The sequence below is a fragment of the Strongylocentrotus purpuratus genome, unplaced genomic scaffold (genome assembly GCF_000002235.5).
Source record: "Strongylocentrotus purpuratus isolate Spur 01 unplaced genomic scaffold, Spur_5.0 spur5_scaffold_2, whole genome shotgun sequence".
NCBI classification, from domain to species: Eukaryota; Metazoa; Echinodermata; class Echinoidea; order Camarodonta; family Strongylocentrotidae; genus Strongylocentrotus; species Strongylocentrotus purpuratus.
In genome coordinates, this window is record NW_022145605.1 from 25,091,323 (window position 1) to 25,148,222 (window position 56,900).

Sequence of the window (56,900 nt, forward strand, 5' to 3'; positions counted from 1 at the left end):
ACTTTTTTGCATGATTCAAACAGGGCTTGATTCAAACATACCTTCCAGTAAAAAAAGATGCGAGACTGGATTGCCGCAACTTCTTTGCCCTGTTTGCTTCCATATTGCTTGTCACTACACTCAGACCAGACTGATAAAAAAGTGAGCAACCGTGAACAAGTAATCCAGGAAATGAGCAGCCCAGCTCAGCGTGCGTTGCCAGGTTAAATCTTCACAAAATCCCCACCCAAACGACACCTAAAATATCCCCAAAGTTGCCAAATTTTGACAGAAAATCCCCAAATTCGTTTTTCATAAAACTCAATATTATTTTCATTCCCAAATATTTATTTTTCATCCCCAAAGACTTCAACAATCCCCATTTTTTTTTTTTTTTTTAATGTGGGGATTTTGGGGATGAGAATCGGCAACGCTGGCCTAGCTTGTCACTTCGGCGGTGGCCCGTGTCCTCAAAAAAGCTGATGGGGGGGGGGGGGGCAAGGGACTCTGTGACATGTGTTCGCCCAACCCCCCCCCCCCCTCCCCCCAAAAAGAAATAATAATAATAATAATAATAATAATAATAATAATAATAATAATAATAATAATAATAATAATAAATGAAATAAATACATAGAAATAGAATAAAATAAAATTACAAGTTTAAAAAAAAAGATAAGATTTAAAAAATGGTCCCCGGATTTTTTTTGGGGGGGGGGTTACAACCCCCCAACCCCCCCCCCCCCCCCCTCTAGATCCGCTTCTGGATCCTGTGATCCACAATCCGACGACTTATCCACTAGACCACAAACCCTAAGACCAAACATAAGGAAGGAACAATGAAGATACCTGATCGTGAATTGGCTGTCCAGTTCTCCTCATCATCCAGGTGAATACTGCCAATGAGATCTGGTCTGGATGTAATAAGACCAGGAGGGAATGCGTGTCCTAGTACCAAACCAGAGCCATCAAAGGGCCGACTGTCGCCATGATCTCCCCGGTGGAATGAGATATCAATATCAGCCTTGCCACTGGAGATCTTGGTGAAGGTGATGTTGGCAACATCAGACCACAGCTGAAATGGAATAATTATTGTCAAAACAGACAAAGCTTTGGTAACTTTTGAAAAATTGGCTGGATAGTGATTCTTTACCATTGGATGCCCATGTGAATGTATTATAAGCACTAGAAAATGTAGCCCCTAAAACACTTTAATCTGCTTTCGAGATAAATTATATACAATTTTTTTTCGGTGCTCCCGGTAAATTTTGATAAATAATTTCCAACCAATTGGTCGATTTTAGTCAACAAAGGTTGTTTTGTAGCTAAATTAATATCTTGACCTTGAGAGGGTGCTATACAACATAAAGAGTTTATCATTTACAATTTCATCACTTTAAACTCGATTTCAACAGCTAATAAACATAATAACCGAGGTTTATAATATCAGCCATCGATACAATATTATAAAATGTTATAAAATGTTTACGATGCTATCTGAACGGACGGAATCAACCAATTCCTTACAAGGTTTGATAATCAGTCATGAACAACGAAGCAAGAAAAGCACATGCTGAGCAAAGCTACCAATGACCAGTAAATTGAAAAAGTGGACTTTAAAATGATGATAGAAAATGTCCCGAAATGATCAAATGCAAAAATATTCGTCAATATAAAAAATAAAAAAACTCCTTATTTGATTTGCTTGAAATTCGTCAGCTACATTAAAAACATGTATTGACAGCAAATGCTGTTTAAAGCTGAATATTTCTGTTTCTGGGAGGAAAAAAATCATAATGGATTGCTAAAATTAAGTTCAGAATGGAGAAATCTTAGGGAGGATCGATGTAGACGAAAGGTCATACCAATCTCGGACAGATAAATACCTTGAATGCCCTAGACACTGCGTCATCCACTATATCGACAGGCAGCTTGTCGGTGTAGGTGGAGATTCGATAGGTTAAATCGTTCTTGGGCCATTTCTGGAAAATAGCCCATCGTTTATGGCGCATCCCTCTCGGGTCAGATGGTGACATGTCGTGGTCATCGACGTCGCTATCACCGCATCGAGGCTCTAACATCTTGATCATCGTCGTCATATCTTCCTCACCTGTTGAGACATGAAAATGAAAGAAAGTGTGCATTTATTTAAAGGTATAGACCAGTTTTGGAAACGCCCCCTCTCAAAAAATGAAATCGAAGCTATTATTACCAATCATGTGAAAAGAATATGTTTTGACTAATACGTGACGACAACAATTTTGCCGGGAAGCCGCCTACCATATTTTGTAAATTATCATATCGATCCGGCCTGGATAGATATCGCGAATGCACTTCTACATTGAACATTTAGGGCAAATATTTCTGCTCTTTTGTAAATTTAGGTTGAAGTATAATGCCCTCTAAACCTCTGAAGGCGATATTTAAACAATAGTGAATGGATATTTTGCACCCAAAACCCTTGAACCGCAATTTTACCAAAACTGGTATACACCTTTAAACTTTTCTGTTCTTCAAGCCCATACCGACAGCTCAAGTGTATGACCAGTGGTGTGTATAGGGGGGGGGGCAGAGGGGTACGTGAAATACCGAATCAAATAATGTTAATCTCCTGATACACAAGTATTTCATGCATTACTAATACTGCTCTGATGTTTGGAGGGAAAACCAGTGACCATGCAGGGAAGTCCAATCCCCCTTGGCCAAACTAGTGCAGATAGGCTTTAAAGGAGAGATTTGGTGGTTTATTGCCATTTGGTCCAAAGCCATTTGTTACCAAGATCGTCTGACTTTACTTGGTCTATACCCAGTTATTGGACGACCTGTAGGCCTATGTGGACGAATTGGGACAGATTGGGTAGAGACCAATAGTATTGGACTGGACTAAATGAATATTAGACCAAATCGGCATTGGACGACATGATAATTAGACTGATTGGTTAATGGAAGAAGTGATGACTAGACATAACGGTAATTAGACTAACTGATGATTAGGTCAAGTCAGGCAGTGGATATTAGACGAAACGGGGTTAACGGCTTTAAGACCAACTTGGATATTTTTGACGAACTGGATATTTGTGACAAACTTGATAGTGAAAAAAATGTTAATTCAGCAAAATGGGTGTAGACTTAATGGTAAATAAACCAAATAGTTCTTAAAACGAGACGGTTATAGCTAGATTACTGGCTCATTGGGCGAAGTGATTACTGCACAAATGGTTAATGGACGAAATGTTAATAGACGAAGTCGTGTCAGACCAAACGACGTTGGACCATATGATAATTGGACCAAATGGCAATTTACACCAAAAAATGCATCTCAAGGTGCGAGAATCGTTAAATTAAAAGAACTCTATTATACATTTCGTTTGATTGATTGTCGATCATAGCTGTCGGTCGTACGTCACCCGGGCGTGGCCGGCCAGGACGGGGAGAGTAAATACATGTGCATAGGTAACGAAACGGTGATTTTGGTTTCAAACTGAACTGATTTTATGTATCTAGAAACTTAATGACTACGCCCCCATCACACACACAATAATTTTGTTTAAAAGAGTACTGCTTATGTCGATTAATGTTGAGTTTTCAAAATATTTAGTTTCGGTTATCGGCACCATCCCAATGCACCCTCAAAATGGCTTACTGCAAACATGAAAAGTCAAATAATGAACTTTCTCTCTCTCTCTCTCTCAGCACAAATGTTTATTTTACATGTTCTACTGCACGTCTTTCTTTTTATTATTGTTTTCTATTTCTGTAAAGAAAAATAAATGTTTGCGTAAATATTTGTTGGGAATTTTTAACAAATAAATGAATTTACAAATGTATAAGTAAAAAAGTAAATAGATGAGCAGACTGAGGACAATGACGTCATCAGAAATAAAGCATACCTGTATCGTGTAATCCGGTAAACTCTTGAAATTTATGGAGCGCATTAGTAATGTCCTTTTCAGAGGTCGCCGATTCGACAGATTTACTGGTCAGATAGCCAAAGTCTTCCAAATAGTGCTGCCATGGAAAAACAAAACAAAGAATGTTTATCGCAAAAATAGGCTTAAACGATTCAATGCATTCTACAGTGCACTTCATAAAGCTGTAAACAATTTAACGTCGGTCGGCTGGCAGAAGGGCGTTAGCACGCGAGCGACTCGAAAACTACTCTTCGAATTATTCGCATTTAAAGATTTGTTTTATGTTTAAACTGCTTTCCGTCCCGAAAATTGGGTTAAAACTTTAAAGACTAATAGAAGTGTTATATTAGAACACGGCCACAATTTGTATAAGGTTTATAAAAGTTTGAGGCGATTTAGTGCTTACGCCCTTCTGCTTAACGTTTCATTTTTGACCTGAAATTCGAGCTAACACCCTTCTGCCACCCAGGCGACATATCGGGACTATACCACCACCACAACAAGAACAAAAACAATGACTGCTACTACCCCTACCACCACCACCGCCACCACCACCACCACTACCACCACGCCCACCACCACTACCAGTACTACTATACTACCACCACCACCACCACCACCACTACTTCTACTGCCACTATACTTCTACCACTACTAATATTTGCCTTGTCGAGAAGAAGAAAAACACAACCCTTTAATTTGGAAGATAATGTGACATTATTAAGTCAAAATAAGACGACAAATAAGATAATAAAAATAATTTGCTCTTCACCATAGAATCGTTCTACAATTATCTTACTGATTTATACTTATTAAGGCGTCACAAATCGAACTGATCATCCCCTGACCCTATTGGGATATCTGTTGGTGGACCACTACACCGGGGTTTCTCCAACTCTTATACCGCTATACGAACACTACACTCGGTTCTTAAGTTGCAAAGGTGTTGATTTTCCTCTACACGGGATCTCAATTTAACGTCCTATCTGAGGGACGGTGTGTTTTCCATTGTAACATTGTAACATAGCATGCAGAGGAGGGGCACGTTAACACGCAACGCAGACTCAAGTCATCCGCCTTGGATTCGAGCCCACGACCTTTTACCGACTGAGCCAACTCGACTCCTTTGTCACATTTTTGGTTGTAAATTATTCACATGAATAATTTTGTAATATTCACTCAGCTCACAATGTGTACAATAATAGCCTTGTACGTATGACAATGTTCTTTTGCTCTACGCATACGTACATGTACGCTTTGCGATTTGTCAGTCAAAGGTTTGAAACAATATATAAATATCAAGGCGAAAAGAAAAACATGACGGTAAATCTTTTATTTTGACAAGAATCGTAAGAATTGCAAGAAAAGTTGCTCCTCTAAAGAATATGAAGACTAGTTCAGTGCGTCATTTAGCCTAATTTGTATAGGGAGCTGACGTCATGGGAGAAAGGTCGCATTTTTCAAGAGTAACGCCATGTTTGAAGTTATCTAATTCGTGTCATATAGACGGGTTACACCTCAAAGACTATAACCACTGATTTTTTTCAGATCTAAATGCTAATGATACTATGTCCCTTTTGCAGCCATCATTAAATTCTGTAGAACTTTGGAGGAATTAGGAATGTGTCATGTATGTCCTATCTGTGAAATCTAAACATTTAATAGCAGTGTCCAATTATTCAAATTATGCAAGTAAACCCGTTTACCTTCTAGACTTCACTGTCAGACACTTTTGAGGGACTGACTGACTTTTGTTTCCTTTGGTAATAACATACATAAAATGAGCTGTAAAAGGTAGGCCTACATGATCATTTGTCTACATCAATAACCCACTACTTGTAATGGCCAAAAGTAAACTGACTGAATCTTTGTGCAGCACAAAACGTACGACCATTTGGTAAAAGGGTCTGAAAATCAGACTATTACTTAGGTGATTGCAATCACTTAAGTCAATTCGACAACTATTGGTCGTTTTATTTACATTTTCAAGCCCTTTCGTTTTAAGGGAACTTCTTAATTACTGTTTGTTGTCAAATGCCGGTGGAATTTAACCTTTTCATTTTTTTGGTCTGCAAATGGGACATAGCACCTTTAAAGCATTCCAAAAGGGAGTTATAGCTTGCATACAGGGCTCCACGGTTTGGATAGGCGGAATGTCAACTTCCGCCTCCCCCAACCCCCTCCCCTCATGAAGACTGATTTTTAATTATGCCCCTCCTCTTTCACGACACATGATTTCTAAACGTACCCTCGACTGCAGGAAAGTAAATATTGAACATTTCGCAATGAAACAAAATAAATGAATAACTGTATCAATCGATCAAGTCACATTCTTGCAAAATGTCGAAATATGAAACCATCTTCAACATTTTCCCCTTCAGGTATTTTTCTAAAAGAAACCCGACCACTGTTCTCATTTTCGATCGATGAATGGGAAGAAATTCCCTAAATTTGTGGGTCTGGGAGTTTTGCAAATATAAACGTGTAAAGAAAAACACAGGTGCAGGTCAAATCAATGGTGGTAGATAAATAGCTGCTTCCTTGACCTTGCGACGAAAGCACCAACTCGTACAGAGCCTTCTATCACAAAGGCTTGGGAAAGCACCATTTCAAATATTTAGATTGCCGTATTTCCTTCAACCGTGATATCCTGAATTTTTCATGACATTTTCTTTTTTTCATTATATTGGCAACTCTTCAATTCTTGTGAATTAGATAGTCTTCAATTATCTTGGTTTATGTTACTTCCTTATAATCAATCAATCAAATTTATCATGCAACAAAATAACAGTTTACATAATATTATATATATTATCAAAAGTTAGCAAGATATTAGCATAGTGACACAAGAATGCCAATGGCAGTAAATAAGCAGTAGCGTGAAATATAAAGCAATGTTTGTATAACATAGGTTCCCATTCTATCGGCCAAATGAATAGCAGTCTATGTAGCCTGGTGGTAAGGATTGGTGGTTCAAATTACGGCAGAGACTCTTCTCCCCCAATCCGTGCAGGTTCATAGAGCCACAGACGACAGTATTAAAGGAGGAACCATCATTTCATGTCTGCAGCATTATTCTCTCATTTTCTTTCACAATGTATTTTTTTCACGAATGTTGCTGCGGCACCAATGTACTTTGACAAGATATTGATCTTCATTTGCCACTCTCCATCCGGGTGTAGTAAATGGGTACCCCGTAGGAAGAAATTCACTGAATGCTTGAGAATTATCATGGTAGCTCGATCGGCTAGAGCCGGTGTAATAATACTGTATGCGCTTTGATCGGGTAAAAACTTTTCTTCTACTTCTTCTTCTTCTTCTTTATTTCCTCATAATTGTTATCATTATTGGATGAGGTGAAATCGACCCGACTGTGGGGTCTGTTGTGGTGGGGGGGGGTCTGTTTGGGAGGGGGCTGGGGCTAAACCCGACAGCTACGATCAGGTTGACAACCTTTTCGTCAATGAGTTAGATATTTCTTTACTTTTACTCTAGTAAATCAACTTCTACGAATAACGTGAATATGACGCCTCACAGCGTGTACGTCTTCATCAAATTATACCCATTTGAATATCATATATCAAATAATTATTATTCATGCTACTCTGAATAAACTTTGTAAGATTTTCCTTTTGTTGCCAACCAAATATTTGTCTCATTTGAAGATTCAACCATGGCAGCTAACGTGTCATTCCTTTATCAATACATATCACGTAAAACAAGTTTGTGTTACGTTTTTGCACTAGAACTATCAATCAACTGTCTCTACTTGAATGGATATTTTATGCAAATACAATTCTCAGCGATGGTATTCTTGAATAAATACACATACCATCCTTTGCTACTGGAAATACACGTTTATTTATTCGTATTATCTTTCAATTTCGCCTTGCCACTAGCCAAATTGTTACATTGTTACATAGTCAAATGTTACTCTGTCTTGAGCAATGATCTTCGTCTCGATCGTATACCTGCATTGCATCGCACATACTATATTATGTTTATTTCTCGTTTGCTAATATTTTAATATGGAATGACTCTGTTAAACGAAAAGCTTTGTCAATTTTATTTGCTGTTATTGTGGAAATAAATAAAATGATATGAATGGATTTTTTCGACAAATTTAGCTACGCTTGCTACCTTCATAATTATAGCACCCCCCCCCCCCGATACCATTTTCCCTTTCATACATAATATTGCTTGATATTTCCAAAGAAACATGCTTTGTATTCTGCGAGGGAAAAAAAGAATAAGAGTTTGCACTTCTCCTTTTAGTATTTGAATTTAGCTTTCTTGAGTATGTTTTAAGCCCAGTTTAAGCATATTCTTAGATACAGTTGTCATTAAACATAGCATAGCGGCTATTAGAGAGTTTGTATACAAAGGATCATAATCATCTTGAATGTAAGTTTATTATCAATAACGCGTAGCGACCAAGCGCAAAAAATTGTTTCTGTGAGATGGACAAGTGTAATCAAGTATATTTCGAAACATAATGGAAAATCACAACCTACATCAATCTTCTCGCCGTACGCTTCGAGCGCATTATTTTAGACAGGGTTTGTACAGTGATAACAATCAATCCATTTATTAAAATGCGAAGGAGCGTCTTGGAAAGTTAAAACTGCATTTTGGGGCACTTAAAATCTTGTCCATTCTGCAGAATTATTAAATACAATTGACAATTGTCTTGTGAGAAGGTAGGGGTCTAAACGAATTTGCCTTCTCCCCTTACTAGAGGAAAACTCAACCCGCACACCACGGGGCCTTGGTGTAGGGCGTTTCTACAGGACACTTTTAAGAAACACTGTTTTTGTAAGCAATCGAGGGAGCGTATGAGCGACCACTTGAGGAAAAAATGGTAACGTTAAAACTATGTATTTTAAAGCACCAAAATTGTTTTCCAGGATTGTACTGACTGATTGATGTCATTTGATTTTGTTTTCTTGCGAGCGGGGACAGGAAAAAGCTTAATTTTCGTAGATTTTTTTTCACCCCCCCCCCCCCCCCTCCCCCACCCGCGATTTTGAGGGCCTTGTGGTAGAGAAATACTGCAGCTAATGAATTTGCGAGGGAGCGTAGCGACCGATCGAGAAAAATTGAGTTTGACCGATTGAAATTTGTATTTCATTTTAAAAGAAAGCTTACTAAACATCTATATACATGAAACCATTTCACGCTTATTATCTTGATTTATCTCTTTTATTTCATAAGCGATCCTATTGAGGGGCTCAAAATGGTTTACTGTTAACATGAAAAGTCAAATCATTGCTGTTGCTTTTTTTTCTTTTTCCTTTTCTCAGAACTATGAAAACCTAATCTATAATATATCCTACTGCAAAATTATGTCTTATGAGGGGGGGGGGCAATTTGACGTGTCCCCTTGTTAGACAGAATCACCTGTCCTCGCTTTGGCGCTTTTGAGGGAAAGGTTACATTTATTAATATGTGAGAGACAACATTTAGAGTTTTTAGAATGTTGACACTTTGTATTTTAGAGCATCTTTTGTATGGTTATACAACAAAAATCATGATTTTTTTTTTGTCCGGCAAGGAGACGGGAAAAACGAATTTGGCCTTGTGATTTGGCCTTGTGAGGGGGAAGAGACAGTCACGATTTTGCCCCCCCCCCCGATCTGATGGCCCGGCCCCCCCCCCCCCACTCAGTGTTATTTAGGGTACGCATATGCTCGTACCCTCTTTTTGAAAGCACCCCCTATCTGAGGACTGCCAACATTTCCGAACCCCCCTTTCGCGGGCTTTTCACGGGCTTTTCCTGCCTTGGAGACCCCCTTAAATCAGGAAAAATGCTCAATGTACCCCCCTAAATTCGGAATAATTTCTCAGGAGTCCAAAGAGATGAGAGAAAAACAGAAAAACACCCCCTTTTTAAAGAAATCTCCGGGTGAAAAGTCAAATACACCCCTTTTTTTACAATTCTCGGGCCGGACTTTGTCGCACGAAAAGTACCCCTTTACCGGACATTTTGGCAACACGCATGCGGTCATTTCGACATCTGAGTGGGGGGCCGGGTCTGATGGTAACATCTCCCCTCGTTCTTGGTGCCTCCCGTAGTAGGATTTCTACAGTATAAACATATAAGCCTAAACCTTTTTCTATAAGGAAGCATATAGCGACCAGTACATTAGAAAATTTAGGTTTTGGAATGCATTTTAGAGTACTTATATATATATGTTGATGGCAATGCTAAAAAATGGCAATGCTAAAAATCTGCCTTTTTAGTTTTAGAGCATTCTAAAAGCTTGTTATACATCGTTGGAATGCAAAATAATTACAAGTAATTATTCTCTCTCCTTGCACCTCTCCCTTTTTCCGGCGCCTATATTTATTGTTGAGCGTATAAATCAATTTTCGCCGGGCAACTTAGATTCCTCCTCACAATGAGTAAGTCATAATACACTTTTCAATTTATGATGATCGCGGACTACAAGTAATAGTATAACGACCAAAATTACTTACTTTGACTGTCTGTCTCGAGATCGAAACAGACTCGACGCTGCAAACTAAAATCGAGATCACAACTACAGTGATTGGTAATACTGAAGCACGGAGGCCATTGTTAGAGCAGTGTCTGGCACACAGAGCAGGCAGTCCCTCCATTGTCAACTAACTGAAGTTCAGGTAGGACTATTGTGGTTCAACAAATGATCCTTGGTGGTGGTACATAGAGAAGTTCAAAATACACCAGCGAGAAGTGAGCGATGACTGGGCTGTTTGGAGATTTCAAAGTAAAACGATATTAAAGTATAGTCTTTGACTCTTTGCTTCTTTTCTCCAAGAAATCAACTGCTTACTTAAAGCTTGATCCTGAAATGTAGAGTGTCTCCTCCTTTCCTTGGTGTCGAACGTGTCTTGGTAATCCTTGCAGAAAAGTCTTAATCAACAGAGATCGGTCACGGTACGCTTAAATCACGATCACTCATCGATAACTGGTCGTCTGCTCCGCTTGATTGCTGTTCGTCATGTTATGACGTTTTTCACCCATTGTCATGCGATTGTGGCTTACTTCCAAGGTTTGTTTGTATCGCTCTACGAGTTTGTTTTCACTTCTTCTCCCGTTGTATGCAGAACCTGAATAACATATTCCATTCTTCAGTTTCCCGAAAATAGGAAAGGTTGCGATGTAACAGGTTGTATTTACTTTTGAAGATGTCATATTTCCTTTCATTGTAGCGAGGCCTTAGTAATGATGAAATTCATCTTGCAATTCTATAGCCGACGTCCCGTTTTCAGTCATATTTCAAGAATAGCAAACTATTCATTGTATTGCAGAAAATGGGGATCCCCCATTAGTATTTTGTATATTTTAAAGATTGTAAAATGTCATAAATTTTCCCTTAAAAAGGGGTGGGGCGAGACCGGCTTCGGCGTCTCCTTTAAAAAAAAAAAAAAAAATCACGTCTGGAGTACCTGATATAATGCCTTCATCATTAAACTGTCTATTTGAAACTTATACACTTGTGTTCATACACATTGGCCCGAATTTTAAAAACAGATGTTTGTCGATAAACCTAGGCCTCGGAGTTATGTGCGTCATTTATGACGCGTTTCGATGCGTTTCAGACCAAGGTTCAGACTAACGTCCTTTGTGAATTCGGGCCTATGACACACACACATGGTTCATTTGGGGAGGGACAATGATAATCTGGGGATAATTGAAAGGAAACGACGGATCCAATACCATAATCAAATGTTTTGAGAAGGCTTGAGGGGTGTTTTGTCCATAAAAAGCAACACTACGTGGGGTTACCCTTATCAATGGGCCAATAGAAAATTTCATGGAAAACAGAAACATAAGAATATCACCTACTGGTGATTGTCATCACATCATTAATAAGAACGAGCGACGGACAGAGGACACCCCAACAATAGAACAAGGGAAATGCCTAAACACAGTCTCACCTGCATTGTGCACAATCATGATTTATAATAATACCATTGGAACACTTTTAGGGTGCTGCACATCATACCCCTAACAGAGGGCATTGTCCTCATAAGTTTGAGGTCTCCTTCCGCTACGAATGATTCTTACCAAGTAATTTGCCACTGGGGCACTTTAGGGGGTGCTGCCCTGAGCCCCCTTACCATAGTGTGTAATGTCGCCGTCCTTCATGCTTCATCTTCCATTCTCTCTCTCTCTCTCGCTCTCTCTCTCTCTCTCTCTCTCTCTCTTCTCTGCTAGAAAGGTTATCGTTTTTTATATTATTTCCATTATCTGTAATTATTATTCGTGTATACACCAATGTTAAAGACAACCTTTTTGTTTTGTAGCGTAGGAGGGGGGGGGGGGTGTAGGATTACCCAAGCATTTTTATACATATATTTTCTAATTATAATACAGAGCACTTGTAACTTTTTTGTTATTATCAAGGGGTCTATAAAATACAAGCCATGCTTTTTTTTAATAGACTCCTCCACTATGTTTTACCACTGACAGTGCCAATCTTAAATGATTGATTTAAATAATGGTATAATCATTTGTAAATTGTTTGGTTAATATTAAGTTATTGAATTTGTATATATTGCATATTCATTTGATTATGTTATATCATGTGGAAAAAAATAAAGAAAACTTGAAACCTTGAGTTACCCTGTTGAACAGTATAAGGTATCCTTCCCCAGCAATAGATGAGGTGTATGTAGGCCTACTCTTTTTTCATTTATTAGTAGATCATCTTGTGTCCCGCCTCCCCCCCCCCCCCCCACTAAGTGTTCTTTAGGGTATACTTATGTAGGCACGTAGCCACGGGGGAGGGCACGTGCCCCCCCCCCAAATGTCCAAGATCGATTGGATTTTTTTAGACCCTTTTTTGACCTCGATCGATTACATTTATGTGCCCCCCCCCCCCCCCACCAAACATCAAACTCTGGCTACGTGCCTGCGCTTATGCATGTTCCCTCCTTTAGAAAAACACCCCCTAAGTCCGGTGAGTAAAGTGTAAAGTAAATTAGTTTCTAACTGTATGTGTAAGTAGACACAACGAAATCCTAACCCCGAAATTGAGGGTCAATGAGTGACCTCAAATCGATGCAAAAAGTGAGATTTGGGTGTTCAGTCGAAAGAGGGCGACACAGAGACTTTTATGAAGGATTGATACATGTCTTGGAAATTGAACAAATGCTTTCGAAAAGAGAGTAAACTTATATCTAAATTTAATTCAAGGTTTGCAATATTGGAACATAACTGTACTCAGCAGACTCAATTGACCTCTGATCTAGACTTTTGACCTGAAACTTTCTTCACATTATTTGAGATAAAGTATAATCCTTATATTATGTGAAAGTTTATAATTTGTAATAATTTTTATAAGTTTTTAATTGAAACTCCCCTTGCCGTTGGATATGCGGCGCTAATAATAATCACAATAATATTTTATATAGCCCTTTATACTAATGTTTCCATCAAATGCAGATTGATGTCTAGCCAAATGACATTAGTGCCGCAGGGGTACTCGAACCATGAGATATATGGTTCAGTGACGTATGCACTAGACCAAGACACCTCTACGTCTTGCTTCCGCTGCCCACACAAGACAAAAAAAAACAGAACACCATCACAGAGACGTATTCAACTATAGTTGCTTTATGTGTTACCGATTGAAACGTGCTGTAACAAAATGTGCTTATACTAGCCCAGTACAAGGGCAATGATTTAACCGTATCTAGCCTGGGCTACTTTGAAACTGCATAGCCTGGGGAGGGGGGGGGGGGGGTGGGGGTGGGGGTGGGGGTGGGGAGGGTGGGGGGGGGGGGCTTCTTAGGCCCCCTTCCCCCCCCCCCCCCCCCTGTGATCGCCGCGAAAATATGCATGCATGTCAAGTGAAGTGTATAGATTACTTTGGTATTTATTTAAATAATGAACAATTCACTCATTTGCATATTTATGGTAATTTATGCAATTAAGGTAATACAATTCACATTTTTAACCATAAATCATATATTCTTCATATTTAAATATTAGTTTTCACTACATATATTCTTTAGACCATCTGGGATAATAATACAACAACAAAAATTGGAAGAGACAGGTTACTACTTAAGTTATCTATTGTTTTGATATTTTTTTATGTATCTAATTGTTTTGTTAACTTATGTATTATACATTTATTTTTTTAAAATTTCATTTCCAACTATAATTCAACTATTTTGAACCCCAAAATAAACACCTAAACTATAAACAAGACCAAATAACCAATGTTTTATCTTTTTTTGGGAATAATTAGATTTCCATGTTTTGTACACAAATTACGAAAATGAGTGATTTTCGGGCTGACATGCAAAGACAAAAGGTCACTTGACTTTGTAAGGGTAGGTCCGAAATTGATTTCAAAAGATGCGCAAGACTCGAAAAAAAAAAATTATACAATTTCAGCGCAAGATTCTTTTTCGTTAAAAAATTATCGCGAAAAATGTAGAGGAGGGGGGGGGGGGCTTCTACCCCCCCCCCTCCCAGGCTAGGTAGGGGTGGTTACCATGAACATGCCATCATTAATATCTTCTGATATAGGTCATTATTCTTATGGGGCGTTGCAAGAAAGTTCAATCGATTGCAACTCAACTTTCTGGCAACGCCCCACTAGTCTCCTAAATTTCCTAGGATTTTTTTAGGATTAAAGTTTTAAACAATTGAATCTGGTTAACTAAAACTAGCTTTTATCCTCCCCCCCCCCCCTCTCTCTCTCTCTCTCTTCGCTTCTCGCCATATTGTGCTATCCTAGTTCCGTTGTCCTTGCTCTCTCTCTCTCTCTTTCTTCTTCTCCTTCTTTCGTATACCCTCTGGTCAAATCTCTCTCATTTTTCCCTCTTCACCAAGTCTGTAAACAAAATTCTAGCCATGATTTTCCTTTCTTTCTCTCCTTCCCTTTTGAATATGTATAAGAAGCTTTGTTGAAAATGGATTCTTTCAACTTCAGCCATTTTGGATTGTTAATCTTCTTATATCTCTAGATGCTTTTTGTTGTAATACCCGCTGTCCATAAATCTACTTCACGTCATTTCTCTCTCTCTCTTTCTCTGTTTGTTTTCCGTAGTCTTCCTTTGATTTTAATTGTATTACAATTATTTTTGTTTTTTATGATCTAATTATTCTTCCCCTTTCTTTATTTCTCATTTCTACTTTCATCTTTTACTCCTACTTTTCCCATACTTTCTTTATATAATATATCATTAACCATTCTCTGTGTCTTATTCTGTCTGTGTATCGTTTCTCTCCCTCTCCCTCTTTCTTACTGATGGGGCATAGCAAGAAAGTTGAGTTGCGATCAATTGAAAGACTTGCGCTTAATTTTGGGGATATGCAATTGAATGCAACTCTCTCGCAACGCCCCATTAGTCTAATGAGAAACACACACCACAATAAACTGCACTGACAGAAAAACTTTGTTTTTGAACATTTAATAAAATACCTTACCGAAAAGAACAGAAAAAGGTGCACATGCAAAGCCTTTTAATGTTATAAGATGGCGGTGAATTTGAAACAAACAGTATCTTTTTTTTAAAAAAGAGCAATCTTTCACATGTCACTAGACTTATAAGTGTCATGGATGCTCACTGGCTTAATTTACAGAGGAGGTTTAGATTTAAACCCCCCCAACACAAACATGAATTATACTTACAGAAGGTTAAACTATGCATCAAGAGTCTGACAAATAGTTGCAATCTAGAAGCTGTTATACAGCCCCAGCTATGAACTACTCATGATTTGTGAATCAAATGTGCAGACCCTCATCAGTGTAAAACGTTTTAAATGATCACTTACAACTTTGAATGTGAAATATGCACATAGGAATGATCAAATTAAGAGAGAACATAATACTTTAATTTTGATATCTTTTGAGTTGGTTGCAGCAATCAGAAGTTTTAACACAAAATTGTTGATGCTATTATGCAAGGCACCTTTGTAATTGTATACACATGTACAACATATTTACAGTCTACACCTCTAAGAAAATAGCATGTGAAGACAAACAAAGTAGTTATTAACAAAATACTGAAAGATGAAAATAGACAAAATGGACCAAACAAAGTTTGTGGTCGCAGAAAAAGTACTGAATAAAAAAATAAAACTAATAACAGCATAAAGTAGTTATCGATCTGGTCATCACATGGTTTAAAAAACAAAACACACCTTTTATTTCATGTTAATTGACTTCTTAACATTTGACCATTTTTTAACTCTTACTATAACATTGATCTTATAAATGAAATGGAATTGAGATGACAATGTCAAAGTCATCATGCTCATCTTCAAACCATAACATAAAAGTCATAACCTCACTGAAATCGTGACAATAGTTGAAGGTAATTTGACCATGCTCTTTTGGCACAAACAAAAGCACAAATAAAAATATGAAATACAAAAATAATGGTTAAACATACAGCTATATAAAAGTGTAACATGTTATATGAACATATTTACAATGCATGGAAGACAAACCAACTGTTGTGTCTAAACTAATGAACTACAATCTAGTCGAACTACAATCTAGTCACACTACAGGTTATAAAGATCGTACACATATATTCAAGGTTTTTCAACATAACAAACTCTTTCTTTTCATATAGTTCTGAATACCATAATATGGAATGAACAATGTTATTTTTTTTTTCTGCCAAAGATTCAAGCAAATTTTGTCTTTTCATCAAAAAACTAAAATGTTTTAAATGAAAACATAAAAAACAAGAACCATGAAGCACATTCGTCCTTTCAATGTGTCATTCATACAGGGATGTTTCAAACAATTATCTTAACATCTATAGGTAGGAGATAAGGAGGCAACTATTAAAAAAACACAAACAATCCAATTCAAGGGCAATCTCAATACCTTATTGTATGTCTCATAGAAATCATGTTTGGATTACATAAAACGTCATTGTCTTGTTCGCACGTTTCACTATGTGACGAGCAAGGCTTCTGAAATAGCCTCAGGTTAATTCTTCAATGACACACTACGAACACGACGGACAAAAAAAAGCGGACAACATATACAGTTCCTCATTCTACCCTCCACAATTGCTGTGGTAGACAGAGGAACATCCCTTCACTGCTATTATGTAAAAATAAGTAGCACAGGTGAATATGCATGTGAAACCTGTTCTACACAGAATGAGGAACTGTATATTTTGTCCGCTTTCTTTGTCCGTCATGTTCATAATGACATCTGCCTAACATCAGAACTACACCTCCTCTACAAAAAAAAACCGGGAACAAAAGCTGGCAAAGGCATCCTGCTTTATAAGACGACATGTCAACATTGCAGGTATATCATGGCATCAACAATACAGGGCGAGTCAGAAAGAATGTTCCACTTTTTAAAAGTTGTATTGTTTGAAGTATGAATATTTAATTAGGGATTTAATGATATGTCTTGATAGAGTTATCCTCCCAGTACATTTAGGTACCATTTTCATTTAAATCCGTTCACGCATGACTGAACATCAGACAATCTTTACAAGACTGCCAGGTTTCACTTGCGCCAACTTACTGGGTGATGAATAAAACAGTGCATTGACCAAAGACAGGCAGACAGACACACACACGCACACGCACAAACACACACACACAACTGTAGTGTGGGATGACAATCCCAGGAAGCTAAAGGCGGCCTGGAGAGGCAAGGTACAGAAATATACGCCAATTATACCGGCGGTCGAAACGATGTTCCAACCATCATCAGTTGAGATCTTTGGATTCGTGTGCGGTGCTAAAGGCACTTGGTGCTCACTCAACGGTGATATCGCCAAGACTGTCGGCCTGAAGAATTCAGGAATCACTAAGTTACTACAAATAGTCCTTTGTGACACCATCAAAATGGTGAAGGCCTTTGTGGCCAGATAAGCCTTGCCTCCCCAGGCCTCCCACAGGCCTCCCACGGCAGACAGACAAGTTGAATGTACCTATATGCATGCGCACATACTATGTTATAAGCTCAGTACCATTCTATATATACATGCTCATACTGTGTTATAAGCTCAGTACCAGCCGATGGCCTCGGCACAGGTTACTACAACCTGCAGTCTAGTTTACAGTCCGATTATGGGTAATATGAAACAGTGAAGGGAACACTGTCGGAAACCACACCTTAGGGAAGAGGATATACATACAGGATGGGGTAATGTAACCAAAACCCGGGGGGGGGGGGGGGGGCCGACGAATTCGGTCAAACAATGTTACGGATCAATAAGTGTTAAGATCCAGTACCAATACCATGTAACCATGTCGTTCTCTCCCTTGTAAAGATTGTCTGATGTTCAGTCATGCGTGAAGGGATTCAAATGAAAATGGTACCTAAATTTACTTGGAGAATAACTCTATCAAGACATATCATTAAACCCCTAATTAAATATTCATACTTCAAACAATACAACTTTTAAAAAGTGGGACATTCGTTCTGACTCACCCTGTAGAAGAACACCCTGTACAAAAGAGGTCTCATCTAAAATTTTGTTCTTCTTTTTACCCTGCATCTTCCTTCAGTGGAATTCCCTGCACAGACACACCTTGAAAACCTTTCTTCCCATGATTGTCACTCATCACATCTTTGGCCGGATAAAATAAACACTGAAAGTACTGTACAAATAACAAACTGTGACGTACCACAGAATGCAGTGAATGCCTTCTGGCATATCTGTGAGTAACGGCACTCAACCATTGAGAGTCCTTGGACACATGCAATGAAACCTGCTTTAGCGACCACCTGTATAAAAAAGACCACCTGTCTATAAAGAAGTCATCTCATGGAAGAGAGGAAACTAACCAAATGGTAGAGTCAGGAGTTGAGCCACCGTTGCTTGCCTGACCGAGCAAGCCTGCTCATCTAGAGATAGAAGAGGGTGTCGGCTAGTCTGTTGTTGGGCACTTCATGGACGCTCTGCCCGATCAGGAATGCCAGCTTGTGCGCATACATGCACGGGGCAGGAACACGCACCGTTCCCTGTGAAAAACAAATTGATAACACATTGTATCAAATATACTGGAGATATGACCCTTTAAGCATAAGCTCTTTCAATGCAACTTATTGTTTAATCTTAAAAGGTAAAGGGTAATCCAACCCTTGTAACAAGTTCATTTCTATAAGAGCAGAAAAATGAGATAAAGAGAATGGCAAAAGTTTGAAATAAAGCAGGCTAGTAACAAGAAAGTTATGAATGAGATCACTAAGTCCATTCGAATCTCAAATTAGCAGTTTGGTTAGCGGATTGTGACAGTCGCGGAGAAGTCCCCCGTTTGTTGTGTACAAAAATATCATTAACTTTATGTTTCTCTCTTAAGGTTTAAAGCTCATACTTTTAGTGGTTCTTGAGATATTGTGATAATGAGGCTAAAAACTCTTTTTTATAAATTGACCTCTATGACCTTTGGTTGAATTTCCCTAAAATCTTGTCATAACATCTTAATATGGTAATACATGTTATCACCACGTTTGATGCCAGTGGTTCTTGACATATTGCAATATCGTGTAATCGTCTCTGGCACCCCCTACCTACGGTGGGCAGAGGCATAACAAAAATGGAGACTGTTCTATGGATCTTGTGCTTAAATCACTCTGATTAAGCGAATGAGCCAAGGAATGCTTTCATTGGCACAGGCTGTTAAAAACAATTTTGAATTAAACGGTTACTTAGACTTGGATAAATCTTTGGATTGCTAAAATTTGATTTAATGCCCCATTGTACTACTTGCTCCCTCTATATAGAAAACAATGCCTAATCGGTGACCATTGGTCCCCCATGATCCTCTTTTTCTTATGTTATTTGAGAGCTGAGTTGATGAGATAACCACCTGTGCAGTGACCTTGCAGGGTGGTCTAATCCCTCCTATAAACTAGTACAGATAAGCTTTAAATCACTCTGATTAAAAGATAAAGCAAAGGAACCCTTTCATTGGCACAGGCCGTTTCAAACTAATTTAAATTAAACAGTTGCTAAATTTATATTCAAATTGTATTTTCTAAACTCGACATCGTAGCCACATGAATCTGCAATCTTTATTTCCAAAAACAGAAACCTCCATTTTCCACCTGTCCTATTAAATTAAATGAGAATTTAAAGAAAGATTTAGAGCAAGACTTACCGGCCAGTTGAAGTAGAGATGGGTCAGCTTGTAGGTCAACCTCTGCATGTGGTCCGGCTTGAGACCAGTGGTGTCATAGACAACGTTGTAGGACGTGGGGGACACGGAGCCCTGGCGGACGCTCTGACTGATGATGAAGTAGTCATAGCTAAGAAAGAAAGAAAGAACAAAATCAGCAAATGCAAGAGTGTCTCTAATATGCCTCCTCCTACATTCCTTTAATTCATTATCATCAGGGGTGATAGTGAGCACTAAAAAAAAAAAAAGGTTTTTTGTTTTCCCTCAACCACGCCCCCCTTGAGTACAAAAAAAAAGAAGAGGATTCACAGGGGAAAAAAAATCTATCAACATTCCCCCCTTTTGAGTAAGAAAATTGGGGAAATAAGGGGGAAATTGGGAAAATCGGGATAAAATAGGGAAGAAAAAAAAAATCTGGTAAAAAAAAGAAGAAAAAAAAAAATCGGGAAAAATGAAGAAAAAAAAAAATCGGGAAACCGATTTAAATAGAGTTTTTATCAGGCCTGTATCATGAACAATTTCTACACCACATTGTATAATTTTCGTCCTACCAGGCACCCACAGTGAGCTAAGAGCAATGCACAAAGCGCAAGAGGATACTAGCGCTCGTTTCATCTTTTCTCTTTTTTTTTCCACAATCCACATCTCTCTTTCTTTTCTCTTTACTACACTGGACAAAGAGAGAGAGAGAGAGAGAGAGAGAGAGAGAAAGAGAGAGATAGAGAAAGAGAAAAAGAGATAGACAAAGAGAGAGAGATAGAGAAAGAGAGAAAGAGAGAGATGAGAGAAAAAGAGAGAGACAGTGTTGAAGGAACTTTAAAGTTAATCCTGTTCAACGTTTCAAGGTTTTCCAACTGGCTAAAAGGTAGGAGGTGCTTGTCTATTTATGCATTCACAATGTACACAATATACATCTTTATAAACTCAATAACAAAATAAATAGGAACACCAAAAATCAGCACAGCTGAATATAAATCCTTGCTCTACACTATTTTTTGTTTACATTTCTGGCATTCTATAAATGTTAAAATGGTATCCTAGGATGAAAACTAATTATTATTTGAAGGATATTTTGTACTCATGTCCTACACCTTCATAGTCCAATATGAATTTATTGAAGGCTCCACATATGTATGCCAATGATAATCAGGTTACAATCTAAGTGAAAAGAGGCTGGAATCAAGTCTTGTGGACCCCCAAAACCCATTTTGTTTAATCAAAAATAACATTTAAAAGTATGATTTTTTTGTTGTTGAATTTAGGCTTGATTCTGTAAAGATTAAGTTTAAATTATTAATATGACTTACTCAGTGAGTAATTAGTAATATGTAATGTGAAGTTTGTTCAATTGATTTATGCTTGATGTATATACTTTGTAACCATGTGAAAGAAAAATTTCCATTTATCTGGACAATAAAAAAAATCAAAGCACTTAAAGGTATAGACCAGTTTTGGAAACGCACCCCTCTCAAAAAATGAAATGGAAGCTCTTATTACCAATCATGTGAAAGAATATGTTTTGACTAATACGTGATGATACAAATTTTGCCAGGAAACCGCCTACTAATTGATATATTTGGTAAATTATTATATCTATCCGGACTAGATAGATAACACGTAGTCCCATATACATCTTTTTGTGAACAGTGCTTGTAACTTCACCAAGACTGGGCAAAATTCCTTATCATTTTGATGATTCCAGAACCTTGCAGTACACACCAATACTTATATAATATGCTACATGATCAACCTTTTCTGATCGATTCCACGTTTCTTCCACAATGCAATCGCATGACCAGAATAATAATAGTGGGTTCTTGTATAGCGCTCATGTCAGTCAGATTTGACCCTCCTGGCGCTCCCGATTATTACCCTGGCTTTAGCACGGCTGCCATACGGCGCTCTAGCATCTCTAGGAATAAATTCCTACCAGGTACCCATTTACTTCACCTGGGCGGAGTGTGGCAAATGTAGATCAATGTCTTGCCAAAGGACATTAGTGCAGCGGCGGGAGTCGAACCGCGGACAGTCCGGCGACGTATCCACTCGACCACAACACCTCTACTGAACTGGTCTATACCTTTAATCAAGACTTTGACTTACAGGTGGGGCTTGGTGACGACATCATCGATGACGGTTCCAGGGGGAGGGTTGGACAGGCCTCCTCTCAGATTGGCAAAGAAGCGGTTATTGATGCGCTTCTTGACGACCACAACGGCCAGCTTGTGAACAGTCCTATCGAGGGGCAAAGGAAACACCAGAGAAAATGAGCACCAAATCGTATGAGAATTCCATAAAATAATTCAGAACTCTTCCAGGGCGGACTCATATAAATATATGCACAAATCCTTGCAATTCATGAATAATTTAAATTGATTTTGTTGTTCTCTGCGATGGGAAATTTTACTTGTCAAAATTATATACAAATTCTTTCCACATATTTATAGAATATCTTGCCACATATTTCTTAAAATGTTTAACTCAAGAAGCAGATTATTTGATATGTTAATCACAAACATATTTCAAAAGGTAACATTCAGCATTACTCATTACAGCACGAGACAGAAATGCCGAAGCCATACCTCAGGCAGGGGATAAGAGTATAAGACAGAGTAGTGTATGACTTTAAATCCAACTGAATCACTACAAAATGTTAAAAATTTTCTTTTGAAAAATTCAGGGATAAAAATGAGAAGAAATATTAATTCTGCCAGTAATGCACTGTCTATATCAGGGTTCCACAAACTTAATTCATTGGTAGTCGCAAAAAAAAGTATTAGGGTCATTCATATACGTCTGGTAAGTGGAACATTGTACTATTAATTGCTAAAAAGCTGACGCAACTCAAACATTATTCAACTTTGTTTCAGACACAATCTACTCTAAAATTTACAGTGATGACACTTGTAATATTGAAGAAAATGATAATAAAAGTGGGTTCTTGTATAGCGCTCCTTTCTGTCAGATTTGACACTCCTGGGGCTCCCGATTATTACCCTGGCTTTAGTACGGCTACCATTACAGCGCTCTAGCATTTCAAGGAATTAATTCCTGCCAGGTACCCATGTATATCACCTGAGTTGCGTGATGCCCGTTTTAGGTCTGTATCTGATCCAAGGTGAATGGTTAAAATTTTCAAAAAGAGCAGAGCATTAGAGGCGGTGCAGACTTTGTGAAGCTCTGGGGGGTGTTTCATAAAGATCCTTAGTTGGACTAAACACTTATGGAAAGCTGTTAGCATCCATGAAAATATTTTGTAAAAGTTTTTTAAGAAGCATTTAAATCATTTATATTTTCCATCATCAAGGAGATTTCATGTTCTTGATATGGAATTTATAAAAAGTCTAAAATACTTGATTTTTCGCTTTTGAATATATTTTATTTCAAGGCTACAGATGGCTCTCCATAATTTTATAGTCAAACGTAGAGTTACGATCAACTTAGCATCTTTGTGAATCACCCTCCTGGGACCGTTTCACAAAACTTGTCATCAGTGGCAAATGACAGTTTTTGTTATAAGCTACTGAAATCCCTGCTTCTGATTGGTTATCAGCTGATTTGTTACTGATATTTGTCATTTGTAATTGAAAAAAGGCTTTGTGAAACACCCCCTGCTCTATAGGAGGCTCACCCTTGAGGGTAGACTTTGTCCAAGGTGTCCTTGATTTGTTTGAGCTCATAGTCAACGACCAGATTGACTTGGCTGTCACCAACACCATCACGGAAGATGATGATACGCTCAGGAAACTTCTCGTTGATCTGATAGTATCGCTTCAGGGCATCTGGATGGGATGATTAATATCAATGCATTAAATGGACCAGATAGAATATATATGTTTGAGAAATAAATACAATTATTTAGTTGTCTCAAAGGTTCTGTAGTGACCAGAAAATTGAAGTACGCAGGAAACCATTTTATTTTAACTAAAACAATATCTTGTGGGCTGTGTGTGAAAAAGTACCCAGATGAGCATGGAATATTTTTCCCTATCTCATGGATTGGGGTGTGCAAACGTCTAAAATTATATAATTATATAACATCATTGTTGTAATCATTGCTGAAAATACAGCAAGATTAAAGATATTTGGAATAGTACAATGACAATAACCAGGTTCATGAAATTTAGTACTAGTAGTAAGATATAGAAAACAGAAGATACATAATACGTAAGCATTCACTATTCTATGCAATTAATTAATTTATAGAATTGCCAACTTCCAAGAAAAAATCTAAGTGATATGGTACATGATAGTACATGTATATTGATAAATTATGATATATATATATATATATATATATCCAACATGGATATTAGGGATTCACATCGTCTGGTGAGTGAGGGTCTTTATATATAACTTCAATTATTTATATGAATTCAGCAGACATACACTTAGGTAGTGGCATTAGAGATTTAGGATGTCTACGGATGTACCATGAAAAATAGACTTACTGTTCATGAGGGTACTCAGGTTAGCACCGAATTCTCCCTGTGCGTGCTGGAATGCACAACTAGAGAAGAAGCTGAAACAAGAACAGAAAATTTACAATACATGTCGGGATGATAAATAAGGCAGATTGCATAAAAAGGAGGATTATTCAGTTATGTCATCGAAAGGAACCAAAGGTGAGACATTAGTTACCTTGCTCCTCAGAATGGAGTCTCATTCTGCTTCTTGCAATGAATTACTACAAAAGCCTGGAATTTCAAGTACTTTGCTTATTTCAATAGTTGACTAAAACATAGAAATACGATTAAGTGCAAATTCAAAAAAATTACAAATCAAATGAAAGAAAAGCAATTTCAAATATGATTTATATCCCTCATGTATAGTTGTTTGCATTGCGATTGTACAGAGCACGAAAAAGGTATAGATAAGTACTATCTACCTGAGACAGGTCTTTTTGTAAAGTAATTTTTTGCTGCTGCCCACTTGCGCGACTTGCGCATTGAATAAGCATAGCAAAGTAGGTTAAGCGAAATGTCAATGTCAAATGAGCGCGCATCGACTGAACATGTACACATGTTGTGCTTTGTAAAATCTAGCTGAAGCTACACCGTCTGCAAAATCAGTTGTTTTAATTATGTAAAATTCACTTTAAATAGACCTTATTGCCGATGTGCGATATAAATCAAATATTAACCTCCTTTACTCGAGCAATGGATACAAACTATCATCGCCTCGGTGATCTCGGGGCTACCATCTTCCCTCGCCTTGCAGCTCGGGAAGATAGTAGCCCCGAGATCACCGAGGCGATGATAGTTTGCACCATTACCCTTGTAGTCGATTAATATCTGCTTACTATATCCTGCACTTGTTCATGCTTTTAGTGTGCCAACATGTTCCTCCAATTCTGACAAGAAATTCCCAAAATTTGTCAAAATTCCATGTGTTTACAACCCACAATAGATGTTCATGTACATGGTGACTGATCACCCCCCCCCCCCCCCCCCCCCCCCCCCCGCTCTTTGGTACTTTCTTTCATACTACAGTCAAACCTGCTTTAGTGACCACTTGTACACAAAGACCACAATTTGTGTTTCCCTTGAAACATTTTTTCATTGAAACATGTGGTAAAGGAACCCGTCTACAACGACAGCCTGTCTACAAAGACCACTTTTTGTGTTTCCCTTAGAAAAGGTCTTTATAGAGTCGAGTTTGAAAATCTGGTTTGCATACCTGGTTTGAGACTTGTTCATGGAAGCGACGAATCCCAGGACGGAGCGGCCTTTGGTCAGAGAGTCATGGTAGCTGTCAATACCGATGATCATCAGGTTGCTCAGCTACAAGATACAACAACAAAATCATTCCAAACATCATTCTATTGTTTAAACATATTTGTGGCTTACACCCAGTAAATAAAGATCGATTGGTCTCGTAACCGGGAGGTTCTGGGTTTGAAACCAATTCAATGCGCTAGTGCCATTTGTTAATGGCGAGGCATTAATCCCATTGGTTACCTGGTTGCTTATTTACAAGCATACACATGCTTTCTTAGCAGTCAGGTAAAACAAACAAACAAACCAATCAACCAACCCACATTTAGCTCATATGAGGAGAGAGGGGATCTTCATATCCAAACACTCTACAATACCTCTTCTAATGTGAAGAAAGCTATTCATTTTAAAACCCAATGTAAACATTTCTTTTACTATCATTAGCAAACTTGGGACAGAATTTATGTTTTCAACATACATCATAGATTAAATGAGCTGAGATTGCCTCAGACCAGGAGTGTTAATGACCGAAGCCTATGTTATTCCTTCACTGACTTAGTCGTTACCATTAAGGCAAACGTTTTACTCTTGGTACTTCTTCTTTTTCTGAAGTCTACCTTCCCTGCCGTAATCAACAGATGTGCTATGTACTGACAAGAAGGGCAAGTATCGGTATGTACGACTTGAAGTCCAAAGCCCATGTTCACACAAAGAAATGTAAGAATTAGGAACGAGCTTAATTTCTTGACCTGTGTTTGCGCACTTGAATACATGCTCACTTCAACTTTACAACATTAACTCTTGACCTGAAATCTAACCTAAACTGTCATTAGTACTCGATGATTCTTTTGTCTGTGATACTTGAGAATAAGATTCTAGGAAGGAGGGGGGGGGGGGGGGGTTAAGCAGCTTGACCTAACTGACCTATGACCTACAATACTTGTTCCACATGTAGTCCACATTGCCATATTTAGTTCACATTGTCACATTTTGATTTTTGATTCACACAAATCATTGCGCGTGTGCGAAGAGCTCGAACTGCGTGAATGACCGACTCACCGGGATCTCGACTCGCCAGAGGTCTCCGCCCATCTTGCAGTTCATCTGCATGGCAATCTTGGTGGCTACAGACATGAGCATCTGCTGCTTGGACAGGGTCCTGGAGACGATCACCTGGCTAGGGCATGGATGGGTCACCACGCACGTCTTCTTGATGGCATCGTAGCGGTCCTTTCTGTTCGTTGGCAGGATCACCACCACCTGTATGAAGGAAGACATGAGAGAGAATGACATTTCAATCTTAAAGAAAATCATTGGCAGCAAAATTAAGAGAAATCTAGATTTCCGATGGCAATAAACAGAATTTGCTTCCAAAATAATGAAAAAATACTTTAAAAATGGCAAAATATAAATACAAGTTTTTGGAGCTGTATCACGATCAGGACAAGCTCATTATCAGAGTCCAAGCACCCCATTTAGTTCTGCTGATGAATAATCACTAAATGTACATAAGGTTGTGAGTCATTCCATCTAGTATGATTTACCTGACCAAAGAATTAAATTTCCCCCTAGTACAAATCCCTGAACCCCAAACAAATTGAAAATACAAATACCTAAATATTAAAATTCAAATGGTGATTAGGTGCCTGTTAAAAGAGACCTGGGAATTAATCCAGGCGCTGCTCAGTGGCTGCCGGGCTCACGATCAATTGGGCAAAAAGAATTTCCATTTTCGGTTTAACTTAATAAAATTTGGAGTGGACTTTGATTTGATTTGATTTTTTGATTTGATTTTATTTCTGCATTTTTTCCATATAAAATATAACTGAATAACAAAGAATATATAAATGTAAGGTATAATACAACATAAACAAACAATAATTTCTTCATGTCAAAATGTTTTTTTTACATAATATATGTACATATAATAACGAAACTGAACATTTCCATAACATATAATCATAAATTTAAAGTATTATCCGAACTTTGGAAAAATGGAAAAGTGCAGGAGACTGCAAAAGATTACTATTATTGTTATTATTAAAAAGCAATGATTACTTTAAAAGATAAGTATTATTATTATTATTATTAGAAAACAATGATTACTGGTGTTTGCATGGATGTTTCTCTAAAGCCAACTACACAGAGACATTGACAAATGACCTATCCTAACTTACATTTGTTATGAAAATCAATATACCGGTACCTGTATCTCACTGAGATAAAAAAAAAAGATAACATAGTGCAATACCATCATGAAGCTGTGTCTTATTTCTTTTTAAAAGTTAGTTGACAGTGATCGGTATGTTCACCAGTTGTGACTATTGTTGTGGCACTTACAATCTGTGTATCCTGTGCGATTTGTGACTGTAGGGATCTTGTGTAGGTCTCTGTACGATCATCTGGAAGTTCCACTCTGCAAGAGAAAATAAAGTGGTGAACTACTTACACGTACTTTAATTAGGCCCTAGTCAAAACGGTTTGAATTTGAGTATGAAAACTTTATTTCAGACTGATATTTGCAATACAGATCTTGAGATATATATACAAATCACAAACAAAATTTCAATTTATTTCAATATATATAACTGTACAAATAAAATGATATTTCAAAATGAGGTACATGGAGGTACATTGAAGTATTAGTGACGCGTTCATGTTTTTGTTTTAACGGTCCAATGTTGAATTCAAATTATGCATATATTGATGACCGAAGAACGCTAATTTTTCTCAATTTTAAAGAAAAACACAATAAAAAGTATCAAATTGACTCAAAATGAATCACACACATGAATAAGTTTGAGATTTAGGTATTTACATTGTTTATTATTGTACATATGGTAACATATTTACATGAGCATGACTAAATTTGCATATATTATCAGCTACACACTGATGTGTATGTCCATTCCATTACACACACATGTATAGAAAAGTCACAGTTTTTGGATGACCTTTGACCCTCATTGGTCATGTGACCTTGTAATGCTTGGTCCGATCTGCGTACCAAAAGTTGCGCAAGGAAAACTTTATATCTGCCGCGGTTCCGGAGTAGTTGCTAAATTACTACAGGGGAAGGGGGGGGGGGGTCAAATTGACACCCCCCCCCCCTCGATTAAAACAGGGTTAAAGAAAGAGCAGAAATTCATGACAAACGTGCGTTGTTACTTACATTTCTGGTCCTCGTACGTTCATACCCATTGGGTTTGCGACTCGTACAAGTGACTTGATGAAGTCCTGGCCCCTGTTGGCATCCCGGCGTGTGTAGAAGATCTTCCAGTTGTTGAGGATCTTTGCATCAGTGAGGGCATTACCCCTGGTGTCTCTGGACCAGTCTGCATTGCTGGGATTGTAACTGAACTAGAAGACAAAGAGAAAACGAAATAACCGTATTTATGAACTAGGTCCGTTGCATTAAAAGTCATAAGTTTAACACTGTTAAAGGTAAAGACCAGTATTGGAAACGCCCCAATTTCAAAAAATGAAATGGAAGCTCTTATTACCAATCATGTGAAAGAATGTTTTGACTAATACTTGATGATACAAATTTTGCCGGGAAACCACCTACTAATTGATATATTTGGCAAATTACTTTATCTATTGGCCTGTGAAAAATAATTGCACGTGTCGCGCACGTGTGCGTAGTTCCATATACATATTTCTGTGTACAGTGCTTGTAACTTTACGAAGACTGGGCCAAATTTCTCATCCTTTTGATGATTCTAGAACCTTGCAGTACACACCAATACTTATATGCTAGATGATCAACCTTTTCTGATCGATTCCACAACGTTTCTTTCACAATGCAATTGCATGACCATAACTGGTCTCTATCTTAAAATCTGAGATGCATGGTTCTATGTGTTATCAGTGTTTGTGATATGGTGTTATATTGAAGCCCTAAAAAAAAACGCTTCAAAATGATTAAGAAGGGCCTCAAAAAAGTAAAAACCTTTGAGTGACCGGTTTTACCATACTCGTTTTCCCCAAAAGACTGTAGTGTTAGGAAAACTGTCTGGTAAACGCAAAATTTGATTTCTATTTTGAATCATAAATATCTTGATATCTTGATAATCAGACAGGCGATTGGCTTGTAAACGTCATGGGATTCCTGACTGACCTTAAGGTTTAGAATTACAATTGTAGCATGAGCTAAATACAGGATTTTGTTTAAGAATCTGAGGCAATGTTACAGAGTCCCTTTAATATGTGGAGAGATGGGGAGGGAGGTCTATACCATGCTCAGAAACTTGTTCATAGGAAGTCTGAAACTTTGGAGTTTACATCCATTAGCTCCCTGTTTAAATTTTGATATAGGGGAAGAAGTTGGAGATACAATTTTGGGCACCATTTGGATGGATCTTTATTAACATTTACCTCTGCAGTCATGAATTTAAAGTTCAATTCATTTTTCAATTCAAAATGGTTCACTTTCATCGTGGCGTTCTAGCTGAATTACAAAAGTTAACAAACAAATTTAAAAACACATAATGTAATATATAACATTGCATAACATTGAATCTGAAAAACAAATCAGTATAAATACGAAAAATATAGCTTATTGCAACATATGGGAACACATATGCAAGAGATGGCCTGTTTTTTTATATCGGGCACACAACTTACCTGTTTACCCCTCTGGAATAGTTTCTCAGGTGGCAGGACACGCCCAGTCAGTTTGACCTGCTCTTTGTCAAACTCCATGCCCCAGGAATCTAGGTAAGTCTTCACCTCTTCGTTGCTGTTTCAAAATGATATCAAAGATGGATTATTATTTTTCACAATCTCATTTCTTGAAGGGGGATGAAGGACAGCTGATAAAAGGAAATCTTTACAAAATATACATCAAATAAAAAAAAATTGCTTCCTTTTTTGTTGATATACCTTTTCCAAAAGAAGGAAAAAGCACTTTAATAATATATCAACAAATGCTCTTTCATGGCATGAAAAATAATCCCTTTTCTAGAACTTTCCACACATTGTAAGGTACATATAAAAAATATTTCATTAACAAATATTTAACAGTACCCGCTAAAAAGAAAAAGGCATTTTTGGCATGAATATATGTGACATATTATGCCATGAGGGTATGACAAATGTGAAAGGCCCATTTATACTACAGTTCAATCTGTTCACATTCAGTACATAAAAAAAGACGAATACAGCCATATAATGATACTGAGAATCATGACGTCCACTACTACTTTAAAAACATTGAGAATGGCTGTGTAGAAAGACATATTGCCCCCAAGGGTAACATAAACCCCAGCTGTGCCAGACTTGACCTTTTTATTACTGTTTCGGCCAGGAATGCAGACTGGTCAAGTGGCCTTATCCATCAAAGTTAAGAGTTATGTTCCAGGCTATACTGGCATAATAATAAAGACCAATTTAAAGGTAAAGATCAGTTCTGGTCATGGGATTGCATTGTGAAAGAAACGTTGTGGAATCGATCAGAAAAGATTTATTATCTAGCATATAGGTATTGGTGTGTACTGCAAAGTTCTGGAATCATCAAAATGATAAGAAATTTGGCCCAGTCTTGGTAAAGTTACAAGCCCTGTACACAGAAAGATGTATATGGGTCTACGTAATAAATTCTTATATCTATCCAGACATAATTTAGCGATATATCAATTAGTAGGCAGTTTCTCAGCAAAATTTGTATCCTCACTTGTTAGTTAAAACATCTTTTTGAGAGGGGGGGGGGGGGGCGTTTCCAAAACTGGTCTATACCTTTAAAAGTGGTTTCCCCTGCCACCATGCCACGGGTTACAGTTGTTATAAATGACAAGACCAAATGATCATCCCTTTATACCTGCTGAGCTTTTTGATGAAGCCGCTGAGCGTTCTACATCTGTCTTGGGGTCCAACACGAGTGTGTTGGCCCATGTCCTTCATAACGTTGAAATCGGCGCGCATGTCATCGCTTAGGCCAGTCAGGAAGCACAGCTCTGGTGGTAGGTAGGCTGGACCAACTCCCTTCTTTTCCTCCTGAACAGATCAGATAACAAACATAAAGTTATTATTTCATTTCTCCCTGTAATATTTAGCAATCATGTCAATATCTTCCATATGCAACAATAGTTTCTCTATGTACATATTTGCTGATACTATGTAGAAGAAAATATGACAAAACGGGACTGTGTCTCTGATAAGCCTCCTCCTAAATAAGAGGGACGAACAGAGAACCCGACAACATAATGCCTCCAGCACCACCTTTAGGCAGAGGCATAAAAAGTTCAACACCCCCCCCCCTGACATTATTCTGTATAGTCCGAAACCTTTTACTTGTCAGATGACAGCTATGTATGAAGCTACAGTCACAAAGGTTCGTACGAACGATTATTTCATACAAATCTGTTTTTCCATTGTCTTCCCGAATTTCCATTGTCTGAAAATCGTTCGTACAGGGTTCGTAGCAGTTCGTAATGGCATTTGTGACCGATGCTTTAGTCACAATTATAATCCCCTGCATGCACACACCCAAACACATGCTAAACACAATTACACGTAAATGAACTCCTACATAGCAAGAAAGAGCATAAACTTGTAACTCTCATCAACATAACCAATCTTTACAACGACGACTATCCTGTAGATTAACATTAATGCCATCAAAGATTAATCTGATCCATTAAAAATGAATATAACCTAGAAATACTGACCCTCTTCTTTGGGCGAGACACCAGCATGGGTTGGTTCACGTCGTGAATGACCCTCTCATAGGACTTCTTAAAGTAATCGACATATGATACTGGTCCGGAACGGGTCTCAAAAGTATCCGCTGGAGTAGTGTCAAAGTCGATATCATCTACCCGGTAGGTCTTGTTGTTGTACCTACGCAACAAGTAAAAAGGTAGTACTATTCCATTAATATCTTAGCAAAACAAGGGAAACGCTCTCGGCGGTCTCGCCAGCAGTACGCAATTCAATATGATGAAAAATTGAGGTTGGAACATTATTTATAGGCAGGGTGGCCCATCATTAGCAGGCCCCCCAAAATAAAATCCTCTACATATAATCACATTTTGAAGTGAATATTGACTAAGAAAGTAAGAATCATCAGAAGAATTATTTACTATTAAATGTACCACGATCGGTAACTGGAATGAAATATGAACAAATTAATAAAAAAATTATTAATTCTCATATTACCCTTGGGTACAAGTTTCATGGAATTTGAACAATCAATTTTGAAAATATGCTAAAAATTAACAAGGAAAACGCTCTCGGCGGTCTCGCCTGCATTACGCAATTCGATATGATGAAAAAAATTGAGGTTGGAACATTATTTATAGGCAGGGTGACCCATTAGCAGGCCCCACAAAATGAAATCCTCTGAATATAATCAGCATTTTGAAGTGAATATTGACTAAGAATCATCAGAAGAATTATTTACTATTAATTGTACCACGATCGACAACTTGAATGAAATATGAACAAATTAATAAAAAAATTGATTTATTAATTCTCATATTAAGTTGTAAAAACATAATCCAAGTCTACTGACCTAAAATGACCTTTGACCTTGTGACCTAGAATTTGTGTCACATGACTTGTGATAGTTGATAACCCTTGGGTACAAGTTTCATGGAATTTGAACAAACACTTTTGAAAATATGCTAAAAATTCAAAATCTTGATGTTGATGCCACAACAAAGTCTAAGTCTGTTGACCTGAAATGACCTTTGACCTTGACTTTGTGACCTGAAATTCAACTCACATGATTGGGGATACTTGATAACCCTGAAGTTCAAGTTTCATTGACTAAGGACTTATACTTTCAAAATTATATCAAAAATTCAAAAACTTAACCTAAGGTTAAGTTTTTGATGTTGACGCCGCCACCGCCGCCGTCGCCGTCACCGGAAAAGCGGCGCCTATGTCCCCTTTTTTTGCTACGCAGGCGAGACAAAAATCTTGATGTTGATGCCACAACATAGTCCAAGTCTGTTGACCTGAAATGACCTTGACTTTGTGACCTGAAATTCTAATCACATGATTGGGGATACTTGATAACCCTATAGTCCAAGTTTCATTGACCAAGAACTTATACTTTCAAAATTATATCAAAAATTCAAAAACTTAACCTTAGGTTAAGTTTTGATGTTGACGCCGCCGCCGCCACGCCGCCACGGGAAAAGCGGCGCCTATGTCTCGCTTTTTGCTACGCAGGCGAGACAAAAACAACACGTTATTAACCCAATGGCATTTCAAAACTGTGAGCAGTTATAATGGTAGTTGGTGCTCATCCTTGTACACTTGTGTAGTACATAGCAAAGCAGTTGCCCAATTACAATCATTTCAAGCATTCGACTGACATGTCCAACTAATGGGATATATACAGTATGTGACCCACCACAAAAACACCTGAAATTAGCTAGATATACCCAAGATAAATCATATGATGAAGAATTCTGCCTGCCAGGTTGAACATGATAAAACGAGGATTACATTTATGTGAAGGGACTATCAGATTGTCCTAAAGCTTGGCACACTAAGTACATTCTGCTCTTTATTTTGAAGAGCAGACATCTACGGAACAGCTTGCTCTATTTTGAACTTAAAGGAGATCTAAGCGAGACCAGTAGCGAGGATTGTAAAGAAACTTAGATTATTACAACAAACCCAAGACCAGACAAACATAGGATGGATAACACTTTTAGATTATCTGGTACATCCAAATTTGAAATTACATAGAAGAAAGCGTATTCTTTTCGGAAATGCTAAAAACTATGATTTGACCATCCTGACAAAATACACTTTTATTGAGCTCACATATACCACATGCAGTTAGGTACACATGGCTCCATAAAGAAAGGGGATAGAGCAACGTCGATCTGGCGCTGCTCAGTGGCGGCCGGGCTCACGATCAATTGGGCAAAAAGAATTTCCATTTTCGGTTTAACTTAATAAAATTTGGAGTGGACTTTAAAAGATTATTATTATTAATTATTATTATTGTTTTATTTATAATGTATTCTTTTGTTCTGGAATACATCAAGTTACTTGAGAAACATATAAAAGCAATTTGATATCAATTCATATCTTCCACTTCAGAAGAAATACATCTAAACCTGTATTTATATAGCACTTTTTGATGACAGGCGCATACTAATTGTTATGTAACACCTTACAGGTATATAAGTTTTCGACGAAAATGGTATCAAAATATGCGTCAGACGACTTGAGGGAAAAAAGTCATGAAACGACAATTCGAAATTCCAAGCGGTACAGTAAGGGTTGATTAAAGCCTGTCTGCACTAGTTTGGCCAAGGGGGCTAGACCTCGCTGCAAGGTGACTGACAGGTGGTTATCTCATCAAATCAGCTCTCAATTAACATAAGAAAAATGGGGGACCAACAGGCACCGATTAGGCATCGTTTGCTATATAGAAGGCGCAAGTAGCTATAAGTAGTGCAGAGGGGCTTCAAACGAATCTTACTTTGTGAGGACAATCTGTCCAATCATGAGCTTTGTGATTTCCTCCTTGAACCTGCCCCTAGCTTTGTTGAAGAGATCATTCATGACCTCCCAGACGGTCTGGGTACGCAGAACCTTGTGGCTGATGTCAGACAGCAGCATCACGTCGTACTCGTACTGAAGGATGGATGTCACGAACCCTGGCCACAGCTGCAGCCTGCAAGAGGATAGAAATCAAATGTAAACAAGATGGTATCGTCATACAGTATACTTCTACAGGAGAGACAGGAATAACGCTTATGTCTACATGTCTAACTAAATCATAAGTAATTGTTTTAAGCAAAATTTTGATATTCTGTGTAGAGTTCAGAGTATTTCACTTAGCAAGCTCTACAAGATGAAAACAACCCCCCCCCCCCACAAAAAAAAAAAAAATAAAATCTTGATGTTGATGCTACAACAGAGTATGCAGACCTGAAATGACACTTGACCTTGACTTCGTCACTTAAAAGATTAATCACATAATTGATGATACTTGATAACCCTTTAGTCCAAGTTTCATTGAATAAGAACTTATAGTTTCAAAATTATTTTGAAAATGTTGACGTCGCCGCCGAAAAAACGGCGCCAATAGGGACTTTTCGATTTGCACATTCATAAGTGGACTGCAGCGTATGCAGTCATTTTTAAGCAGGGTTGACAAGGCACGCCGACTGTTGTTCGTTACCTTTTCGATTTTAGACAACTAGGACGCTCGCTTAGTGAGAGCGAAATTCGATCGAATAGCTAAAGATCCAACACCAAATTTGGTGCATGGGACTGTTTTCAAAAATTATGCTGCAACAGATTAGCGATGCATAAATAAAATGTGTTCATTTCATGAATTATTCTGCAACAATTTTGATTTAAGGGAAATTACAGACACGAAAATGTGTTAATTTAAGAGAATTCATGCTTCCACCACTCCCCGGTTCTAGAATCAGGTCAATTGGGTCCATTTTGTGACTTCAATGTGTTGTTTCGTGCCTACAAAAGATTGCTTACGAACATGTATCGTCACAGTTTGCGAACGACGGCAAAACAAAGGCAAACGCGTTCGAGAATTCTGCTACGAACGATGAGCTCGTCGACCGCACACATCGCAGTCCACTAGTGAACGTGCAAATCGAAAAGTCCCTTATGTCTCGCTTTTTGCTACGCAGGTGAGACAAAAATTGAGCAGAGACTTACCCATGCTGCTTGATGTCAATGGCGGCCGTAGGATCATAGTAGTTGCGTCCAACTTGCTCCATGTTGATCATCTTCAAACACCTGTACATACAAAATAAAAATTAACTCTCTATTCAGGTCTATACTCGACCAGTCTGACTGATCTGACATACACAAAGCATTAAATGACACTTTAACCCATAACAGTTCAGAGTTGCGTAAAGGTCTAAATGAATCAGCTGTAACTCCTCAAATTAGCAACAGTAATCTTTCTTTTACACTCTTTCATAGTTAAAAATAAAGGTGAGTACTGGTAATGCGATTGCATTGTGAAAGAAAAGGTGGGGAATGGATCAGAAACAGTTGATCATGTAGCATGTAAGTATTGGTGTGCACTGCAAGGTTCTGGAGTCATCAAAATCATACAAAATTTGGCCGAGTCTTGGTAAAGTAACGAGCACTGTACACAGAAAGCTATATATGGGACAACACACATGGTGTCGGGGCTAGTACTACCTTGATTTCCTTGTCTGTCTATGCTCATTACTCAGCCAGTATACATTTTCTTCCAAAAATTTTTGGCACATGTCATTTATTTGTAATCTTGAACATTCAGTGTAAGTTTCGTTTGATTCTGTGAGAATTTTTTTTTTTTTTTTTACCAGAACTGGAGTTTATCTTTAAACAAGGCAAATGGAGTATCACGTTGAGAACAATTCAATGTCAATTGATCCTCATGACCTTTGACCTGAAGATCCCCAAATTTGATTAATTGTCTCCTGTCAAGTAATACAGTGATGCATACTAGTTATAAGTTTAAAGTTCACATCATATAGCTTTCACACTTTTCTTCCAGACATTTTTCTTCCAAAAGACATGTACTGCAAAAAACTCCAAAATTGAGTACACATGCTCAAGATTTAGCATGTGAGTAAAAATCATACAAGACGTTTAACTACATTTTGTAGCTGCTCTTTAATAGGAAAACCTGAAAGATTTTGTAACAAGCCTTGTAATAAGATACCACTATTGGACTCGATCATGCAGTTACAACTTGAATTAATCATTTACAATGTGAATTAGCATATTCTAGGAATGGTCAAGGAAGCAACTATAATGACTGTTATTTTCACCTTCACCAATACAGTTAACTAAATTATTCACACCCTTACCAAGATTGGTAATTATTTAAGTACGTGAAAAATTGATATGTCTTGCTTTATGTTTCTTGAGAATTTGATATATCAAAGCTTACTTATAAAAGTATTCAACAACATTCTTGAGTTACGATAAACACAAAAAACATCAAACTTGAGAGGTTATGAATAATCCAGTCGTTAACTGTGTGTATGCTTAACCCAATCTTACCTTCTAAAGAGGACGTTATAGAGATGCAGGGTGTTTGGTGCCATGGGGTTCAGAGTAGCAACATGAGTCACACAGATATTCACATTAGACCCATCCTTCCTCTCTGCGCTCAGGTTGGTTACCTTCACAACACATTCAGCAAATAGTAAAGAAAATAATGATGAATGAATGATTTTTCATTCTACAAACCCTTCTCTGAAACAAAAATAGAATACCTCATAGGAAACCTTTTGATGATACAGAATAATCTAAAATAATTTCACATCAAACTTATTGATGGGGTGATATTATTTACACTTCAGTCCCCCCTTCCGGAAACCAATCTTCCCCTGCAACTAGAAGGATTGTCTTTCAGAAATGCCTTTTTCTGCCTTGAAGAGCACTAAATACAGTTTCACATCAAACAGCTTTCAGGGTGCTTTTGTCTAAGTAACAGAGATGAGGCACTTACCTTTTCTGCTAGCTTGAAAAGAGAATACATGGTGTCCATATCAAGCGTTAACCCTTTACCAAGAAGAGCACTGTGGCCCTTCAGGAGGGCAAAACGAGCTCTGGGGTTCAGGATCTCAGGCTCAAAGTCAACCCGGTACTGGTAGAGTTGCCAGTCTGGTTTAGTCTTCAACTTGAAGCCGTTTGCGATCAGTGCAATCTTATCTCCAGCAATTGCTGTAGAGAGGAACAAGGAACAAATGTATAATCACCTTATGAATTTCCGATGCCCTGATCTGATCAATCTTGAGGGGTGCAAGTAAAAATTTTACACAGCCATTTTCATCAGTGTTGGTAAAAAATCTCCTTTTTTCTTCAAATTATCATTTAATAAGAAGGATACAATTTAAACTATAGTACAAATATTTGTATTGCATATTTTATTCTGATTTATTTCCTAAAAAAAATTAATAATGAACAAGTTTAATGAGTAACTGTGAACGAGCCTGACATCACAAATGGAACCCGGGAATGACATTGACCATCGTCTATTGCTCTACGAATGAACTAACGATGTCAATGTTATTGTTTACGCATGCACGCTAATTGGATAGCCATGAAAATAATGTGTGCGAAAAACATTCCCTGTAGGTATTGTAACGATTGTCTAATGTTTTTTGACTGACATTTCATGATTGAATAGATGTTTTCTAATCTTAGCTATGATAGCCACTTGTTTTTGGATGCATTTCTGTGTGTCTGGTCTTCACACAGCGGTGCTGACAGCCCTGCCACTGGTGCAGGCGGTCGATGTGGCAACACTTGCAGCGTCAAAATGAGTTGTATCTGACCACGTAAGGCAGGTTAGTTAGTACAAGAATTCTCTGCGGGGGAATCATTAGTGGTTGTTATGGACAGGTGGTTGCTAAGGTAGGTTTGACTGGTCAAAGTTATCAGCATTCTCAGTCATTTTATGAACGTTGGGAAGAATATAATGAAAAAATATCCCCCTCAACAAGATCGCTCTTCGAAGGCTTTAATATTCAATATTCAAAATATGACAAGAAATGGCCGAAATGTTGTTGCAAAGCTTTGATGCCACATGTTTGTGTATTTGTCCAAGTTTGTTGACCTAAAATGACCTTTGACCTTAACTTGGTGACCTAAAATTCTGCTCACATGATTGGGGATACTTGACAACTCTTTAGTCCAAGTTTTATTGAAAAAGCACTTATGCTTTCAAAATTATAGAAAAAGATGTTGACGCCGCCGCCGTAAAACGGTGCCTTTGTCTCGCTTTTGCTATGCAGGCGATTAACTTGATTTTGCTATTCAGGCGAGACAAAAACCTCATAGTATACACCAATATTGTACACAATCAACCTTTCGCAAATGTTTGCCTCTAGACGGTTTTGTTCACAATGTAACCACCAGACCACAACTACACGTTACCCTGAATTGTCGATTGAATGGCAAGAGATATTATTGTGTGAATGTGGGCGGAGGGGGGGGGGGGGGGGGGGGGGGAGCTGCCTACAATAGCACTTCTGTATGTGTGTGCTATAAGGTGAGTGAAGGGTATTAAGCTCACTGTATTCCATTTAAAGAGAAGGTCGAGTTCTGGGGAGAGGTGAAAAATAATTTGTGAGCGTTATGCTTGTATTATGTTAGTGTGGAACAACATCAGAGAAATAAATGTTCCCTGAAAAGCATGGCTCTTCAAATGCCTATATGGCATGTAACATCATACAAATCGGGAAGGATTTTTATGCCACATGTTCATGTAGTCCCATATACATCTTTCTGTGTACAGTGCTTGTAAGACTTGGCCACATTTTCTTATCATTTTGGTGATTCCACAACCTTGCAGTACACACCAATACTTATATATGCTAGATGATCAACCTTTTCTGATCGATTCCACAACGTTTCTTTCACAACGCAATCGCATGACCAGAACTCAACTTTATCTTTAAATGTAAGTGTGGCATGGTGTGTTTCGGGGTGTGTGTTTTTTTTCAATCACTTGTCCCTTACCCTGCTTGACAAAGTTCTCAGGTCGAGTGGTCGGCTCTAGTTCAATCTCGTCCCTTCTCCTGCGCCTATCCTGCACCACGCCCCCGACTCCTCCTTCACCGCTGGCTCCAATGGCCAACTTAGCAATCTGACTCGTGAGCTCCCCTCTAGGTTCCTGCTTGGGCACAGCTAGCAATCAAACCAGAAAGGAAGAAATATTAATGGCTGAAAGCATTCAATGTACATAGTTTGGATTAGTGATTTTTTTCATACTGCCTTGAGACAATGTTTCTCTTCACTTCAAAAGATCAGCTAATAAAGATTTCTTTGAAATTTCTTAACACTTTGTCCCAATTAACTGTTTTACACCTCTCATCCAAAATATTACGCAAAAAAACTGTGCTCTACTTGAGTTTTTAATGAAGCACCACTGCAGATTGATTAGCTAGATATTGATGCGATTCAAGTTCTCACTAGCGAATATAATACTTAGTGATCAGACCATGTCATACCAACCACAGTCTGACAGAATTCTCATCTCCATTGCATCATCTCTCTAACTCAGTCTCTCTGAGCTGATATTTTGATGTCTGGGGGGGTGTTTCACAAAGACTAAGATCGACTTTAAGTTGGACTTAACTATGACAGGCCATTCATGCCACTGCTTGCTCTCACTATTGGTCTCTCAATTATGATCTTTAGATATTTGTTTAAAAAAATGTAAATTCTGTAGATTTGTGACCACGATTTATATGTCCCTTCAGAGACCAATGCCAGTGAATGGTAAGAGCAAACAGTGGCATGAACTGCCTGCCATAGTTAAGTCCAATTGAAAGTCGATCTTAGTCTTTGTGAAACACCCCCCTGGAACCCTAAACACACTTTATTCATGCAAGCATACCTCCAGGTCCTGGTTGAGTCGTTCCTCCACGTGACCTCCCTCTCCCAGGTACCGGCATGCCACTGGATGCCTCCTGTGGGGGTGCTGCCTGCTGCATCGGTGGGGGTGCTTGTTCTCCCGGCCGACGATCCATGCTTGGTGCCCCCGCTCCTTGAGGTGGGGCTGTAGCTCTCCCCCTTCCCCTTGCCCTTCCCCTGGCTCTGCCTGTTGGTTGCGACATCCTTGGGTCTTAGTGCTTTTCCGCTTTGATGCCGCTGCTACGCTGGTTGCCTTTGCCGCTGCTACGCTTGATGCTGCAAAAAAAATAAGAATTAAATTAAAGTTTTAAAATCAATCCTCGGTGTTTTGCTTTCCATACAAAACAAAACTTATGCAAGTAACATCATACATTAACTTTATACCAACGGGATGAAAAAAGTGAAGTATCTCTTCACAGTGATATTGAGTTTTTAAGCATGACTCTTTCATTCTGCAATCAAATTGGATCCTATGTTCTCTTTCTACTTTTCACCAGATTTTGACATTTAGAGGTATAATATTAGCACTGTACATCACTATACATGGATGAAAATAATGTCAAATGTGAGAAAGCTCTATCCAGCCCAGTGAAAAAAATATACAGGGGCTCGGGGCGAAAACCACCATCGGTATGCACTTGTATTGTAAAGCGGTTTGCCGTGAAACCTGTGAAAAAGTGTATACTAATGTCTTTAGGTTTAAGGAAAAAAGCAATTGTGTAAGATTTAGACGATTGTTGGTGTGCTGAAAAGGTATCTCCATGCAGGAGTCACAGGTCTTAAGTATGGTCACAGTTCTTAACAAGCGCCCTATATAAAGGTCTACCATGATAATGTTTTACGTGCGTAATCCTTACGATGTCTACCGTAGGATTCTGCATAGATAAATAGCACACGTTTTGTTTGTTCAGAACAATGTAAAAATTTAAGCAATTTTGCAACATCTCTCAATGAGACAAAAATCCTGGACTTAGCTCATGTTGCAATCGTAATTATAAACCTTTAGGTCACTCAAGATTCCCATTTCTTTTACAAGCCGATCGCCTGTCTGATTATCAAGATATTTATGATTGCCATTAGAAATTATAAACCATTTTCACAACAATTTTTATAACACTATAGTCTATTGGGAAAAATGAGTATGGTAAAACCGGTCAACAAAAGATTTTTACTTTTTTGAAGCACTTCATGATCATTTTTGAAGCGCAATTTTTTTAAAGGGCTTCAATAATACACCATATCACTGACACTGATAGCACGTAGAGCCATGCATCTCAGATTTGTAAAACAGGAAACATTGTTTATAACAATGCCTTCAATCCAGGCCTATCTAGTCAGGAGTATAAGAAGATAAGAGAATAACAACAACAAGTTTGATCTTTGAAATTGAAGCCAAAATAAGACGGTTCACCATGTATTTACGATACAAAAGTGGCTTGGTATGAGAACTTGGTTCTACTGTACTCCTCTACCAAAGCCTGTATGGAGAAAGGCACAGAGAGAGTGAAGTCTGAAGACTAAAGAATCAAAGAATATTGTTTCCCCAACTATCTAGTAGAGTGAGAATGTAGAGTCTCTCTCAACATCCATTCTAAAGGTAATACATTTTAAAGAGGGATTATTCTAAGACGTATAGTGACCAACTATAAATACAAAGGACATGCTGGTTGGTGGTATTCAGCCAGATTGACCTATAATGACCAACTAATACAAAGGACATGTTATACTGGTAGGGTGTATTCAGCCAGATTGAATGAAAGGAGGGGGGGGGGGTTATCGTTCTAATGTGTTTAGACTAATTGGTCCCATCTAGGAATAAGTCTAGGGAATGACTTGTTTCTAATCAGGTAATGTCTACTCCAAAGCTTGATTACTGCAAGTACATCTCATCTTACTTCAAAATAATATTAAAAACAACATGGACTCCATCTGTGCCTAGCCGGGCCATGCATGTAATATCCATACCCAGCCAGGCTAGAAGACCCTACTACAACAACCCAGACACACAAGCATAGACCCGGGCACATGGGCATTAACCAGACCACCTACCAGTCACGATCACAATCAAAACAAGCTAGGTACAATTTCAGTCAAACATTTTCTCTATGGTATTGCTTTAATCATGATTCAGAAGGAATAAGAATAATGTATACACACACTTACCTCAGGTACATTCAATGGCTTACAATAGATATACATACATGTACAAATTTCAAGAAGTCTAAATGGAGATGGAATTAAGCACACTTGGACACTCCACCTATTGTTCACTAATGGCATGAGAACTTCACTGACCATACTACCCTATTCTCAATGCTGTAGACATGTGTGTGTGTCAGAGGTGTTTGAACTAATGTGTGGATAGAAAGAGGGGGCCAGGGGATTAGGACCCACTAAAGTCTATTCCATGAGGTGGAAGGCATGTATGTTGGGGTGCGTGGGTGGGTGGGTGTGTGTGTATGTTTGTGTGTGTGTACTGTATCAGCCATCCTAAACACTCCAGGCTATGGAGAGTTCAATGGACCGTTTTCTCTAAAAGCTATTGATTCCCTGGAAGGCTATTGATTCTTTCAACCTAGGTTCCATTGTTATGAATAGCGTTGTTGTTACGATGGTTATTAAAGGTATCAAATGCAAAGTTTTGGGAAATTATGAAAATTGGATTTCAGTAATTCTTTACAATTTTGATATATTTGGATGCCCCTGTGGATGTATTACCGGTATAAACGGCAGAAAATTTCGCCCCTAAAACAATTCTGCTTTTGAGAAATTGAATAATCAAAAATTTACCGTGCTCCCTTTAAATTTCAAATAGCGCCCAAGGCCATTCCTTGGTAGTAGAGCTGCGACCATGGAAATCTGAAAAAAATGCAATTCTGATATCTAATTTCCAAACGGGAATAGCGAATCGGTCGACCGTAGTCAAGAAACATTGTTTTAGAGCTAATTAATATCAGTCTTTAGAGGGGGCTATACAACAGTTTATGAGTTTATTATTAACAATTTCATCACTTTAGACTCGATTTCAACCACGACAACCATCATTGAATATTGTAAAATCGCATATACTTCCAATATGTTCATTTGGACCAAATTCATGACCCCATACCAAAACTTTGTAGTACCTTTAAAGAGAAGGTTGAGTTCAGGGAGAGGTGAAAAATGATTTGTGAGCATTTTCATTGTTATTATGCAAGTGTGGAACAACATCAGAGAAAAAATAGTCCTGAAAAGCATGGCTCTTCAAATGCCTTCATAATTCAATCACGTTCATTTGTCCATATCAAATCAATAATTGACATAGTATTAAGTGTAACTCTAGTCGTGAAAGTAATTATACAACCTGTTCACTGATTGAAATTAAACTTTTCCATTGTTTGACACAAATGATTCGTATAAGGAGCTTTGTCCGTTTTCAAAACATCACAATTCATGTCACCCACAATAATGCATTCACTGTTCTTCAATACATCAATCTTTTATAACAACGTCTCAAATGATAGAAGAATGGCAAGATTTGAGTTTGGCGGTCTGTACCAATAATAACAGGTTCATATACAAGTCGTTGGTAAAGTCATGCGTAACTTTACGAACAGCTTTATGAAACACCCCCCTGTTATATATAGATAGCCTTGGTTAGAACATTTAGAGGAGGGAGTACATTTTGTGTTGCCCAAAACTGTTTCCACTTTTTTTCGCAACAATTAAACAAAACATTTTTTTTAAATTGGGGGGGGGGGGGGAGAGAGAATTGACCCTCAATAGTCTGTATTGGTGGAATTTGTGTTATTGGTGACAAACAGTCCTCAAGAGGGCGACATGCATTGATTACAAATATTTCACCAGCTGGTGAATATAACACTGGAAAGTGACCAGCCAGGAATATTTAACAATTAAGATCCTAGCAATCGATAACACGCGACGAGCTCTGGACCAATCACATCTCGGTATCTGTCTAAGCTATCTAATATATGATCGTCTGATCTATATAACAACTGTTTCCCTACCGGTATCTCAAAAAATATTACCAATGGGAAGAGGAACATACAATTACCCAGAGACGTAACTTTCTTTGGAATTGGGTGCAAAATTATGAAAATATTGACAGAAGATCGGTAAATTTTTCAATCATTTGTGTATGTTCCAAAAAATTATGAACTAAGCAATATAGCTCAGGAAATCTTCATTTTGAGAGCAGATATCCTCAAAATTGTAAGTTAAAAATGGTATCTTGCCTTGCGAGTTATGAAATTACCTCATTTTTGGTGGATCCAGGCTAACCTGGACCAGGGGACAACTTGATCCACTGCAAAAACGGTCATTTTTTTCTCATTTTACCCTCTGGGCCTTACCCTACCCCTAAACCTGCAAAAACTGACCATTTTTGCAGTGGGAGATAAATCAGCAGTAAACCCCCCCTTGCGCGAAGTAAGATCTTGTTGTTTTTATGACTTTTTTCAGTTTAAATACAGTGTGCACGCCGATCCGACATGAAATATCTCTGGAATCTCTTAGATCGCAATATCTCTGGAATCTTTTTACAATAAATTTTCTAGTTGAACTAATTTGTAGTAAAAAACTTTACGGTCCATTTAGTAATAATTGAAATGAATAAATTTGTGTAGATTTTAAAATTAAAAACATTTTTTACAAATTACAAACACTAGATATTTTCTAAGTCTTACACAAAGAATTTTGCACATTGAGCGCTTAATTTGCATTGAACTCTCATTGGTCGATCTGCTCGAGTGGCTTTGAATTTAAGTGAAAGAGGCCTAGAGGGCCTAGAAAATGTCTAGGCCTAGAGGTCTACTTAACTTAAGTTCAATGGCAAAGTCAATATGTAATAGATCTATTACGTCATCACACCACAGAGATTTTGACATGTCATGCTTTTTAGGCGACGCACTTCACACATAACTGACACACACACACGGCATTGCACACACATAAAATAGAAAAATCAACGAACATCTCAGAATAAATTTCCAGTTTGTATCTAGATCTAGATCTTGTCTACCTTATGACGAAAATGAGAATTGTTCAAACTAAAAATAATTGATTAGACCTCTATGTATTGATGTAGACTAATGGCATTTTGGTAACGGCCATTCTTCGATTGAACTTGAATGTTGAAGTTCGAATTTATTAAATTTGGGGTGAATCTGGACATCTTTGATTTTTTTGTCACTGCTGCAACACTGCAATGCACTGGGACATTAGGCCAAGCCACTTTTGATTACGGGCGCAGCATGCATGCAGCACGAGGCAAAGCTTGATTTTTGAAGCGTCAACTCAGCTCAGCTCCGACTCGTCCGAGGGCCGAGGTCGATAAATTTCGGGTAATAATTTTGGTTAGGTCACTCAAGACTCAAAATCCCAATAACAGTACATGGTATAATGTTTCATTTCAACACGACAAGAAAACTTACAATCTAAATACCACCGGTATCGATGTTGATTTTTAAAAATAGCGAATTTAAGTGCCAAATTATCTTTACTTACCTGAGCTGTTGACACTTCTGGCATGTCTGACTTTCGAATTATGTTGCATGTGTACGTACGTACGTACGCACACAGACATGGACCATGCATGGAGAATTGTATTGCACATGCAGCGCGCGCAAAGAGAGTGATTTGTCCGGAATTACGAAATAATTAAGCAAGCAAGAAAAAATATCCAGGCCATGTGTGTGGTGTGTGTGTGTGTGTGTGTGTATGCGTTTCTGCGTGTAATGAGTCGTTTTAAAAAAAAGTATCAATCAGATATGAATATTTACGTCTAGGGACCGACCTTTAACGTCACTATCCGAAAGACATAAGTAGACCAAAGAACACTTTTTAATAAAACATTACATTGGATAAGACTAACCCAGCAAATTAACATATTTAGCTAATCGATGTCATATTTGTCTCTGTTGATTGTACATTGATATTCATTATTTGTTTTTGTTTGTCATATATATGAATTGTATTTTTCTATTGCAGAAACATACGCAACTCCATATGAATATTTTTCTGTTATTTTTAGTGTTTTTATTGGGGTTTTTTCAGAATTTGTCGATAACAAAAAAGTTAAACATAAATCAAGTCAATAAAAAAAGCAGCAGCAATATACAACAGCATACAACCTAAACAGTGCAACGCTCCGGGGGGGGGGGGGGGGTGGCAGGGAACACAGTGCCCCCCCCCCCCCACTTTTTCAAGTACCGTCAAAGTGTAGGGAAAGTGCCCCTTTTCACATAGGAAAAGTGCCCCTTCTACTTTTCACCTCTGATAAGTGCCCCTTTTATTTCGATAAGTGTCCATATTCTAGGTGCCCTTTTTAATCTCTAGTAATTAAGTGCACATTTTCAGGTACGAGAAGTGCCCCTTCTCACTTTTGATTAGTGCCCACATTCACCTCTGATAATTGCCCTAGGCCTATTCAAATCTGAGAGGTGCATGCCCCTCACTTCGATAAGTGCCCCTTTTACTTTGTAAGAAGTGCCCCTTTCCCTTTAAAAAAAAACTATACACCTTTTTAACTCGGATAAGCGCGCATTTTTTCACATGTGCCCCTTTCCCTTTATAATAAGTGCTTTTTCTTATAATAAGTACCCCCATATATAAAAAGAGAGACCCTTCCCCCACTCGTTAGTGCCCCTTTCGGCCTTTTCCTCTCTGCTAAATGACCCTTTTCGGATACGAGAAGCTACTCCTTTTCACTTTAGATCAGGGCCACCTTCACCTCCGATAATTGCCCCTATTCAAATCCGAGAGATGCTCGTTTTACTTTGACAAGGGCCCCTTCTTCCTTCTAATGAGTACTCTTTACATCTCCGATGAGTGCCCCGTCTCAACTTTAATAAAATACCCCTTTTATTTTGACACGTGCCCCTTTTCTTTTCTAATGAATGCTCTTTTTTCCCCCTTTTTATAAGTACCCTTCCCCTTTTCATAGTTATCCCTTTTTCATTCTCATAAGTGCCCCTTTTTATATCTGATCAGTGCCCCTTTTCACCTCTGATATTTTCCTATGATATACGTGCCTCTTTTCCTTTTCTAATATGGGGCCTATCCCCTTTTCATAATTGCCCCTTTTCACCTCTGATAAATACCTCTATCAAAACCCGATGGGTGCCCCTTTTCCGTTGACAAATGCCCATTTGCCATTTGAGTGCCTTTTTCATCTCTGGTGAGTGCCTCATTACAGGTGTAAGAAGTGCCCATTTTTACCTCATAAAATTACCCTTTGTACTTTGACATGTACTCCTTTTCTTTTCTAATAAGTGTCTTTATCCCTTTCGATAAGTGTCCCCTTTTCCATCACTTAACCCTATTGCTTTATGAAATAACTGCTTGAAATAAAAATAAAAAAAATTGAAAAATTAAAAATTAAAAAAAGAGCGCACATACGTGTACTATATATGGTGGATTTAAAATTATTTACATGGGTTTTCTCTCATCAGAGTGGAAACACCTGGTTTTAACATGACACTGTATGCATATTTTGGAATTTTCAAAGGAGTGGTTCTAATTTCAATTCATCAACAGTTTCATGTGGGTTAAGTCAGAGGTGACTAACCAGTTATTTGCTATATTTTTCATTTACAAATTTTATTTACTCCTTTCCTGTGCACTAATATCATAATCAAGAATAGCTCTTCAAATAGTTTATTACCAGGGTGAGGAGGTTTGAGCAAATCACTAATGTATATACAAGTCATAATACCTCTGTGGCTCTACCTAACCAGTACCAGCTATAGGGAGTCACAGCTTCGATCCTGGTCTATCCAATCCTGAATATGCTTTGATTTTAAGCAACCCCCATAAAAATGGCAGTTACTCAAGTCAGCATACTCTCTTTTAAAAAAAGAGTGAATTTTCAAAATCACGGACGTCACTCCTCTGGAGAGTGAAAATGTAGTGAAAATAGAGTGAACATTCACTCTTTTCTTCTTAGAGAGACCATTAAATCAATCGATTTTCACTCCTAAACAAGTGATCACGGACGTCACTCCCAAGAAAGTGAAAATAGAGTGAAAATTCACTCTCTTTTTTAAAGAGAGTATGTTGTTATTAATTCTTGTGATGTCCTATATGATTACATCACCCCCCCCCCCCTTTATTTCATTACACGTTTGATACCCCTCCCCTCTCCCCTTTCTCTCTCTCTCTCTCTCTCTCTCTCTCTCTCTCTTCCTATCTATTTTTTCATCTCATACTTCCATTGTAAGAAACAAACCTCTGCTTTTGTGCTGTTTATGCAGTTTAGTGCAAAATGGTTTTGCTCACAAACAGCCTGCATGGTGGATAGTTTTATTTGGTAGGGCTTTAACCGCGTCAACAACACTGGACACAGTGTTTGGGATTATATTGTCTCCCAGAGAATTTGGTGTCCCTTCCCCATTGTCTACTGCCTTTAATATAGGACCCTATCTTCTTAGTGGTGTTAGCAGGTAGAATGTGTCCCTTCACGATGTGGCTACTAGCTGTTAATCCATGGTTAATCTCCTTGGTCGTACTAAGAAAAGGCGAGCATTATGCTTTGCTATATATCAAAGTCTCTTAATTATTATTGGTGATTGTGCTGTATCACCGAGTCTAATAATATGAATACTTCTAATTTATGATATTATTTAGGTTAAATGGGTCATTTACCAAATCGTTGTGACGCATGCATGCCTTAGTTATTATTGAAGTAGTATATAGCAAACTGTTTTATAGAGTGGGTTTAGAGTTCTCATTTCTGTCTTTGTTGTTCCTAATTAAGAAAAAGACAAATGCCTGAGAGTATAATGTTTACATTGTGTATGTGACGTCTTTAATATTACCATGCAGTAATTGAAATGCATACAATCATTGACTTCGGACCTGTGTATAACCATGGACTTACTACATGGTATAACCAAAGAGATACCAGCTATCTCTTTGGTATAACGCTATAACGCTATAACGCTGTAAAAACGGATACTAACTTGTATAGCTGGCTGGGAGTATTTGGGTTTGAGACAAAGCGTGGGTTGTTTAATTACGGGTGCAAGCATGGTCCTATAATTGGAAGGAAGAGATGATGTGGGTCTGGACAGTTGAATACAACTTTGAGACTTGAAGCACCTACCACCGAATGCTTGAAGCAGGGAGGTGAGTTAACTCACATGCCCTGCTTGAAGCATGGATATAATTATAAGCCATGTTTGAAGCATGGGGCTATTAGAGAGAGGGGAGGTCAAACTTTTATTGAGCATCTTTATAGCTAGCAAGCTTGAAGTATCCAGCTCATTTTCTGCCCAGCTGCCATTGCTTCGAACCCTGCCATATAATTCCATCTCCATATTGGAGCATAGTGCCACAATATCATTCTGGACTGTAGCCTCTACTTTCAGATTTTCTTCTTCGAAACATATATATCAACTTTACAGTTTCTGATTTTTATATTCAAGCAAGTGTTGGCTTTTTTACTAGGGTCTGCTGATTTTGTTGAATTTCATCAAGCTTCATGCTGTTATCGTTCAACTTTTCCCTGTTTTCTACGTGCTGCAACGTCCTCTTCGACGACACCGAGATTGATCAACCGCGTACTGATAACGTGACATGATAAATCGTCCGCGAGCGAGCTCATGAATATATTATAATCACGTCTTGTTTATCTTTAATAAGCGGGGGAGAGGGGGGGGGGGGGGGGGGGGGGAGCGGTGTCCAAAACATTTCGCAACGACTCAGCCAGCCGCTGAATAAGGCGGGGGGGGGGGGGGGGATAAGAGCACATTTTTTTTTTTTTTGTGTCTCTAAATTTGAAAATTTCGTCGATCGATATTTCGTTTCGTTGTGGGGGGGGGGGGGGGGGGAAGGTTACCTTTTTGTTCAACCATTACCACAATTATTTTTTTTTAAACTTTTTTTTTTACTTTTTCAAAACAAAAACAAAGAGGGGGGGGGGGGTCCTCCAAAACACACACATTACAAAAGTTAAAGGGGGGTTCAACCCCCAAACACCCCATGTGTACGCACCTGGTTATAGTAGTAAATGGGCCCACTTTTGTAAGTTTTGGAAGTTTTGTTCATTTGATTTGCAGTTGTTTATTGACAACGAGCTAATAAAGGCATTGCCAGGTTATTTTGTTAAAACGTATATGACCTCATAATAATTTCTTCAATTTATGGACCTGGGAAATGTGACATTCGGGATACTTTTCTGTTACCTCGGTGCGGGAGTAAATGGTTTATTCTGAAATGAAATGACGAGGCTGGCCAGAATAATGTGTTCAGTCGATCACTGCATGAAGCATCAATGTATAACTGATCTTTAATATTGTACATAAACGATAAACATGCAATAACATATTCCAATGATACGACTAACTTACACGTAATACAAATTAAATCTAAATGTAAATACAGCTACTCTAAATAATTCATAAGCAACATTATAGGCATCTGACCGTCGTATCTCAAAACGGCTAACTCACTGCAATTGCAGACCAAAGTGGATCAGCTAAAAGTCGTTGCGTGTCTTTTACATTTTCTCTAATTTCCCGACCTGTCTATAGTAGTTATACAGTAACCCTGAAATTCGTTTATGAAATAATACAAAATCACTTTCTAACTTCTAGCAAAACTCTTCTCTGTATGCAGTGACAAAAGGATAATAAAAGATACAATGAATATATTATAATGTGAAATCACACTCAGTCTTCAAAAATTAAAGAGGGAAATCAGAAATGAAATGGGAGTAAAAGCTCCCCCCCCCCCCTTATTTAGGGGACGCGTGTGCATGTTCCCTCCCTTTGAAAGCACCCCCACTTATCTGTGTAAAGTCAATACGGGCCGGTCTTTGTTGCGTGAAAAGTGCACCTTTACCAGAGGTTTGGGGAACACGAATGTGCGTCCCTCCGACCCCGAAATGGGGGGGGGGGGGGGTAAAGAGAGAGAGAGAGAGGGACATGAGAGAAAGAGAGAGTGAGAAGAGAGAGAGAGAGAGAGAGAGAGAGAGAAGAGAGAAGAGAGAGAGAGAGAGAGAGAGAGAGAGAGAGAGAGAGAGAGAGACTATAAATTCATAACAAACTCTCGTATCCAGACCTGGCTGGTAACTTCTTGCTTGTACTATACCAAAACCAAATTCTCTCTTTTCCTCAATATTCTCTCATTTCTCCAGGTGGACTACAGCTGACCCAAAGCCATAACATGTCACCATTTATTTCTGATATAGACCAGTCTGAGAGCAACTTCTCTTTTTTCAGAGACTATTAAATTGGTATCCTTTTTGCATATGGTGGGGTATGAGGTCACTATAACACACATAATTATGACGTGTGTTAGCACTTAGTTGGTTTAACCTGATTTACTATGAATGTAAAAAGATTTACAACTTCTACTGTAGATACGCCCATAATATCATCTAATGCTTCATAAACATAACTAACACCGTACGATTGATACATGTCACGTAGATAAATGTCTGCATCTCTCAACGATAAATCTGATTGTATAAATTAAAATACACTTACAAAAAATTATTGGTTCTAATATCATTCACTTCATCATTAACCAATCATGATTTGCAGCACAACGATGTAATATATCAATGGAATAATAATTACTCACGTAACAGACAGAAACGAAAGAGATTAAGATAGAGTTGTATTTTCTTACCTGAAATGAAATGAAGAGGCTGGTCAGAATATGTGTTCACCGTGAAACATCATGTGTAGAAACTGATGCTATCAGGCAGGAACCACTGACCAACGCCTTCGTTTTATTTTCATTTTTTGGAAGAGCGCAAAATACGTACGAGCCACCTCTTAATTCTTCGAAACAGGAGTTGGGGTTTTGCACCATTGCAGCAAGCAACCTTTTTAAGATACTAGTGTACGTGACGATGATAACAAGATATATATGTATACACATTTGAGGGAGGCCTATATTTTCCAGGGCCTTATATTTCTAACCAAATACACTGACAAGAACCAATTGAGGATATTAGAACAATTTATGTGTATTTTATAAAAATCAGATTTATCGTTGAGAGATGCAGGCTTAACATAACTATCAATAAATATTGCACGGTGTTAGATATGTTTACGAAGCATTTATTATGGTATGTATTATGGTCGTATCATTATGTAGTAGAAGTAGTAAATTTTTATATTTTCATTCAGGTGAAACCAACCAGTGTGAACACACCTCATAACGTGTGAGATGTATAGTGAGTAGTGACTATTCATACCCCACTATATCAGCGGGGCAAAAAGGGTAGAAGCGAAGTAAAGTTAATCCTGATACCAGTTCAATAACTCATACTTTAATGATGTTTGTAAGGGGTCAATTCAATAGTGTCTGCCTTGGGAGAAGTTTCTCTGGTTTTTATCAGAGATAATTGGTGACATGTTCTTAGCTGGCTGTAGTCCACCAACTGGAGAAATGAGAGAATAATCAGAATATCGAGGAAAAGAGAGAATTTTGTTTTGTAAGTATCAGATCTGGATACATGAGTTTATTATGAATTTTTAGTTTCTCTCTCTTTCTCTCTCTCTCTCTCTCTCTCTCTCTCTCTCTCTCTCTCTCTCTCTCTCTATTACTCCCTTTCATTTCTGTTTTCCCTCTTTGACTGTTTAATGTTTAATGTTTGACTATTTTGTAGACTGAGTTTGATGTCGTTAGAATGTATTCCTTGTACAGTTTACGGTGGCGGATTCAGGGGGACACAGGGGGCACGTGCCCCCCGGTAAGAAAAGGGGGGGGGGAGGGGGGAAGAAAAAGGGAGAAAAGAAGAAAAGGGGAGAGGAGAAAAAGGAGGGGGAAAGTTAGAAAGGGGAAGAGAGGGAGAGTGAGAGAGAGGAGAAAAAAGGCGGAAAAGGAAGAAAGGGGGAAAGACGAGGGAGAGAAAAAGGGGGAAAAGGAGAATAATGAGAAGGGAAAAGAAAGAAAGGGGGACGATACTATAAAAAGGTGTTTCTTTTTTACCGGGAAAGGTGCGGGGGGGGGGGGCACGCAATTTTGCAGTGTGCATAATATGGAGTCCCTCTTGGCAGGCGTGTAGCCCCCCCCCCCCCCACCCCCACAAAATAAGCATAAGAAGAACAAAAAAAGAGATGGGGTATGAGGGGGGTATGAGAGAATTTGTGTGAGTTAAAGGAGAAAGGAAAAAAATGAAGGAGAATTAAACAACGATAGAAGAGAGGTGCGAGAGCATGAGGAATCACATGTCTTCTAAAGGAATAATTTAAAGGGGGTGTGGGGGGGGGGGTGAGACACCCCCACCTGTCAGGATATGGCGGTAAAGTTGCCTTGCTGTCGGGAAAAATGAGAAAAGGGAAGGGAAAGGGAAAAGAAAACAAAAAAGAAAAGGAAAGAAAGGAAAAAAAGAAAAGAAAGGAAAGAAAGAAAAGAAAGAAAAGGAGGAAAGAAAAAAAGAAAAGAAAAAAGGAAACAAAAGAAACGGGGATGAAACAGCGGAGAGAGAGAGGGGGAGAGCGTGAGAGAAGAGGGATGGGAGTAATTAGAGAGAGAGAGGGGGTTGTTGGGTCGAGTCACTACGTTGAGGGGGCAAGAAAGATACGCATAGATAATTATGAATTATGTTGCGTTGTTGGTCCGCTATGTCGATATTCTTGCTCGATTCTCGTGTACTATATCACTGCAGTCGTATTATGACGATCGGCCAATAAATTTTTCCCCCAAACGAACTGTGACTTTTTATCGGACAGAGAAACATTTTTGAAAGTTCAGACAATGATTAGAGTCGGTAAAACGAATTGTCTTCTTTCTCTAATAATTTAATGAAACGTCAAAGCTTCCGCGCTACGCGTGTGTGGGGGGGGGGGGGGGGGTACTGAATTCAGACATGGATCGAAAACAGTACAACGAATCGTCTTCTTTTTTTAATAATAATGAATGAAACGTCAAAAACTTTCGCGGTTCGCGCAGGAGGGGGGAAACTGAATTTAAACAAGGATTAAGAGTAATGAAACGTCAAAGCTTCAGACAAGGATTAAAAGTAGAGAACGGTACAATAGTCTTCTTTCTCTTATAATTAAATGAAACGTCAAAGCTTCCGCGCTTCGTGGGGGGGGGGGGACTGACGCCCCTATACGTATTTACGCCACGAGTCCATTAAAGCTAAAGACCAGTTTTGGAAACGCCCCAATTTCAAAAAATGAAATGGAAGCTCTTATTACCAATCATGTGAAAGAATATGTTGACTAATATACATGATGATACAAATTTTGCCGGGGAACCGCCTACTAATTGATATATTTGGTAAATTAGTTTATCTGTGCGTATAGTCCAATATATAGGCCTACATTTTTCTGTGTACAGTGCTTGTAACTTTACGAAGACTGGGCCAAATTTCTTATCATTTTGATGATTCCAGAACCTTGCAGTACACACCAATACTTATATGCTAGATGACCAACCTTTTCTGATCGATTCCACAACGTTTCTTTCACAATGCAATCGCATGACCATAACTGGTCTTTACCTTTAAGGGGGGGGGGGGGTGCCCAAGGATTTTCCAAAAAATGCGCCATTTTACTTTTTTCTTCTTCTTTTTTTCTTCTTTTGTTCTCTTTTTTTTGTTGGTTTTTTTGGTATGATATTGCCAAAGTGATTGATAATGATGGAAAATTTACCATCAATCATCGGTGGTAAGTTTTGTGCCAGCAGGGCCCTGGTCGAGTTGTCTAGGGTAGTTGGTCGGGTTATCTAGGGTCGGGCTGTACGTTGGTCGGACTGTCTAGCGCTCTCTAGCTAGTTTTGATTGCATGCGATATGCATCGTTGGGCAAAATTTAAACAACGATTAAGAGTAATAATTAAATGAAACGTCAAAGCTTCCGCGCTTCGCGCGGGAGGGAGAAACTGAATTCAGACAAGGATTAAAAGTAAAGAACGGTAAAATTGTCTTCTTTCTCTTATAATTTAAAGATACGTCAAAGCTTCCGCGCTTCGCGGGGATCGAGGGGGGGGGGGGGAGGGCCTGACGCCCCTATATGTATTTACGCCACGAGTCCATCATTATTATTGATGCAAACATATTCAAAATCCTTTTTGAGTTTATCCTTTTCGGTCTTCTATGACACCCTTTTTTCATATTTTCTTTTTCCGTATATTATGTTTGTCTTTATTTTGTCTATCTTCCTTTTAATATTTTTTGTTTTAAACCGTCTTTAACATTCTTCTGTTATCTTTCTTATATTGTTCTTTGCTTTAACTTTTTTTCTTCATCGTTTCTTTTCTTATCAATATTTTTTTGTTTTTTATCCTATAATCTTTTCTCATGCTCTTCTTATATTTATCATTTTATACCATTTACTCTTTCTTGGCCTATTTTCTCTTTATTTTCTCTCTTCTATAATAGGGCTGATCTTAATTTCTTCTAGTAATACCTTTGTATTTACCATTCTCTTCCTTTATCTTCTCTTCCTATCTATCTATTTCATTTGATTTTATCCTTCACTGATATTTCATTTTTATATTCCTTATGCTATATATAGCCTATACTTTTTCATATTCTGCTCTATCATTTCCTTTCCATTCCTTTGTTGTTGTTTGTATCTTTATCTTCTTGCTCTTTCCTTTAGCCTTTATTTTCTTTGTTTTCAACCTTCTTTCATAATTTTCTTGCTATATTGCTTAATGTTATTTTTTAATTTTATATACCATCTTTTACATTTTCCATAAAATATTATCTTTTGTTTGGGCCTGCCATCCTTTTTTTCTTTCTATCTCTTCCAATGAGTCTCTTTTCATATCATTTCATGTACTCATTCCTTTGATTTGGCTATTTTCTTATCTCTCTCTCTATCTCTCTCTCTCTCTCTCTCTCTCTTTC

General features: G+C 38.1%; 2 protein-coding genes across 3 annotated transcripts in view; both read right to left on the reverse strand.

Annotated features, from left to right (window-relative positions):
* LOC585680 (interstitial collagenase) overlaps positions 1 to 11,156 on the reverse strand; it is an 18,512-nt gene extending 7,356 nt beyond the window's left edge. Inside the window, exons 1-4 of the mRNA XM_003726184.3 lie at positions 10,371 to 11,156; positions 3,870 to 3,987; positions 1,866 to 2,089; positions 829 to 1,054 (exon numbers count right to left, since the gene is read on the reverse strand). Coding sequence (XP_003726232.2) covers positions 829 to 1,054; positions 1,866 to 2,089; positions 3,870 to 3,987; positions 10,371 to 10,511 — 709 coding nt within the window. The 5' untranslated portion in view covers positions 10,512 to 11,156. The remainder of the gene's footprint in view (positions 1 to 828; positions 1,055 to 1,865; positions 2,090 to 3,869; positions 3,988 to 10,370) is intronic.
* Positions 11,157 to 18,395: 7,239 nt separating this feature from the next.
* On the reverse strand, positions 18,396 to 46,609 carry LOC373434 (seawi). Of its 2 annotated transcripts, none has more exon segments than NM_214600.1 (19): positions 18,396 to 18,844; positions 19,984 to 20,131; positions 22,105 to 22,236; positions 23,633 to 23,783; positions 24,453 to 24,523; positions 25,681 to 25,784; positions 26,778 to 26,978; positions 28,059 to 28,134; positions 28,891 to 29,078; positions 30,345 to 30,459; positions 31,537 to 31,712; positions 32,387 to 32,558; positions 35,167 to 35,361; positions 36,375 to 36,455; positions 37,722 to 37,843; positions 38,173 to 38,387; positions 40,188 to 40,355; positions 41,068 to 41,360; positions 46,590 to 46,609. In NM_214600.1, coding segments are annotated over 18 exon segments (2,565 nt in total). In that variant the 5' UTR covers positions 41,201 to 41,360; positions 46,590 to 46,609; the 3' UTR covers positions 18,396 to 18,727.
* Between the last annotated feature and the right edge of the window lie 10,291 nt (positions 46,610 to 56,900).

Coding starts and splice junctions, on each gene's coding strand:
- LOC373434 (XM_030990960.1), bottom strand. CDS start 41,287: ATGTCGCAACCAACAGGCAGAGCCAGGGGAAGGGCAAGGGGAAGGGGG. Junction 36,456..37,721: donor TATAACGTCCTCTTTAGAAG/GTAAGATTGGGT, acceptor TTGTATGTACAG/GTGTTTGAAGATGATCAACA. Junction 22,237..23,632: donor GACAAAGTCTACCCTCAAGG/GTGAGCCTCCTA, acceptor GCCCCTCGATAG/GACTGTTCACAAGCTGGCCG.